This window comes from Astatotilapia calliptera, chromosome 18, assembly GCF_900246225.1.
Source record: "Astatotilapia calliptera chromosome 18, fAstCal1.2, whole genome shotgun sequence".
Lineage (NCBI taxonomy): Eukaryota > Metazoa > Chordata > Actinopteri > Cichliformes > Cichlidae > Astatotilapia > Astatotilapia calliptera.
In genome coordinates, this window is record NC_039319.1 from 18216225 (window position 1) to 18281760 (window position 65536).

The 65536-nt window shown below is 41.5% G+C and overlaps 4 protein-coding genes and 4 non-coding genes across 16 annotated transcripts; 3 read left to right on the forward strand and 5 right to left on the reverse strand.

Moving 5' to 3' along the window:
- Positions 1-10400: 10400 nt before the first annotated feature.
- tmem275a (transmembrane protein 275a) lies at positions 10401-14065 on the reverse strand. Its single transcript, XM_026149861.1, has 2 exons — positions 13437-14065; positions 10401-12671 (listed from the first exon to the last, which is right to left on the reverse strand). Exon 2 carries the CDS (start codon positions 12631-12633, stop codon positions 12013-12015), a length of 621 nt encoding a protein of 206 aa, XP_026005646.1. The 5' UTR covers positions 12634-12671; positions 13437-14065; the 3' UTR covers positions 10401-12012.
- A 1514-nt stretch (positions 14066-15579) lies between these two features.
- kncn (kinocilin) lies at positions 15580-21250 on the reverse strand. Its single transcript, XM_026148951.1, has 5 exons — positions 20810-21250; positions 18702-18770; positions 18534-18605; positions 17042-17135; positions 15580-15819 (listed from the first exon to the last, which is right to left on the reverse strand). The coding sequence occupies exons 1-5, from the start codon at positions 20955-20957 to the stop codon at positions 15750-15752; spliced, it is 453 nt and encodes a 150-aa protein (XP_026004736.1). The 5' UTR covers positions 20958-21250; the 3' UTR covers positions 15580-15749.
- A 4028-nt stretch (positions 21251-25278) lies between these two features.
- On the reverse strand, positions 25279-25350 carry trnag-ucc (transfer RNA glycine (anticodon UCC)). The gene has a single exon. It is a non-coding gene; the product is annotated as a tRNA-Gly (tRNA).
- Positions 25351-25636: 286 nt separating this feature from the next.
- Positions 25637-25710, reverse strand: trnai-aau (transfer RNA isoleucine (anticodon AAU)). The gene has a single exon. It is a non-coding gene; the product is annotated as a tRNA-Ile (tRNA).
- A 339-nt stretch (positions 25711-26049) lies between these two features.
- On the forward strand, positions 26050-26121 carry trnaw-cca (transfer RNA tryptophan (anticodon CCA)). Its single transcript has one exon. It is a non-coding gene; the product is annotated as a tRNA-Trp (tRNA).
- A 283-nt stretch (positions 26122-26404) lies between these two features.
- On the reverse strand, positions 26405-26476 carry trnap-agg (transfer RNA proline (anticodon AGG)). Its single transcript has one exon. It is a non-coding gene; the product is annotated as a tRNA-Pro (tRNA).
- Positions 26477-28134: 1658 nt separating this feature from the next.
- On the forward strand, positions 28135-48636 carry gigyf2 (GRB10 interacting GYF protein 2). Of its 9 annotated transcripts, none has more exons than XM_026148941.1 (29): positions 28135-28246; positions 30082-30133; positions 30304-30466; positions 30657-30752; positions 30941-31049; positions 34281-34386; positions 34489-34529; positions 34628-34660; positions 34806-34982; positions 35413-35624; positions 35771-35921; positions 36703-36942; positions 37038-37210; positions 38690-38846; positions 38948-39114; positions 39473-39570; positions 40332-40460; positions 40569-40699; positions 40786-40886; positions 41052-41192; positions 41904-42062; positions 42146-42394; positions 42478-42600; positions 43626-43865; positions 44788-44996; positions 45148-45299; positions 45401-45603; positions 47599-47740; positions 47825-48636. In XM_026148941.1, exons 2-29 carry the CDS (start codon positions 30096-30098, stop codon positions 47890-47892), a joined length of 4008 nt encoding a protein of 1335 aa, XP_026004726.1. In that variant the 5' UTR covers positions 28135-28246; positions 30082-30095; the 3' UTR covers positions 47893-48636. The 9 variants fall into 9 exon arrangements, with proteins under 9 accessions (XP_026004726.1, XP_026004729.1, XP_026004730.1 ...); XM_026148944.1 differs by having other exon boundaries at positions 39476-39570; XM_026148945.1 differs by having other exon boundaries at positions 35774-35921.
- Positions 48637-52884: 4248 nt separating this feature from the next.
- On the forward strand, positions 52885-60692 carry snorc (secondary ossification center associated regulator of chondrocyte maturation). Its single transcript, XM_026150743.1, has 3 exons — positions 52885-53050; positions 60248-60406; positions 60548-60692. The coding sequence occupies exons 1-3, from the start codon at positions 52972-52974 to the stop codon at positions 60655-60657; spliced, it is 348 nt and encodes a 115-aa protein (XP_026006528.1). The 5' UTR covers positions 52885-52971; the 3' UTR covers positions 60658-60692.
- The last annotated feature ends 4844 nt before the right edge of the window (positions 60693-65536 follow it).

Sequence of the window (65536 nt, forward strand, 5' to 3'; positions counted from 1 at the left end):
GCTGTTGTTTGCTAACAAATTAGCAAGTATGAGCGCTAAAGGGGCAGAAAGAGGGACCATGGCAGAAATTGAGCATATGCCGCATGAAAAAGCTGCTCATTCTGTAATTAAATGTAAATATAACACTAAACCCTATTCTAAACCCACTGCTCTGAGTCAGTCCTAGCTAAAAATAACATTTGAATGCCTATCCTGTAAGACATAAGGTATAGTCTACCACAGCGGTCCCCGGGCCTCGGACCGGTACCGGTCCGTGAGTCGTTTGGTGCCGGGCCGCGAGAGTTGAGGCTCAGGTGTGAAATGTATGGTTTTCAGGGTTTTTATCGGTTTTCAGCGTTATTTTGTTATCGTTTTTGTCGTTAACTTGGTTTTCCTGGGTCTTTTCACGTGTGTTATGAATAAATATTCTTTTTTTCGGTACTGGTACTAGTTTTATTTTGTTGTATTTATCCGCGACACCTTAAAGGCCGGTCCGTGAAAATATTGTCGGGCATAAACCGGTCCGTGGCGCAAAAAAGGTTGGGGACCGCTGGTCTACCAGGTCATCCTCTCATTTGAAGCTGGCTTTCTCGTGCTGATACATTTTTAACAGTACAAACTTGGGAGGCAAAAGTCCGCCACCTCCATTGTCCTAACAGCGTCAGACTTCTAAGTAAGCACTATGTGCACATGCTGAAAGCAGCCTGAATTCATGAGTCAGCTGTGATGATGCCATGAGTCAGGGCAAATGAAGGAAACAGCTGCTTCCCTGTGTCACCCGACTGTTCTTTTTTCCCCACTGTGCAGCAGAAAATTTGACAACCATCTATTGCTCTTGTGAAGCTGTAAGCACTTGAGGTCTGCACTGACTTCATTCACACATGGAAAACCACAAGCTGCATTATTTACAAGACAACTGTTTTTTTCAGTTCTGAAATATGTGCAGGACAAATGCAAGATCAGAATGTTGTTTCCTTGCACAATGTGCAAACAGAATAAATCAACAATAAAATAAAGTGCTATGAGGATATGAGATACAGACACAAAATTAAATATGAGGCATCAAGGAAGATAAATTCATGAAGACAGAAAAAAAGTGGAGTGCTGGGTTTGAACTCTGATGACAGTAGTTTTTTGGGTTTTTTTGGTTCATTGTTTGGACACCTTATAGTGACTGGTTTCTAATTTCATGGGATTTCTTCATCCCTTCATTCCCGCATATTATACACGTGCTTGTGAATCACAGGTAATCGGAAGAGAGAGGGAAGTTGCTTTGTTTGTTTGTTTTACGTGACTATCTACCACTATCTTGCACTGAAAGCAAATTAGAACAGGGACAGCATTGATTTCACTGCCTGCTGTTCAGGTTTGAACATATTAACTATCAAGGTCATTTCTCCTTCTACTTCATGTTATTTGTGCTCCATTGTGATTGTGGTATTAAAATCTATGCAAAAAAAAAAGTGTCGTTCCAATTTGTGCTTCCTTTTAAGATTCATAACTCTGCACTAACAAAACAACCAGTGTGAGCAAAACATTAGCAAAGCAGTCGCTCTAATTGTGTCTGGATACAAAACTTAATATATTCGGGTAAAAAACATTTGGTAACTGAGAATTTTGGCAGCCAATGATTTTAGCTAGAGTCTAATATTAACTACTAATATGCTCACGGTGACTATGTTATTATCTTGGGCAGATATTGTACTCATAAACCAGTAGCATATGAGGGCAATCAGTGCAGGCAGTGCTTGTCCAAAGAAAACTAAAAATAGTTATCAATTAAAAGAACTCTAGTTAAAGCAATCTCTTTCCTTGTATGTCCAACAGAATTGTCATTAAGCTTCTCATGGTTTTGTGTCCATTCTTTTAATTGCTGCCATCTTTTTGTCACAGTTGCCTTTTGTCTCTGAAAGCAAGCTTAACTCCACTTCCTCTGAAATCTGTAGTTTGCATTGTTTTTAAGGTGTGTCTGAGTCTTGTTGATGAGGTCTGAATCTGGGTAAGCTGAAAAGCCAGCAACTTTGCAATATTAGCAAGTAAACAATGCGTGTGTTATTTTTCTTCTACAAGATAATTTTCCATTTACTAGTCATCTTAGCCAGCATGTGTGTAGAGGAGTTTTTGTAAGTTCTTTAGCACATTAGTGAGGAAAACCTTGATGATGAAGGAGGACACCAAATCCTAGCATGTGCGGCTTAATGAAACAGGCAAGTTGCACCAGACTGGACCAACAATTTCAGGTTACAATTTATGACCCCTGTAATCTCGTTGACTAGCAACTTGTAAGTCTCACAGTAATTCATATTCTTCTTTATCATCTATTTTAACTCAAAAAGGGATGATAATCTACGAAATAAACATTATGTTGTATTTGCTAAGATACTGGTGATTACCGTTATATAATGATTTCTGTCTCAAGGCTTTTATAGGACGTGCTTAATCTTATTTCGTGCATTAAAAATATTTTTCAGATTTGCCAATTTTTAATGCAGCTGTTCACAATGGCCACATAATTTCACTGGACAATTTTTTTTTTCAACCAAACTCGATTTTTCGCATTCAGATAAAGGGAGCTGACCAATCAGATCACTGCATTTGGCAACAAGCGCACTAATAACTCAAAAAGCTTAACTGGAATTGTACATATGATAATAAAAACAATCTTATTTAACCTCAGACACGCAGCTACACGCTGCTGCACGTCAGTTGGCTCTCTAAAATGACAAAAAGAGCTCAAACTGACCCCGAAATATGTATGTGTGGTTGTGATACTGCTACAACTCGCCGAACCCAGAATATCCATATCTCCCTTTTCTTGTTTAGAAACATGGCGACCAGCACCTCATGGCTTAATGTTGACTTCATTTTTCCCCCACAGTTTTTCAGGATGAATTTGCTGCATAAACGCAACACATTCGGTGTAAATATATTTTTCACGTTATGTTTGCATCCAGAAAATTCTTAATTTAATGTTGTTTTATTCACAAAGTGTTCAGTGTGTAACAGCCTTTTAGAGCAGATCTTTTGAATTGTTTAATCAGGACAAACAGGTGTAAATAATGGCTATTTAATTAGGGTATGCAGCATTCGTGTTTCTGTGTTTTCATTGTGGCTCAATGACAAGGCTTCATTGAATTACCTGAATTGAACAGTCATTGTTAACGTGATTAGTGACACCTGTGCTTCCCTCGATAAATGCCTCAAAATATCTGCTATAAGGTCTTTCATAGTCACTGCCATTGAGCACCTGTCCACCAGGTGCATGGTCACCTGACACATTTATCTTATCACCTGTTCCAGTTTTCTAATAATCCACACCTGCTTCTCATTATCGCATCAGTCCATTAATGGACCAGCTGCTTTCCTCTTACCCACGTTTGAACCTGAACTTGATCCGTTCTCAGCATGTTGTTGTTTATCATTGTCATTCTGTCTTATTTCTTTTTCGTCTCTAAGTTCAAGGCTGGAGCTGGACTTCTTTTCAGTATGCGTTAGATGTCTTGTCCTGCAATGTCCTGGACACGTCAGCTGTCCATCATAGGTTGTTTTGGATGACAGATTTAAAGGTGACTCACCAGCAGCTTACTTAATGATGTGGCAGATGTAAGGTTGCTTTGTAGCTGTAGGTTGTTTCACTGCAGTGCCCTGCATGTTCTGTGACTCCCCTTGTTTTAAAAGAAAGCTTGCAGAGAGCACATATGTAATAGATTGTAGTGCACACAGATACACACCACAAGCTGACCAAGGAGTTACAGCTATGGGGGGAGGGGAGGAGATTATGTTTTATTATACATGCCATCACTAGCTGTAATCCACTTTAACAGGGCTTTGCTTGCTGACATGCTTTAGATAGGGCACACAACTGAAAGACAGAAACTATCCACTCAAAGTCATGCCTAAAATTAACATTGTTAACTTGTTAAACTTTAGCCCATGCGTCAGTTATGACCACACAAAAATGACCATGTGGATTTTGAAGCTGAATCATCAACAGTGTAACTATGGGAATGAACAAACGAGAAGTAAAACAGTTTAACAGAAGCAGAAAAACCTCTCTTTCTCCAACCACTTACTCTCTGTCCTTTTAATCAGCCAGTGACTAATCTTACTGACTTTTTATTACAATGATAATAATGATAAGGGGTTGAACTCCCAAAGTTGGAATCTTAGGTACATCTTAGGCCTCTGCAGGGTTCTTGTCTATATCAGATGTTGAGATGTTATACAACTAACTAGCAGTGAGCTAAAAGGACACATTCTTTGGATTTATCCACTTGTATCACCTTATAAAAGCATCATATTGTGTTTGATTTCATGACAGTAGCATTTTATTTATATTAGCAAACGCTGAATTATGCATGACACATACTGATCGCTTCACATTGCTTAGCAACCACCTAACCATGGGGTAACATGGCCTGTTTTTTTAACTTTCATGCATCTATAACACCTTATAACTTCTATAGTTTTAATTTCAGAGCAAAAACATCTCATTTATGGATGAAAAAAATGTAATGTACATTTCTATCAGCCACTTAGTTACAATATGAACCACATCTTTTCTCAGCAGTGTAGGAACTGGGCATGCAGTATTCGTACTAATATATCAGTGTTTCAGAGTGTCAGGAGGGTTTTGCATAATTATGGGAAATATGTGACGAGATCAGCATAATCGCTGTCAACAGACTCATGTTTTAATAGTTTAAAAATACCTGTTTATGCTATTTTCATTAAGTCCCTGGAGAAATGAACCAAGACTGCATAACTTCACACATCTCAGTGGCTACGTAACTGGCTTTGAAAACAACTGTGATCTTGTGAAGCTGACATGTGAATTCTGTTGAAGTAACTATGGTTGACATTAGTTTACCGTTCCCACTTACAGTCAATATTCATAGTCTGTTCGCAGTGTTATACTATCAGTATCACGCTCTTGGTAATCAGTTGCTTTGTCAACAGTCAGTTCCAATAAAACAGAACAGCATTTTTTGGAAGGACAGAGTGGTCGCGTGAGCAAAGGAAGCCACGTAAATCATATTTACTTTTACAAACTTGCCAAGTAAAGATCCAAATGAGGCCAAGTACCTGGTAAAAGACTGTAATTAAATTAAAACTGAGAACACACTGATGCCTCAAATATTTGCTTTAAAGTGGCCGGCCACCAGCTGCTTGGTTGGAACAAGTAGATGCACAAACCTTAGTCTGGGTTGTGAGGGTATCTCAACAAGATCTTGTGATAGATCCAGAGGAACAACCGAATGGAGGGAGGGCAGTAGGGACAATACTGAGGCTGTCCCCTGTAGGCCTCATACCAGATAAAGATCTGATTATTCCCTCCTTTTGGCTGGCTTTGCAGAGTGGACAGACAGTGGACTCTGTATTTTTTTTTCTCTGTTGAGCAGTGTGGACTCTCCTCCAGCCAGTGCCCAGCAATTTAAGGGAAGCTGTTGTTTTGGAGAGCCACTGTGGGAAAGTCATTAAAGTGTAAAGCATCTCTCTTTTATTTCTTTCTAAAGGAGTCCTGGAAGAGGCTTCCACTAAGGCGGTGGATGTTAATGAGTGCTGACACAGATCGGCCACCCCCACAGTGCCGTGTGTGCCGATAGCCGCTGCCATGGCAAACGGATTCTCTGCAAGAAAAACCAGCCTGCCGGACGCTCACTGAAAATGGCTTCAACTCCTCCACAGGTGGCCAGTGTCTACATATACCAGCAAGCTACTAAATCAGGCCTTTTGTTCCTTCAGGAAAGTGTCTTTGACTCGCTGAGGTGGTGGTTGTTGGTCAGTACTGTGCCATGTGCTCCAAAGATCAGCTTGTCAGTATTTATTTACAGATGATCAAGAGAATATCTGATACCCAAAACATGACTCTAATTTATAATTTAAACAAGGATGATTCCCCCCCCCCCCCCCCCCCAAACAAAAAGTGTCCTCTCACTAATCATGTCATCATTATTTCATGCAATATATAATTAAGTGGCACAGTAGACATTGCACAGGTAATCAGAAAAATACCTCTCATCCTTTCTCCGGTGAAATGACCCTCATTAACAAAGCATTACAAAGCCACAAAACAGACCTAACAACATGCTGCGATCAATGTACAAGTAGCAGTTTGCACTGACTCTAAGGCCAGAAGATTGCCTGTACTGCAGAAAGCCATGAGGGCAGTTCCCTTTTATGCAACCTTAACTGCTGCGTATAAAACAATAAGATGTGGCAAACACTGAAAAAATAAGCTGACATCAGTCTAATGTTGATTTCTGGAGTTTGACAGTGACACTCAAATGTAGAGCAGAGAAACCGGTCTAAAGCAGTCTGCTGGGGAGAGTGGTGTTTTTCATCGTCTGCATTTCTTTTAAAAAGAGGGGCCTCTGCTGGAAACAAGCGGTACCACATGTTGTTTACCAGCCATTTTTTTTTGCACCCCAGGACATCCCAATACAGTATTCACTTGGCCCATTCTGTTCTGTAACCAGAGCATGTTAGCTGTCTCATTAAACATAATCCTTAAATACAGACTGTATTCTCACGTGACACCGGGGGGTGCAGTGCTCGCAGAGCTCTAGACAGCACGTGAATATCACCACAGTGTGTTATTTTGACTTGCATGACCCATGAGTTGAATATTTGCAGAGTAATCAGCCTTAAATATCAGCATGCACACACAGCACTGTTCTATTTTCAGTTTGTCTATTGATCTGCTTGGTTAAACAGTCGATCGCAGGCTAAAGGATAACATTCACAGAACAGTTCAAAGACCCATACCGGAGGTAAAGAGACACTGTCCAAGCTGTGTGAATACCTTGGACAGTGAGTGTGTGAATGGGTGGATGATTGTGTATAGTGTAAAGCGCTTTGGGGTCCTTAGGACCAAGTAAAGCGCTATACAAATACAGACCATTTACCATTTTACCATAGCAGCCAAGCATTACTGAAGCAAGTGAAAGCAGCATTGATTGGCTTTGTTAATGGCTGGATATAGGAGAGAATGATTGATTTGACTGCTTCTGCACTGATGCTTTTCACGCGCGTTCTGCTCGTCACTAGAGTTGCTGTGCTTTGTTTTGTTCTTCTTCCCAGTACTGCGCCGTGCTCCTACTACTGTGTACGTTTCCTTTTTGCCAGGGCCCACGTAGATTTGTGAAAAGCCAGGTTATGTAACAGCCCCGGCCACTTGAATATGCTGCCATTTACTGAGGGGTGAATGGAGGAGTTAAGAACAGCAATGGAGCCATTGTCAGGGTCATTGGTATGCAGAACACTGCGGCATTACTATTAGGACCCTCGTCAGTTTTGATGAAAATCTGCTGTATCTTTGCCCCCTGATCTGTGAGGCGCTTTCTTCTCCGTGTCGCCCTCGGACTATTCCTGTTGGAGACCAACTGAAACAGCCAGGCAGTCACGAGGCCCGCCCATACAACGCACTTGGAGAACCAAAACAACCTTATCCTATCAGCACCGAGAATAAAGTCAACTTTGATATGTTTTCACGTTAAATCACATGCTGAAAGGTACTCAGTGCACAATCTTCAGTAAACACTTGACTTGCAAGGTTGCACAAGGCCTGAAGTATTTTCTCAAGTGGACTAACTGAACCTTTGAAGGTGGCCAGCAGCAAAAGTCATCATTTTCTCCTGCATTAAACCTGATTGCTTTATATTCTGAAAGAGCAGTCTGTGATATCATTATTGACATGGAGAATAATAAGAATTCAACATGCATTTTCATCCTTATGAAAATAACCACCCTCCTGGTTCATTTTAGTCTAAACACAAGGGTTCACCCAGCTCCTCCATCTTCCCTCTCCTCCCTCCCTGTCTGTCTTTTGGAAGCGGAGCGAACTGGGTTAGGGTTATATAACCGATGTCTGTTCTCATAGATCCTCAGCAGCTCGTCTTCCCCTAATCTTTTCAGCTTGATTACACCCTCCTTTCCCTCTCCTCTGCCGACTCATTCAACTGAGAGCCTTCCCATGCACAAGCACATCCACGCGGGAGCGCACGAGCAGTGCATCAGGATCCGCCACGCTCCGGTTTGGAGCGGATGGGACGCTTGTGTTTTGCAGGTGTGAGCACGAGTGTGTGCAAAAGCTGTTTTGTCGCTGTGCCACATCTTGTCATGATGAGGAAGAAGACGAAGGCTTCGTCTGAGGTCAGCTGTGTATGCTCAGCAGTCCTGCCTCGTTTTAGCATCACTAACAATCAGTATTGGTCTGGTTGATGTTTGTGAGGGGAAACAGTTACATTTTTACTGTGCACGCTTAATATTTGACATACCAACACACAGCGGAACTGAAAGAAAGCAGCTGGCAATGGATGTGTTCTCACAGTTTATCACAGTGGAAACAAAGCAATGTTTCACAATGTGTCAACATTTACTACCACTTGTTTACTGTGTGCCTCTGCTTCTATGAATGTTCTTTCACTTCAGCTTTCTGACAGACTTTAGACATACTGCTTTATTCTGATAAAGCAAAAGTTAGCAGTCACAAGGTACACATGCAGGATGGAAAAAAAGAAGAAGAAAGAAATCCAGGTCACAGGCTGAAGGCGGTGTGTCTGCTAAGGGTGTTTATCATTACCCCTAATCTGGTACGAAGCACTGATGCAAAATCTGTCCAAGAATTATATCTTGATTTCAGCAATAAGGAAGACTTCCTTCTTGTACTGTGGAGCTGTAAAACCACTATCTGGCTGGTGATGAAAACCCCAAACGAAAATGATCCACTTTTTATAGCCTCCCCATATTACAGTGGACATTGACTATGTTGAGGAAATCACGGCTTTAATCACTATAAAAATGACTTTAAAAGCAGTCTGTGTGGACACAGGTGACTTCAAGGGTCAAAGGGCGATATCCATTTGTTTTTTTCATGGCATGTAAGCTGAACTAGTGCAGTTAACGTGACCGTCCCATTCCTGAACTTTGCCCCCACAGGCCATAAAAATGTGAATATTTCTACTCAGCCTGCAGCTTTGCCACAAACCCATTCACCTTCAAAAGGTGGTAAATCTTCCAGCCTTCAGGTGGATAAAGGTTTAACGTGTTATACAAGTCTCTTCACTCCAGGCCAAGAGGCAGAAGATGCTGGGAACATGTTTGACAGAGGTCCGAGGGAAATGTTTGGGACAACATAAACCTGGAGTGGTTTTCATGTTTTTGCAATATACCAACTGTTCTGCCGCAGGTTTAATCACAGAATCCCATTATACGCAGTCGATGCATGACTGACACGACGTCTTGGCCGAAGTCCTCGTCTGGTTCATCCAGTAACTGTGACCAGCCTCAACCAAGCATCTGCTGCTTCAAACTCTTTCCAGCACTTTACTTCACTGTCACTGTAAACGTATGTGTCGGTGCATCATTCGAAATGCATTTATTAGAAAACCAAAGTATAATGAGATTTTTTTTATTTTTGCTACATACTAATGCCTCAAAATCTCTTTAGGGTTTCATTAGTGGTGCTGACAACCCAAGACTCACTGTATCAGGAATTTAGCAGAGGTATTGAGTCGCTTTTGGAGTCTGAGGAAAACATCCTGGGTCTATTTTGTCATCTGTGAGCTTCCACGGAAAGTAGAGCACCCCAGATTTGTGCCTTGATCATCCTGTATGTACAAAACGGGAGTGGGGGCAAGCGATGGTCTGCTACCCTGATTAGAGGTGATTATCAGGTGAGATTGCCAAAAACAGTTTCTTGTCATTTCATACTCTTTCTAGGAATATGATGGAGACTGCAGACATTTGTGACAGCTTCCTCTACTGATCTTTGAATGCCAGTAATTTTTATGTGGATTCAAATTCACTTAAATATAACCCACTATAAGACTGGTTAGTGTGATTTCCACAGGAGAGGCTTGTTATGAGCGACTGACATCTCTTGGCTTGTTGTAAAATGACAGCCGCTTTTCCGTAACCTCACTGAAACGCACACATGTGGTTGTAGCGACCTCCAGTGGTAGCAGCTTTGAGCGCATACGCAAACACTTAGCAGAAGAGCCAGATGGACCTCATATGGAGTTCTTCACTCAAGGCCATCTTGATCTAATGTGTTCGGGTAGATGCAACATTTCTGGTTCTTCACAGCAGATTTTCAGCCAGGCTGCCTGACTGAAACACTCAGTTATTCAATCAATTAGTCAACTGACAGAATTTAACCACAAAAAAAGGTAAATAACGCAAAAGCTTGCAGATTTGACCCCCTGTTCTTTACCAGCGTAATTTGGGTGTCTTCAGGCTTTGCACTGCTGCTGGGAAAAATAAAACAAGCAAGGAAACTGGGGTGGACACTCACCTCTATTTTCAAATGTGCCATAAACTTTAAAAAAAAAAACCCAATTGTTATAATTACTATATTAACAGTAATGCAGGTCATTTTTAGTGGAAGAAGACTACACAAGAAATATAAACTTGAAAAGTATTTTTTACAGAAAGAGCCTTTTTATTTATGCCTTTTAAAGAAATCACATTGGGTTAGGGTCCTTTAAATTAGAGTCTTGACAAAAATATTCTATCCTTTACATGTTTTTTTTGTTTCACATTTTCTATAGGTGCTACACAATTTAAAACACACAGACAACATTAATCATTCACATCAGGGTGTTTGCATTCCCGTAACCCATTTTCTGAGCATGCAAAATTAAGCTTGACACTCTAATTTAGCATCAGAGGCGAACTCTGAAGGAACACCAACTGGCTTTTTTTTAAAAATGTCAAACAGTGTCTGTTTGTCTGTATGTATGCAACTGCTACCTCATACAGACTTCTGAGCACATCCTGCATGCATTTATAACACAAAAAAACACAAAATCACTGAGTCTTTCTTATCAATGCTGAATAGAAATCTGGAGCCAAACAAAGGCTTTCCGCAGAAAACTGCTGTTGTGCACTTTTTTATAGCCCTCATTAGTTTGATCCTGATATCTCAGTCTAAGGCAACTTTTCCTTTCAAAGGAAATCATGGGTTGAATGTCTACTAGGCAGATTTAAACTGACATGAAGCCATCACAGTGACGGGGAACAGATGCATTTTATATAATTGGAATATCTAAACTTCTTGGCTTTCCAGTGCTGTCAATGTTAGGTCCATAGGAGGAAAACATCTCCTGTGAAATTCCTTTGTTCACATTTAGAAAAGATGCTCTTATAGCACTCTAAAAAAGTAATGAAATGCACGCTGAGTAAGAGGAGAAAGAAATCCTTGCTCCGACTGCATTAGGAACTACCGAGTAAAGCTCTGATCAACATGACCTTAAACTGATGGGGTTGCCTTCGATTAAAAGTTTAACATGTTATAAACCGCCAGATGAAAAGAGAGAAACATAATATTCACAGCATTGATGATGGTATTCGTTACATCAAACTACAGAAATAATGACTTCGAACGACACTGTATATAGTTACACCTGTATACATTGCAATTGGCTATTGTGTGGTGCAATCCCTTTGCATTTCAAGGGAATATTGCTTTGGCACATGTATGACCTATAATAGCTTACACCCCCAAAACAAGCTGAGCACTGAGCATGGCACACAAAATGCCAAATGTCATTAAATGCGTTTCCGTCCAGTTTAGCTACTGACCTTTCACGTGTAAAGTTTTCAGAAGAAATAAATAATCAGATGTTTAGTCTTTTTTGTTAGTTAGCCCTCTAAAGTCACTGCTGAGAGTTGAGGTTTCCATTAATCAGAACAAGAGTGAAAAAGAGTGTTTAAGGTTTCAGACTCTTTGACTTCTTCATGAAATCAGTTCATAATGCCCCACGTTAAAAACAAAGACCTGTAAGAAAACGACACAAGAGAGGTAGGAATTTGAATTCCGAAACCTTTGATCCACAAATACTTGCATGCTATTTACCAGTTGGCACGGCAAGAAAGTAAATAAATGAATAAATAAAAGTGTAACTTTTGACACCTTTTCACAACTAGAAATATGGCAGTACGTAAACTAGAGAATACAATCACACCCAGCAGCCCCTCTGCCCAGAAGGATATTTACACTACTAGCATAGACTAAGAGTTTCTGCCCTGCTAGATGACCACTTCTTCACGTGGTAGGTTGAGCTTCACCTCCCCTCCTGCTGCTGCGGAGGTTGAGTAGACTGCGGTGGCAGAAACACAAGACGGGCCGTTTGTCTCCATGGTGAAGAGCTTGCAAGGTCCCGGCAGGGCTGCATCAGCATCAGGAGCCTCTTTTTCTGAGCTGGATGCCTGGGATGATGCAGGGGAGGATGTGGGGCTCAGCTGCACAGCTGTAGTGTCCTGCAGCGTGTGCTCGCTGGTCTCTATTTCAAACGCTGCCCCGCCAGCCTGCCCGCCGTGTCCCATCAAGCCAGCCCCTCTGCCCCCAACCTTGGACCTTCGTGAGCTGTGTGGAGGCGGGAGTCGACTGCACACGCAACACGCTCCGAAAAAGGAAAAGGCCACCAGCAGCAGGATAGGTCCGATGATGATTGGGGGGTTGGCAGAAGGCATCAGTGTGCTGAAGGCGAATGCTCCCACCAGGGTGATGTTGAGTCCAGCCAGCATGATGCATAGGCCACAAGCACAGCAGAGTGCCGGAGAGGGCAGGCCATGAGGGCGAGACTTCCTTTTCTTCTGGGGCTCCTTTTTAGGCACAGGGGTGCCGGTGTTTCTATCAGCGATGACCATGGTTTCCCCTCCAGGCTCTCTGGCTTTCTATCTTCTATCTTTTTGTAGATACACAAAATAAAGGAAAATAAGCTTTTTTAAGTCATTACAATGGCACTGGTGTGCACATGTAGAAAAGCTCTGTCAATCAGTGAGCTTTGATCTGTCACCTCATTGCGCTGCTACACCTACAGAATACAGACATGAGAACAGATTGTAAAAAGTTGAGTGAGCAGCACTCAGGTAGTGGTCATCTATTGGTGACACCTGCATAACATGTGAAGACAGCTGGCCACTGAAATCTTCCTAAATCAATTACACTGTTTAAAAAAACAAAAAAGGATCTAAACAGCACCTGTACAACAGCCGCATGGACGGGCAATTCACTCTAGATGGCCTAAAATAAGCTCCGTAAAAAAAAAGGGAAGCATGAGCCCATTAAGAAAAATCCTCAGTGGTACTTAATAACATGTCTTTAAGATGGCATCTCTATTTATTTTCTCTTAAACTGTGTACAGTCACCGTGCAGCTGCTTCATTCATGCCACCCAAGCCACTAGAGGAAAGGCTGTGAGTGTTTAGTTGCAATCAAATGAGCCCTTTCATTCCAGCATGCACCCATTCAAGAGCAGACAGGAGACCTAAGCAGAGGGGATGTGTGAAAAATATATTTTTGTAAATATGTGTCTGTAAATGTGTGATATATCGCAGTTGGCACGTTTATAAAACGGGTTTTGCTTGAGAGGCGTTTAAATGCGCCTTTACTTCCACTGATGTTGCATTTCTGCAAAAATTAAACCATGAAAGAAGGGGCGAGACACTCACCCTTTAGGTTGATGCACTGAAGGTCTTTCCATTGTTTGATCAGCAGATTTTCACCGCGGTTACCGGTCTTCTAATTAAGGGGCGAAATAACTGAGACGCTGAAAGGGCGAATCAGCACCAAACGAACGATTTTCATCCTGTTCTCGTGGCTTCACAGTCCTGAGGGCACAAGTCATGAAAGCCCTTCAATCACTGGCTCAAGCAAACACGCACAGACACACATACACGCGCACACACGATTCAAGGCGACCGACAAGATAAAATCCGAGAGTGGAAAAAAAGAAGAAGAAGAAACAGGCAGAAGATCACTTAGGTGAAATGGCATTTCTTAGGAGCAGACACACCGCGCGCTGCTGCTCCAGATGTGGACCGAGCAGCACGTAACACCTGACAGGTCAGCCCGAACCGGAAATGGTGTTCCAGACATCTCTGTCTGTGTGAAGCTGTCATATTTTCATTCATTCATATCTGAACTGAGCATATTCCCTCCGTCGCCGGACCGCTGGATGCGAAGCTCGTTCCCGAGCCACCCCTGTGTGCGCGAGCGAGTGTGCAAGTGGAGGAGGGAGTGATGAAGGTGAAAGCTGTTGCTCTCTGCCTTCAGCCCACACCGCAATGTTGCTGATTCTTGAAAAAGGCAAAGGATTTTAATTTATTCCACAGCTCTCTCGAATATAAAAATGTTTTATCTAAAATTATTATTTATTTATGCTGTGTATTATTTTATAATATAATTCAATATGAATATTTTTCTGTTAAAATATTTATTTATTTAATATTATAATTTAATAGAATAGAATTTAATATTATAATTTAATAGAAAAATAGAAAAAATATTATATTCATTCATTTTGTATTATTTTATGTAGCTATTTATTATTTTACTATAATTCAATAAGAATATTTTTCTATTAAAATATTTATTTATTTGTTTATCTATTATTTTATATTATAATTTAATAGGCAAAAATATTGTATTTCTTTACGTGACTATTTGTTATTGTATATTATTTATATGAATATTTTCTATTAAAATATTTACTTGTTTATTCATTTTGATCTTTTTTTGATCATGTAGCTCATGATGATGATAATGATCCAGTGTCTACATTGTTGGCTATCAGCTAAATTAACTGGTAATAAATCGAGGATAGCTATTATTAGACCAACTTTTGGCTTGCTGTGGTAAAAGATGAGTCATCAAAACTCAAAAGGGTCACGACCTTTGCAGTAAGTCAGCTAGTTTGCAGCTACTGAATCTATACATGACCGCAAAAGTGTGTTAGTAACAAAACAGTCCTTTAAATGTTTTAAAAGGGTTTAAACCTTCTTGTTGCCACCCAGGTTATTTACTTATCTTGTAAAATATGGACTATATTTGTATATGCAGTTCATTACGTGCTCCTCCACTGTCTAACTCCCAGACACAGGGGGATTGTGGTGTTGTGATTTGAGGTTTGACAATCAAGCTGCACCGCAGACTCCTCGGGGCTCCTGTTGTGCACAGCTCATGAACACAGCTCGGCATTATTCAGCCTCACAGCACGTTACACTTTTTTTGTTGCGCTTTCTGCCGGTGCTGTCCTGAATATCAATGTATTACGTTTCACTGCGGAGGGGGTGGGTGGGTCGCAGGTCACTGTGTGCACGCCATGGATGTTGCCACGTGTGTGTATGTGCATTCATTTATTTGTGTGTGTGCTACTCATGGAAATCACATGCAGGGGAATTGAATAATATCCAAAACCCATCATCGCTTAATGACTGTCATAATTTTATAATTGGTGGCATAGAGCATTGTACCATGATTAGAGGAGCTGCACAGGAGTTGGACTATTGGGCCTAATTTGCTTCACTCAGTGTCAGGATGTAAAATAGAAAAAAAACTCCACTAATGATCACAATCTCTGGATGTTTATTAGATGACATGCTGTTTTATATATATATATATATATATATATATATATATATATATATATATATATATATATATATATATCTATATATATATCTATATATATATATATATATATATATCTATATATATATATATCTATATATATATATATATATATATATATATATATATATAATGAGGTGATCTCAGCTAACATGATGAGCTGATATCACATATGAACAGGAAAACGAGATTTATAAAGATCTACACAGCAGAGAGATTTACACAGCAGTACTTTTTTGTACTAAGTGTGAAGGAAGATCAATACAGAAAAATTAAACTTCTTCTGCAGAAGTTGCAACCTTCTGCATCCGGCTTCCTTCACATGGAGCGGCCAGTCTTGCTACGTGATGACCTCATGGCAGATCTTGATCTGAAGGCTTTAGTTTCCGTCTCGATAAGACATCCGGCATGTCCGCAGAAGTCCTGCAAAAGACAGACGGATCAGTCATGAGGGAGGCTTGCGTTGTGTTCGCTGAACTAAAACCTTTTCCTTGATATAACTGAGATTTTAGATGATCTGCACTACGTAATTCCTCATCTGTTAAATAACTGAGCCAAACAGTGCATCAGTGTGTTATCTGGTTTGTTTTTCTTGTTTAAATGAGACTATAGTGCTGAAGTGTGACTTCAGTTGTCTGTCTTTCAAGATGCTACACATTGAAAAGTACTCTCTTTCACAAATGTCAGTGAAGACCTGAAAAACTGCTTCGTTTTGAAGGTCAGTGCAGACTCTGCTGTCTGTTTGTTGTCACACAGGACAGCGCATGAAATGCATGATGACATGATTGAAATATATGTGGTAGCGCCATTGCCATAGTAACAAAATTAAAAGTGAGTGACTTTGAAAAGGAGGTGATACTTGGTAATGTTCACTTTCAAAAGCCCCCCATTCTCCTCTAAATTGCTTGTAGTCAGCCAACAAAAAGCCCCACGTCATTATGTAAGGCGTTTTGTTGATTCTTTTCTTGACAGTTTGGCTATGGTTTAAAAAAAAATGTCTTTAACTCTCAGAAATAATAAAGGTAACCCTTACCTGTCTGGATAAACCTAGTTAGAAAGTCATTCAAATGGAAAAGTAGAGACTGAAGTGCTGAAAGGAAGTCAACATTCTCTAAGTAGCGCATGTCATCAGTGAGACTGTCACATAGTAACATTTCAGTGTTTTTTCTCGATCTTACTTTAACACCTTAGTGTTTATATTATAATTTTTAAAAATAGCAAACAGTTAATTAATATAAGGCATAAAGAGCAACAAGAACTACCAATCGGGCGACACAGCAGATCTGTACATATCAAGATTCTGAGTAAAGCCCACGATAGTACTGCATGTGAGATATACTGCACTACTATGGAGCTGCTGGCTTGTGTATTATCACAGCTCTCAAAGGTTTTTGTAGTTTTTCCAAGATCCATTCATGCCCAGATTAGATTCTTATAAGTCTATCAACATGCTGACTAGTTTCTGCAAAATGTGATTCATACTGCAAAGCTTAGGAAATTAAAAGTACTCTTATATCCAGGAAACATAGCATTACAGTCACAGGAACTATATTACAGATAAGGTATATTGAAATGCCTTTCTGCTGTACTGTGGTACCATTCACATCCCTATTTTGATCATGTATAATTATCAAAGGAGACAGACCCCTCATCCGGGTTGGCTTCAGCTATTGTTCCAGCCTCCACAAAGGTTCCCATACGACTCTTAGACCGTTCCAGATTAATCTGACTGTGAGTCCCTGGCAAGACAACAAGAGAGCATGGAAGCATTAAGTGTAACAGTACATGTTTAACTAGCATGTGAAACAATGAGCACTAGATCATACTGAGAAGGGTTATACAGAGGGGAAAACACTTATTTGGATTGTATAGTCACATATATGTATATAACATGGGCCTTAACAATTAAGGCAGATAGTTTTAAATGAACGCTTAGCTTAAACTAAAAAGATAATAACAGATACAGGTGTGGTTAAAAGTTTACATACAATCATTCATTCCTCATGGGCATGAATATCATGGTAGTTTGGGCTTTTAATGATTTCTTTGAATTGTTCTTTTTCCAGATTGGAATGATTGTACAGCGTACATGTACTTTTCCGTCGAGCTTGAAGTTGACGATTTTGGACCCGGGGCTTCTTTCTTGGTCACCACTCTCTCAGTCCATGTTCTCGTAACACTCACTTCACTGAACAGTAACACTGGTGTTCCAGCAGTTTCCAGTTCCAATGTTGACACATCCGAATAACTTGCATTTATGAAAATTGCTTGAACTGATTATGTTGGAATCTGTGGTTGTCTAGAAATCACTCCAAGAGACCTTTTCAACTTGTGTAAATCTACAATTCTCCTTCTTAGATCTTCACGGAGTCCTTTGGACTTTGGAGTGAGTGCTATCAAACAAAAAAATTTTAAGCTGGCAAAGATGATCGTGATCGCGATGACTACTGAGAAGTAAACGGACCTTGGCCTTGTCAAGTTAAAAGACAGTGCGCATGTAAACCTATGATCATAAGTGTAGGTATAAGCAGCTCATCTAAGTGCAAGAATATAGCTTCAGAGAGGGAATTTTAGGACGGGAATGCAGGCACTCCTGAATATTTCTGTGATTTTGACCTTCACATATGATTTCAATAAGTTTTAATATGCAACATTTAACTCAAACTGATAAAACGAAACAAAAACACATAATTTGCAAATGTTTCACTCAGTCTGGTAATAGTTTCCATGTTTGAAGTCAGCATGTCAAAAACATGAACCTACTTTCACTGGAGCACAAACATGCACAGATGCACAGTTGGCTGCACAGCGCAAAAACTGTATGCAGACAAATGTTTCCCCTGGCTCATATTTGTTAACAATTAAGTGAAAAAAAAGCAGTTAGGAAAGAAGGAAATTATATTATTTTTTTTAAGCGCACTCAGTGAGACATTAGACAGATGGCTGAAGCGCTCTCTCTGATAACAGCCTGAGCACAACATCTGCCTCGCTGCTGTCAACTGCAGTGTTTCTACAGGTGTCTGAGTTTTTATCAAACAAATAAGGCGCATAGACTCAATGCAGATCAGTATCAAGTGCCTTTGAGTGTTATACGATAGCATTATTAACTCACTGGCTCGCTCCTTCATTTCACCCACCTTCTCGTCTCAGTGTCTCAACTGGCTGATCAGGAGCAGGATTGGCAGGCGCGGGGTGCACTCTGAAGTTCGCTGAGGATTTTAGCCAAAATGCCTTTTATTGTTATCGTGAACACACTTACAAATAATAGCATCGAAAAATATACAGGTATATATCAAACTGCTTACCAAAGGATGGAAGGATGTGGTTGACGTTCAGCCAAGCTTTTATGAAGGGGTAGATTGCTATTAGCAGGCCTGGAAAGCATAACAGTCCAATAAATTTATTAATTAAGGCCTGGCTTTACTCTAGTTCCCTTATGGTTGAAAAGCAGCAGATTTACTGCAGTGTTAGTGCAGATAACTGTCACCACGAGAGAGGAAAGCATTTGGTGCTGCAGATGCAATGAGAAGCCTCATTAAAAATGGGCATAAATTGTAATAGTGTATTAAAAAATACAAATTCAATCACCTGCATGGACTAATTCACACCAATCAGTGTAATTTATTTTGTTCAGTTGTTTGAAATGCAATCTCACTGCCTCCTGCTCCCGTGAGCCTTAACGGCTCATAAAAATAACAGTTTTTAATAGAAGTTTCCATACTTGGAGACTTTGCGGAGAAACAATAAGGCTGTTTGATGAAATATCTATTCCCAAACTGAAATCCACTCGACAAAGCCTTCAGATTATTCTCAGTGCAGCAGCTACAGTGTGCGATGTTTCGTTCAGTTCGACTCAAAGTACAAAGTAATATCTGAACCGCTGGGCTCGTGTGCCTCTCTGTGGCACTGTGCTTCAATTCAAACGTTATTGATTTCCCTCTATAAGCCAGAAGATCTGGCATTACACCCCCGGCAAGTCCTGAGGGTGGCTGTGATGCATGTTTGTGCTTAAAATGTCATGAAACTGCGGAAGGAGTAAAAACAATCTGCTGAGAACACTCTGTTCATACTCATTAGTCAGCCTATGTGTTGGAGGCAGCATCGCAGCACACAAGCCCCAAAACACATAATTAGATGCTACTCAGCTGCACAAATGCTGCCAAAGCGAATGTTTCTGTCAAGCGGCTGTGCGCAGTGTTGATTTGTCAGATTCTTAGTGCACATTACAAAGTCAAATTAGTTACTGAAAGATGATCAACTCATCAGAGAGGATGTTTTTTGCGTTAACTATGCATGCACTCTGATGCCATCGTCCTGTGATTGAAAACCCTGCCCTTTTGCTCCTTCTCTCCAGGAAACCGGTAAAGACACTCCTTTATCTTGGCAGCCCAGTTCCTCTGGCTATCAGCTGGCTCCAGTTACAGCGCTGTATCAAATGAATGAGGGATGGAAAACTGACACTGACCGCTGATCTTTCACCTGAGTTTTTGACATTTCATTTAAAATAGATATTCCAGCGAGATATAAATGTGCGCTCCCTCACTTTTTTGGCCTTCTTGAATTGGATTTTTAGTGAATTAACAAATTAACTCACTCACAAAGAAATGCACTGTGTAATAATCTCTCCGGTGACGCACCATAATGTTTAGATACAACTATTACCTAAAACCTTCTGTTTAACCTCTTAATATACAACGTATCACTGGTAAACCCTCCCGGGCCAGGGTTGAATTTTATTTTAGCTACATGCTACATGTTAAATCAGAAAACTGTCTGAAATGTTGCATTTTAAATTTTGGCACTACAGTTTTTCTTTTAACGGCTTTTCCCACTTGAGCCTCTTGGCCAATATATTGATTGGACTCTACCCCTAACACCACATGGGTCACCAGATGACCAGGTGGCTGTTAAAAGGTTAAAAAAAATGTGAAAGCCACAGAAATAGAGCATAATAAAATACACTGTGTGGTAATAGCAGAAGTTTTAGCATCAAAAACTGCTTAAAGTACCTGAAGTAAAACTACTAATTTTGCAAAACCTTAGCCAATATTATTGTATTAATAATGTGTATTAATATGTATCAAATGATGTGTATAATATGTTATTCTGGGGGGCACAGAGAAGGCCAAACATATCATATGGGCTCTCTCAAAAGTGTGTAGTTGGACATCACACGGACTTTGTACTCAGTTATAAATTTCTTGCATGAACCTCTGTTGTATGAAAGTTCAGGGCTGCAGTGCATGAGAGACAACAGATCTGTCATGACCTCCTGAAAAATGTCATAAGTTAAAAGTTACACACAGCAATAGCAAAAAGCAGGTTTAATAAACAAATGTAATCCAAATATCCAGAATCGGCTTATTACCCTCCCTATAACTGCATCACCTATAAAATCTTAAGACACACTCACCGAGGCCCCCCGCTCCCAGGAAGATACCTCCGACTGCATCAGCATCGCATTCCCTGGATACCCCAATGATGATGCAGCCCGCCACAATGCTGAGCAGGGCTGAGCCTACCCGTAGCCCGTGGTACTCTCCGGTGCTGACAGGGTTCATTCAGCACGTGGATGCTCCCCGCCTGCTCCCCCCACCACATGCACTGTGGAGCCCCGACACTGTGCTCTGCTTTAACTTGGGCCCTCAACTTTAATGTCCCCGAGCCTCACCCCGCTTCGTCTTTCACTCTCAATGATGCAGAAACACTTTCTCTAGTTAAGCCTCAGTCACTATATTCTGTTTCTTAAGATACCTCATGCATCTTTAAAGATAGAGCTCTGGTTTCCATTGACATAGAAAATTAGAAAACTAGTGGCTCTGACTCTTTTGACTGTGAAACCCATGCTACAAATCTGATCATAGTCCTCCGGCATCAAGTATCAGGGCTGCAGCAAATACCCTAATTGCAATTCTCAAACTGTTAACAAGTCTTGTAGAGTTGCAATATGCTGAAACTTAAAGGCGAGGTATGGCAGCATGACTACAAAGGCAGCACAGAGGAAACTGTGACAGAGAGACAGTTAGATTACGCTACTTTTCTGATTTGCCTGTGAGCTTGAAGGGAATGTGTAATGAAAGGTTCAGAGAGTTCTCCATGTGGTGGGGGCCTGAAGCCATCCACAAAGGCATGCAGTTGCCATAGGAATAGCATATCCATGGCAACGGGGGAGGAAGGGTGGGTAGGGGGTTAGAAGGATTAACACCGGTGAGTAGGGTAACAAATGAGCATACTGGGTGGAAGAGAAACTGTGACACATTTACTGTTAAGAAAGTAAACTCCATCTTTTCTGGATGATTGCATGTATTTTTAATCAATGCTGGTAATGCGGGTCCTATGTGTGTGTGTGTGTGTGTGTGTGTTAGTGACACAGCAATTAATGGCTGACAATAATGACTCTTGACAGCCTTTGTGGCATGTCAACCTTTAAAATCAAGCTAACTTGCAAGGGGCTGCAAATCCCCAGGAGTGAACCAGCCTTCCAAAGAGATTTATCAAGTCCTTTGGGGTCATCCGTCCCCCAGCAGACCAGAACATAAAAATGCCACATTACACCAGAGACTCATGAAACATCCCCATCATGGTGTCGCAGAAAGTGAAGGAGCAGTTCTGAAGGACAGAGATGTAGTTTCTGCTCAAGGTATTTGTTTTTTCTTGCTGTCCCCCAGCAGAAAGAGAAGCACTAGAAGTCCTGAACCTCCTGATGTTTACAGATTCTGATGGGCTAACAAACTGAATAATAATACAGAGTCCTGTATACATCTGATCATTCATTAGGGAAAATAACCACAATTGTCCATGTATTTCTTTTCTGATTATACAATTCACAGAGAGGTTGGAGTCAACTGAGCTCTTAGAGGGTGCAAGGCCATACACTATGGACAGTGCTGGGGAGTAACGGAATACATGTACCACCGTTATGTATTTAAAATACAAAATATGAGTAACTGTATTCCGTTACAGTTACCGTTTAAAAAGGTGGTGTTCAGAATACAGTTACTTTGTTGAAATAAAGGGATTACATGGTGGTCTTTTCCTGTTTCATATGTCAGGCTATGCCCTCGCTATTTTTTGTAATTCCATGCTGGCAGTGTTGGGAAGGTTACTTTTAAAATGTATTCCATTACAGAATACAGAATACATGCCCTAAAATGTATTCTGTAACGTATTCCGTTACGTTACTCAATGAGAGTAACGTATTCTGAATACTTTTGATTACTTAACATATTATCATGCATTTTACAACTACGTGAATGTACTATTGTTGTGTGATTTATTACTATTACTGAAGGTCCGCGGCTCCGAACCGTAGTAAAGGGACCTCTGACTAATACAGTTCCGTGTCGGGCTCGTAGCCGAAAAATTGTTTTACTTTGTTGTGTGGGTCAACTCTGCTTGCGAGAGACAGAGAGAGGCATTGAAAGGCTGCTCCAACGGAACTTATTGTTTCAGAGGAAAACACCAACAAAGCAAGTTTTAATAGCTTACTTACAACTGGGCTTGTCAGGCACTCTTCTTGGCTGCAGTGGTTATTATTATATTTACAATTTTCCAGCTCCCGTTTTTGCTCGATGACAACTTGTACTTTTCGACTCTCCTTTTTCTCCCTCCCTCGCTCACAGACACATAACCAGTCCATTCTCCCTGCAGCACGGACTACACTGCCCATGAAGCTACATTCTGCATTCTGCCTATTAGCTTAGCACAACAACAACAACAAAAAAGCGCTCTCTCACCCAGGAAACACGCAGAGCGTCGCCCTGTAACCATGGCAACCGTAACGCTGCCGCCTGGAACAACAGAACGTAGCTGTCAAACAAAACCGAAACAGTCCTGACCCGCCACAATATGAAACAGGAAAGTACCGCCGTGTAATCCACAAAGTAACTGTATTCTAAATACCACCTTTTTAAATGGTACGTGTAACGGAATACAGTTACTCATATTTTGTATTTTAAATACTTAACGGCGGTACATGTATTCCGTTACTCCCCAACACTGCATGCTGGTGGAAACCCAAACAAAACACGCATTAAGAGGCTCAAATGCCAGGCACTCTTTTTGGCTGCAGTGGTTATTATTATATTTACATGCTTCCAGCTCCCGTTTCTGCTCGTTGACAGCTTGTACTTTTCCACTCTCCTTTTTCTCCCTCCCTCAGGCTCACAGACACATAACGGGTATGGCAGTCCATTGCGGGTGACCGTGGCTCAGGGGGTTGGGAGGCGTATCTGTAACCGGAAGGTCGCCAGTTCGATCACCGGGCTCTCTGTCCTAGTCGTTGTGTCCTTGGGCAAGACACTTTACCCTACCGCCTACTGGTGTTCGCCAGAGGGGCCGATGGCGTGATATGGCAGCCTCGCTTCTGTCAGTCTGCCCCAAGCTACAACCATAGCTTGCCTCCACCAGTGTGTGAGAGTGAATGAATAGTGGCATTGTAAAGCGCTCTAGGTGCCTTGAAAAGCGCTATATAAATCCAATCCATCGTTCTACACTGCCCATGAGGCTACATTCTTTAAGGCGATGCCTGTAACACTCTGCCTGTTGCCTTCATTTTAAAAAATATTTCTTCACGTCATTATGAGACACGAGATTGAGACACAGGCATTTGAGCCTCTTAATGTGTGTTTTGTTTGGGTTTCCACCAGCATGCAGTGTTGGGGAGTAACGGAATACATGTACCGCCGTTACGTATTTAAAATACATAATATGAGTAACTGTATTCTGTTACAGGTACCGTTTAAAAAGGTGGTATTTAGAATACAGTTACTTTGTGGATTACACGGCGGTACTTTCCTGTTTCATATTGTGGCGGGTCAGGACTGTTTCGGTTTTGTTTGACAGCTACATTCTGTAGTTCCAGGCGGCAGCGTTGCGGTTGCCATGGTTACAGGGTGACGCTCTCGCTCTGCGTGTTTCCTGGGTGAGAGAGCGCGTTATGTTATGTGTCTGTGAGCGCGAGGAGGGAGAAAAAGGAGAGTCGAAAAGTACAAGTTGTCATCGAGCAAAAACGGGAGCTGGAAACATGTAAATATAATAATAACCACTGCAGCCAAGAAGAGTGCCTGACGAGCCCAGTTGTAAGTAAGCTATTAAAACTCGACTGTACGCTGTGTTCCTGTTTTCCTCCGAAACAATAAGTTCCGCTGGAGCAGCCTTTCAACTCCTCTCTCTGTCTCTTGCTAGCAAAGTTGACCGTATTAGCCAGAGGTGTCTTTACTACGGTTCTGAGCCTCGGAATAATTTTCTATATGAGATCGTTGCAAAAAGCGCAGCCTTACCTATTGTCCACCCTACTGTTACTCATTTTATATTAAGATTTAAAATGTAGTTGGTATTGGTATGGCGAGTAACCTTCAGTAATAGTAATAAATCACACAGCAATAGTACATTCATGTAGTTGTAAAGAAGCATGATAATATATTAAGTAATCCAAAGTATTCAGAATATGTCACTCTCATTGAGTAACGTAACGGAATACGTTACAAAATACATTTTGGGGCATGTATTCTGTAGTGGAATACATTTTAAAAGTAACCTTCCCAACACTGACCATGAACAATGTTGCCCTTTTATCTATCACAGGGCTAACACAGGGAGACAGATAAACCATTCATGGTCATATTGACACGTCAGCTAACCTAACCCATGCACTGTGGGAGGAAACCGGAGTAAATCCACACAAGCTTTCACACAAGAGAGCATGCAAACTCCACACAGAAAGGAACAGCCAGCTAGATGAGTCACACCCAGACTGTCATATGTGTTATATGAATGTTAACATATGCACATGCAGTAACAACATTACGATAACAGTTTCAACTACTGTATTTTTATGGATTTGGAAGAAATTTATTTTAAAAAAAAAGAAAGAAAATAGCCTGCGTTGGCCGGGAATCGAACCCGGGTCAACTGCTTGGAAGGCAGCTATGCTAACCACTATACCACCAACGCCTCCTTAGAGGAAGGCTACTCAAATTCACTTCAATCCATATTGATTTATATGAACTATATGTATGTTTATATTTTATATGTACTGCATATTATGGCTTTTCGTAGTCTGTCTACAAATATTTGCCGTTCTAGAAGTGTCTATATTTGGCCATAACATGGGGCTATTTTATTCTATTTTTTCGCCGAACCAAATACATCCATACTGCTGACACGGCTTGTTTTCACACCGTAATAAAATCGAGCAGCAAAATAATTTTCCCAAAGAAGGGAGAAAAAAACGCAACTGTGGCCCGTACGGGGATCGAACCCGCGACCTTGGCGTTATTAGCACCACGCTCTAACCAACTGAGCTAACCGGCCACTTACCAAAGATACAGTGGTACACTATATATACTATATACAAATGACTAATGGCTGGGCCCACAATACAATACCAGTGTGGACAGCCAGCCCCAAGGTTTTTACTGTCTTACTTAAAAACAGGCCTTCTGATTAGGACTTATTACGGAAGAGGATTAGGGCCACTGGAAAAAAAAAGTGGGCACTCTTTCTTTTCCAGAATTCTGAGATTAAAGTCAGAATTTTCACATTTCGACGTTTTTCATAAAATATCACTTAGTGACACAAGCTAAAGACCATATGTAGCCACAGCACAGCATGCCCACCTTTATGATAGGCATATACAAGGTTTATGCCACAGACCTCGTGGCGCAACGGTAGCGCGTCTGACTCCAGATCAGAAGGTTGCGTGTTCAAATCACGTCGGGGTCAAACCTTTTTTTTGTTCCACAGTAAAACGCACGCTTAAATTGTAATCTTCTGTCTTACAAGTTGCTACTTACCGCGTTTGCACGCGTGGTAAATATGAATACAGTTTTTTTATCGACATTAGATTGAGTGCTGCAGCGGTGAAGATTCTCACTCTGAAGAAGCTTTGTCTTATAATCCTAAATATCATCGCATTTGCATTTAATTACGTATCTGCGAAAGCGATGTTGGCAACGTTAACAAGGAGAATTATTAATAGCAATTCAAAATAACAAAGTAAAACGGTGGGCTCGTCCGGGATTTGAACCCGGGACCTCTCGCACCCTAAGCGAGAATCATACCCCTAGACCAACGAGCCAGCTCGAAAAGCAGCATCGTCGTAATCCAACAAAACCAACAACAGGTCCTGAGCTCACGATTAGTAGTAGTTTAAAAATTAAAAATCTTTATGTTACGTGTAACTGCAGTTGTTTTTGTTAGCTATAGATCTCTACATGAGTTGGTAAAAATAAAGCAAACAAACAAATAACAAACTGTCGTTATTGTTCGGCCGACTGGCTAGTAAAAATGGATACAGAAAGTGTAATGCTAGGGCCACGGGAGGATTCATCTCAATACAGATAAGTAAGGCTCATTAAAAAGTGTTTACCAGTCCGACTAACTTTACCTGATTTATTTTACCTCGAAGTTTTTGCAAGCAGCTGGCTCATACTCTTACATAAACTTTATAATTACTCAGCACCACATGCATTTCGGGTCTTGGGGTGGAGAAATCCGTGCATTGAATCCAAAAAGGAAAATCACATACCTAAATCCACCATGCTATTTTGCCCTGCAGGGTCGACAGCGCCAATATTAACACTCACTGGTCTCACTTGGCTAAGCACTAGCCTGCATTAACCAGTGACCAGGCCTACTGGTATAACCTGTTAGTTAAGCATTATGTAAGAGTGACACATCAATGCTGAACTGAATGTAAGTGAACTGAATTGTTTATTGTCTAAGGAGTCTTGGATACCATATTCAGCCTTGCACTGTAAAATGTGGTAGTTCTCAAAGCTGACCAAAAAAAGGAACCTTGTCTGGCTGTGTCACCTTTGTCATGACTGTGTTACAACTCTGAGTTGGAGGACCACAAAGCAAATTTGGCCTTTACTGAACCCCTCATTTCACTCTCTCTAGCTCTCTGTTTAGAGTGTCAACTCCAAATTTTTGAGAAGTACCTTTTTATACATGGGGATACAATTAAACACAAGTTACCTCAAGCAGCCAACAATAATAACATATTTTAACACAGCTGTATATAGCAAGATGTGCCTTCTCTCTTATTGTGCTTTAGTGGTGCCTTTCCAAAAACAAAACAATGAAAAGTTTGTTTGTTTTGTTGTGTTAACTAATTATTGTGGAAGGTAACACAAGCAGGTATTTAATAGGCATTAAAATGTTTGATTATATTCAGTGCTGCCATCTTCGATTGCTAAATTGGTTTATCTGCTTCTCTGACTTTCGAAATCAGATAAAAATTCCAACTGCGAACTCGGAAAAACTCGAAATTTCTGACTAACTAACCGACCTAACGTGTCGGTAGTGATATCAGTAATACTGGGCCTGTACTTACTTAATATGGGATCATATCAAAAACAGCGCTATTTTCCTATCATTCTACAAATTAATAAAGAAAACAGAAATCAAAATGTTAAGGGCTGTTTTAATGGCATTTATAGTATTCCAGTACAGTTGTATTTATTTATGGCAGTAGTCTATACAATTATTGCTGTACAGTGAGCCATTTATACATGTTTCGTATATGGTGTTACATATGCAAAGTTTGCATTATACTGAGTTTACTGGCTTATTGCGGAGAGGCCCGTGTCACGTCCTTTTCTCAAGGTTTTTAAGGGATAAATACAAAGTTCACTTTATTTAAAATTAACATTATGAGCCAGAACATTACCACAGGCTGCTACTGTGTGTAGCAGTCAGCAAATCTGTCCTCGGCATTCGGGTTTATATATCTGCTGTCATGTGACCTGCGCTCAGCCATCTTGTGGAAAACGAAGAGAGAGAGAGAGCCCAGAGAGAGCCACACAGCTCGTATACAAACCTTGTGCTGTCAGAACAAGCGGAGGTAAGACAGCCAAAGTTTGACACACTAGCGAGGAAAAAATCATTCGCGTTAGGTAGCCGCCACGTCAGGGGGGCAAATTGCGAGGATCTGGGGCGCTTGGGGTTGTTGGTTCTACCACCATGTTTACTTGGCCTTGCAGCACCGGGCCCCAGTGCCTCCGTGTGCGGGCCGTTTTGACAAGGAAAGGTAGTCGTCGATCTAGGCTGCTCGGGAGGCCGCGTGGAGCTAGTTGGCTAACCCGTTAGCATGCTAGCTATAAGCATTGGTGATTGGATGGGAGGGGGGGATTAACTTATTCCGGAGCAGTGTTACACAGTTTATGTGAATTATAAGCTTTACCTACTCTCTTGTGATAAACTAAAACAGTGTCAGTACACGCGTCTGCCTTTACTTGTCACACATATACGATAGCTAGGTTGGGATTAAACGTTGCTGGCTAATTAGTTAGCTAGCACGCTGGGATAACCACCGTTGGCCATCGTCTTTCTGGATAGCAAAAAATACTCTGCACCAGGCAGTAAAGCGCTTCTTTAACTACAATTCTGCCGCCACCTTTCCGCACGTCTATAACCCCACTATGAGCATTTAACAGTCGCAAAACATGCTGGATAATGACAGTCACGAATGTGCAGTGAATGCTTTAAATATCCACGTTAGGTGTTTACAGGACTTGCTAGTTTGCTGCGTTGGCTAACGCAGTGCTGGCAGCTGAGGGTGATTTGCTGAACCTTCCTCAGTGACCATCACAGCGAGCATTGCAAAGCCAGCTTTAACATTATTCAGCAACATTAACTTCACTTAGTACGTAATCAAGGCTGGAGTTTGACTACTGTAGTTTTGTTAGGAGTTAAACGATGGACTCGGTGACTTTCCCGAAAACTTTACAGGAGTTTAACGCTCACTCGTATTTTGTACCATTTAAGCTGCTTAACAAAATTGTAACGGTACATTGACTTCATAAAACTGATAAGTTATATTGCTGTGTACAGATTACGCGTTAATAATTTCAAACACGCCGTATCGTTATATAAAGCCGGCCAATCAAAGGTCTAGCTTTAAAGTGTGCCTAAACTCACAGAAGAGACACCACAAATATCGCAAGCCCCCCTCCGGTTGCTGTATTTATTGCTGTAACTACCAACTTACACGTGGCTTATTCAGGCTTCCATATGGTCAAGGCTATTGTAAGTCTGCTGTCGCCTTTTGTGCCTGATGTTTGAGGAAGGCCTGTGCCTTAGATCTGTGCTTCCAGGTTAAGGGTGAAGGGAACGTCTTGGTAGTAGGGACACTAGCATAAACAAACAACTAATGATGCTGGCATAACATGATTATTTTGGGGAGAGTTGTTTTTGCTGAAAGAAAGTCCATCTCAGTCGTCAATTACAGGTGTCTGCCACAGCCTCCTTGCGGGCTGAGAGATGTCCTAAAATAGCTTTAGCACATTGAAATTGTACACTGGTTGTGTGCTTGTGGGATGGGCTACATAGCCTGAGGAGTTGAAATGCATTAAAGCCAGGGACAAACCCCTAATGTGTTTGACATGCCTGAGTTTTAGTTTTCAAGATTTTCAGCAATTAAAGTAAAAACTGTATATACAGGTGCAGACCAGTACTGCAGTTCCCCTGTCTGTTTATGCCACATGCAATTTTGGAATACCCATTTATATTTCCAAGTCAAGACATGCACACATCCAATTTTGAATGGATGCAGTAACACTTATAAGCAGTATTAGGCTGCATGACTGTCTATGTGTTCTTTTTTGCTGTTGTTTTTTTGGGGGGCGGGGATGGCAGATGTTTGGCACTAATCCTTTACCTCCATTTCCACATTTGCAGAACTTCAAGGGAGAATGGCCGAAACCCAGACACTTAACTTTGGACCAGAATGGTAATTGAACTGGCGTGATTTAATAATTGGTGTGGATGAAGTGATTTTTAGGTTGTGAAACTGGTTTTCTGCGTGGGCCTAGTGCAGGTTTTCTCGTTCATGTTGAGACCTGTTGCTTGATTGATGTTTCTCTGTCCGTTATGTTTTTACTGCTTTGTCTCTGTCTGCAGGCTGCGTGCCCTGTCTGGAGGAGGAGGCAGCAGTGGTGGTGGTGGTGGAAGCAGCAATGCTATTGCCTCTCCACCCCTCTCACCTGCATTGCCAAAGTATAAACTTGCAGAATATCGCTACGGGAGAGAAGAAATGTTAGCACTTTATGTAAAGGATAACAAGGTGGGTACGTCCGTAACGTCAGCGTTAGATGTTGACGCAAGATCGTAGCCATTGGGATTTTCATACAAAGTGTGTGACTGCCAAGATTGAATTTCATCCCCCATATTTTGTTGTGCTATAATAGTCTTTGAAAATTGAATGAAATGTATCTTAATTGTGAAAACTCGTACTGTGCGTTTGTGTTGTCCAGATCCCTATAGACCTACACGATAAGGAGTTTCTGCCCATATTGCAAGAGGAGCCCCTGCCACCTCTGGCACTCGTGTCTTTTACAGAGGAGGAACAGGTATCAACCAGATCAGAACAATGACATTAATGTCAAGCTGGCGTGAGGCCAATTGCAATATTATTATTTTAATGGCATATGCATTGTATTTACTAATTTAGCTTTATAATACAGAGCGGATACAAAGACAAGAGCTCAGACTTGGTTTCCCCTCCGTTTGCTCCCCTCCCTTCTGTTTGTATTTGCAGAGAAATTTTTCCATGTCTGTAAACAGTGCAGCTGTACTTCGGCTCACAGGGCGTGGAGGTGGGCTGATAGCAGGGGCACCAAGAGGCCGAAGTACTTCAAGGGGTAGAGGTAAGAATGTATCTAAGCTCATGAATACATGAGTAAGTTGTGTTTCCTTTTATAATTTCAAGGAGAAGTAATATGTTGGATCTAATCTCTAGACAGACAGGTTTAATTCTTTGTTGGAGAAATGAGGCTGTGTTCTTCCAACAAGAGTGTTTTGAGCTACCACTGCTTTGTTACCAAATGCAGTGGTCTAGGGCTGCTCAATTAATCGAATTTTAATCACGATTACGATCTGGGCTTTCAACGATCATTAAAAATGACTGAGCCGATTATTAGCCCCTCCCTAATTTATCCGCGACACCTTAAAGGCCGGTCCGTGAAAATATTGTCGGGCATAAACCGTCCGTGGCGCAAAAAAGGTTGGAGACCGCTGATTAAGAGGACCCGAGGGAAGCTCGGAAAGCTAAGCAGAAGTTATTTGGAGAGTGACTGCCGTTGGTTGAAAAGAGAGTTTAAAAAAAAAAAAAACTTCAGTGGTGTTGCACACTATTTTATATTATTTTTTTAAAGTCATTGTTAACCCTTTAAAGCCGGTCAGAGCAGCACGCTCCGTTTTGCGTAACTATTTTTAAATCCCTGTAGAACCTGAACCTTGTAAGCTAGCGCAATAATTTGTTTTGCATATGAAACCGGAGGAGTTGTACTTACATCTGATGCCATCAGCTTGTCCTCGGTCACAGTTTCGTTCCACATATAGCTTTGCAAAAATTGCATAAAAAGCGCTTGCAGGAACAAAAACATAATATTCCAGAAACACGCTTTGCCGTTCCTATCAGCTGTTCGTAACACTTCCCACAGTGAAATGATGCACATGCTGTTTTCTTTGCAAATTTGCATCATAGGATTGTTTTTTGTTTTTCCTGCAGTATATAAAAATTGCTGTATCTCCAAAATAAAACTATGAAGACACTCAAAATAAATTTCCTGTGGTGGGAAACTATTTTTTGCAACTTTATTGTATTTAAAGTTTTGAGGGATAAACCTCTTAAATTTCTCCAAGTAGAAATATATGTAAACAAAACAAAAGCGATTTTCAATTTTTTTGTAGTTTATTGCACTTTTTTGCAATTTATGTAATTACTATGGACTTAATGCATACATATTATTAAAATATGGGCTATAACAGTTGTATTGATGTATAGCAACTTGAAATGCTCCCACAAATGGCACTACAGCATGTAAAAAAAAAAAAAAAAAAAGCTCTGGTGGACTTGGTTCTATAGTAGGTCTTAAAGGGTTAAATAAATATCGTCAAATAATCGTGATCTCAATTTCAGTGAAAATAATCGTGATTATCATTTTTGCCATAATCGAGCAGCCCTACAGTGGTCTGATTGGTCAGATCGGTTTATTTGGAGCTGAAAAACTGAGCTTGGTTCAAAAAATAAATCCTGCAAATTTGTCCAGGGAAGTTAAAGGCCTTTAGATGCCAGTCCAGAAGCTCCCACACGTTTAATCAGTGAATCAGTATAGAAATGTTTTGTCACAAGATAAAAGTGATCCCTCTTGACAACTTTTTATTTGATTTCCCTCTATAAAATAAAGGAAGTAACAGAACCAAGTGCCCCCACAGTATAACAGACACATCTGTGTGTAGTTGATGTGTGTATGCAGTTTCAGGAAAGTCATGACAACTGGATACAGTTAAAGTGCCTTTAAAACAGCCTGGCAGTGTGTCCAGAGTTTGAGACAGTATAGTGTAATACTAGTATCCCGTAGGTGATGTGCTTACTCAGCAAAATGTTGCCTCGCACTGATGTGCCCTAAAGGTGGAAGATTGTCTCTGAAAGCAGACGGACGTTTGTTTAGGCGTAGTCACGATGCAGATCTATTAAAAAAATGAGTATTTTCTCACACCAGAGTAAAATAAATTACTGTTAGTCAGCCTTGGAGCAAAGGATATACATTCTGCCAGCATAAAGTGTTCATCTGTGAATCCCAGATTATTCCAAAGGAAATTTGTAAAATTTCCTGGTGTAAACCGTTGACTGGAGAGGTGGGTGTTGCTGGTAATTCTCAGCTTTCCATCTACATGGCTTTTCACAAAATCAGTCTACCTCTTCTTTCGCTCATCATTCTTGGAAATTGTAAATAATAAGATGAGGCATTTACATAATGATGGCATGGCTTGCTTGCAAACTGTAGGCTGCAATAAGGATCGGTGTAATATTTCAAGATTCTTGCATGCTAATGCACTCCAGTAAAGTTGCAGTGTTAGACAGAGGTCATGTTAAGTGTGTGGCAACAGTATGTCACTATGATTTCACATTGACCTTTGACTTAGTTCAAAGACTTAACCTTTTATCTGTAATAATTTTCTAAAATATAACGTGTTAAGAAACAAACGTCTTTTATAGAAACTGCTATGTTACCAGCTACCAGAGTTTGGTCTTGAAATTCAGATTATTTATTTACATTTTTTTTTTAAACAATTTAAGGCCCTGATGTCTGGACTGTTGATCTTTTGCTGTCGACATGTTCAGTTTTACATACACAGTGTGGGCGAGGTTAAATATTAATCAGAAATAGCTATTAATATTCATAAACAAAAGAACTGTTTTTACTGGCATTGGTCATGTCAGGTATACTTTTCCTGAACTAATACTTTAAAGTTTGATCAAGAGGTCACGCTATAGCTATATAGATAGGCAGTTTAATTATAAATAGAAAGTTAGTCAGTGACACAAAAAAGTCTAAAAGTAAGTTATTGTTCTTCACTAGAAGCAGTCAGTGCGCCCCAGGGTGGCTGTGGCTACAATGTAGCTTGCCATCACCAGTGTGTGAATGGGTGGATGACTGGTTGTGTAAAGCGCTTTGGGGTCCGTAGGGACTAGTAAAGCGCTATACAAATACAGGCCATTTACTATGGCAGTAAAACATTGCAGAATACTTCATCAGCCAAACTGATTTGTCCTTGTTCAAGGGTGTTGTCTGTGAGTCATGAGAGAAAAGATTCAATTAAAAATCTCAGGAGCTGCTTTCTTGTACACCTCTGGATAAAAATGTGAATGGAGAGTACACCATCATGATTCAGCAGATTTGGGTTTATGGACCATGGTAGAACTCCTGCTGATGAATATAATGCTGAATGCAAATAATTTGCAAGAGGAGTTGCTGGAGTATCTTAGCGGCATTTGTTCCTTTATAACCGTGTTAAATATCCCAACCAAAGGAAAGCCTGTGGAATATGATTATGAGCAACTGAATCTCATTAGTGTTTGTGATTGTTTTCAGGTCGGGGCAGAGGAGATGGAGGGTTTTACCAAAGAAGTTTTGACGATGTGGAAGGTTTTGGTCGTGGAGTAAGGGAGATGCATCGCTCCCAAAGCTGGGAAGAAAGGTATTAAAATGTTCATCTTTTTCTGTCAAAGCTTGACGTTTTTTTTCTTCCTTTTGACATAACAGTCATAACTTTATATAATGACTTTCTTTCTATCAATAGGGGAGATAGAAGGTTTGAAAAACCAGGTCGAAAAGACCCAGGTTGGTGTCACATTTTGCTCCTCAAATAATCAATATGTGGTGATCTTTTGGGGCGAATGAACTTAGCTTATCTATTTGTTGCTTTGTTTTTGTGACAGATGCTGCTCCAGGACATTTTCAGATCAATCACAGTAAGTGTGTTTATGCAAGTTGAACTTTTGACCAATAGGAAGTTGAGATTTTTGAAGAATGTCGATGAGGCATGAGTTTGGTAACACAAATTATGATCTCATTGTCAATATAATCGTTATTTACCTTTCACTCCATCGTTTTCAGTGCGAGGTAATTATGAGGACGGTGGAGCAGGACTCCCGAGGAAGCACGACTTCACGCGTTCAGAAAGTGAGAACTGGCGTACTTCTCGTGATGATCAGAATGGTGAGGATGATGAGGGGGGTTGGCGCCCGGCAGGTTCTCGGCGGGACAATGACCGGTGGTGCCCCCCAAGCCCAGGTGGGCACTGCACAGTCCACGTTACCGATACATTTATCAGAGATAAATGTATTTGTGGTGACTGCCACTGCCTGTTTGAGAAAAAAGTTTTTTGTTTCACAGCCAAACTGCTGGTTGGTTTTTGGTATTCATGATAGCGCACAAAGTTGAATTCAGTTGAATTCTCCAGCTCCACCTCTTTCTGTATCATGGGCGTTTTGTTAGCTTGGCTGTCAGTAATTTACTGCTTCTATAAAGTACCAGCCAACAAAGCGTGCTAAGAGTGAGATGAGTGATTCTTCACCATTGATTCTTTATTTTAAACTGCATTTCACTTGCACAGGCAAATGTATTACTGCTGAACATCTGCATGAAGTTAAAGTATATCATGAGTAAAATGGTTTTCTCATTATTTTCCAATGTTTTTTTTGTATTTATTTTGTCTCTCCAGATGGGCCTCGGTCAGCAGGGTGGCGGGAACACCCAGACCAGCGTCGCCGTTTCCCATTTGATGCAAGAGAAGACGAGCGTGGCTACAGGAGGCCAAGGTCAGGCAGTGGCAGCCTTGAAGATGAGAGGGACAGCCTGCCAGAGTGGTGTCTGGAGGATGCAGACGAGGAGGCGGGCACCTTTGACTCATCGGGGGCATTTCTCTCACTCAAGGTGATTTCAGGCAGAAACCATTATACTGATAAATGGAAAGACTTGACTATCCTGAACTGGCTTCAAAACGCTGATGGCTTTAAGGGATATGTGTGCCAAATTTTCAAAAGTGTTTTTTTTTTTTTTTTCTTTTCCCTTCATAATAGCAGAAAGCCTCCAAGGAGCCGATCTTGGAAGAGGCAGAGATTGAATTCAAACCCTTGGAAGTGTGTGAAGAGGGCCTGGAGGACGAAGACTGCCAACCCAAGGAGACCAAAGAGACAGAAACCGAGGCCAAAAGAGAAGCTGACCGAAAAGGTCAGTCACGGTTTTTACATAGAAGTACATCTAAATAGACTGTAAGACTCACAGTTTTGTAAGCACTTTGGAAATGAAAGTCTTTTTTATGAAGCGCACAAAAAGACTGGGCTGTTTCACTTTTGGGAAATGGCATTCCCCGAAGCCAAGCTCAGCCTTCAGGGTGATGGCGGTCTCTTACTGTATGAACTTCAATGTACAGAAGGGGGGAAAAAAAATCTCTTATAGTTCGAACATTTTGTCTGCAGTTTCCAGAACCAGATTTTAGTGTGAGTGCTGCAGTATGACCAGTAACATAAGATTCCAGAAAAATACTTGTCATCAGTCAGATTTCAGTGATTTATAAGGTCTTGCAGTATGAGCCTAGCATTAGTGGACGAGCATGTTGACTGGAAACTGGTTGAGATGTACTAATGCAAAAATTTCATATACATCCCAGCAGTTGCTTAGATTAATATACTTTCAGTCAAAGTATTGTCTGTAAGGAGAAATTGTGGGAGTCTTTCAGCCACAGTCTCAAGGACACTAAAAAACACAATGGATTGCGCTGCAGATGCTGGCCTGTTTTGTGCTTCAACCATTTTTCTAAAATAAAATGATGGCTGTTTAAAGGCGTGATTCAAACATGACAAAAGAATGTGGAAAATTATGTGGATGTGATACAATATCAACTAATCACTGTTGACACAACGCACACATTTTAATACACATTTTTTAATATTACAAAACCTAATTATTATTTATGACAATTTCATATTGTGATTTGTAATTTTTACTTTAGAGTTGGCTAGAGTACCAGAGGAGGCCCCACCTGTTCCTCCAACTGTCTCAGAGCCCCATTCTCCTGCTCAGTCTTTGTCCCCAAACCTGCCTAGCAGGACAGAAGACCCTGAGAGGCCAGCTGAGCGACAGCCACCCCTGGAACTCCCCCCAGAGCCCTGCAAAGTCCCTGTGCATGTCCCCATGTCTAATAGCATACTGGAATCTCTTCCTATGACCCACATTTCTACCACCCTTACAGGTGGGACTTTTATGCAGTTTCACTGTAAATATTACTTATTTTTTCTGCATGTGCCAAAAATACAAACATTTTGTTTTTTGTTTTTTTCCATACAGAAGTTTCTGCTCCATCACCTACTCTCCATATACCACAGCAAAAGCCCATAGAGGTTTCTGTGCCAATGAACAATCCTTTACCATTTCCTTCAAATATAATGTCACCTTTTGGCAGGCCCAACACTGTGTCACATGACACTGATGAAGACGAGGGATTAAAACACTTTGAACAGGTAATTATGTAAACTTTTATCATGAAGGTGTGTCAGCAGGACTGTGGTCATCAACCAGAAATCCACAGTCATGAGATCAGTTATAATCTTGTTGCTAAAGGAGAAACTATATCAAGAATATTATAATACCAGACATTTGACTAATTTCATTAACCCTCTGGGGTCTATGGACGCGCCGGTGCGTCAAATTCACATAACCAATTTAAGACGACGCAGCAACCCAAAGTCTCCATTTCAACTTGGGTCAAAAGTGTGGACTTCAAACTATATACCAGTTTTTAAATTGTGTCGATGGGCCACGTAGAACCAGAGTTATGAAGAGTTTTTTTCTGAACAAAACAGTGGTGTTTACGGCAGGAAGAAACGGTAAAAACAGCGTTTTCTAAGGACAGCGCTACCAAACACGCTCCGCTTGTGAGTGAAAAAAGAAAAATCACCCCTTCCCTATTGGTGTTAAAGCGTACCATGCTAGTCAATCAAAAAAAAAAAGATATGGTAACATGTGGCACTTGGTTATTTAGGAAGAGAGGGAAGTTTTAGGAGTGTCACTGGCAAGAGAAAGCGGGTGAGCGAAAGAAAGAGACAGAGCAAGTTTTCATATGTGAGACATTAGTGACGTTAATAGTGTTTGGAGGCTATAGTTAGTGTGTTGTGTAGTCATTGTTTTGTTTTGTGTGTCAGTTATACTGCTAAATGTCACAGTTGATCCAAAGAAGCCACAAATGGCAGATTCCAGTGTAAATGCTGTCTCCACATGGAAGAGAGGACTGATACCCCTCCTGTTGTCAGACCTGCAGGGTTTAGGCCTGTGGAATTCTGTCTTATAGTGGATAGAAACTTTGGAGTTGCATAAATAATTTGCGTGCCTTCTTATTTGATGTTGCACACCTGATTGTTCTGTAAATAGTTTTAAATGGTTATAAGATAAGATAAGATAACCTTTATTAGTCCCACACGTGGGAAATTTGTTATATAAAAAACACCTGAGACCTTGGCTGCATTTTTAGGTAAATAGTACCATATAACTTTGTCGTTTGCAGAACTTGTGCATAATTTTTAGAAATTTGCCATTTCTATTTGCATTTCAAGTTATGAAAATGATTCGTTAAGCATATTTGTGGTTTGTACAGTAAAAAATAACTTTTTTCTATTCAGATAATTAATTTTTTTGTCTTGATTTAGATCAATTGTACTAATATAGTATGTCAAAATATTGATACCAAACAATGCAAGATAAAAGGTTTTTGAAGGCGAAATATAGGTAAAATCAAAAGTAATCAAAAACGGCCAATTATTCCCTGGACCCAAGAGGGATAATGATCAGGTTTTTAAAAGCAACTCTTTGCTCAGAAAGAAGCTGTTATGTTTTGGGTTTTTTTTAATCATCTGAGACAAGGCAGTCTTTTGTGTCAGTTTTGATTTGGCTTAGGAGTAATTTTAATGCCTTTCTTTAAAAAAAACAAAAAAAATCCTTTCCAGGAGGCGGAAAAGATGGTAGCGTACCTACAGGACAGTGGGGTGGATGATGACAGACTTGCAGCAAAGACTTCAGAGAAGCCCAAGCCTGCAGGCCTGCCCCTGACCCATGAAGCTGCTCTCAAGTGGTTTTACAAAGACCCCCAGGGGGAGATACAGGGTAAGCCTGGACTTCATCTGGTCAGAGTGTAGCTTAGATTGTAGTTTTGTCTTAAAAACAGACTCCTGAATGTTTTCTGCTGTCTTTTTGTGCTCCTTTAGGTCCATTCAGTAACCATGAGATGACAGAGTGGTTTCAGGCTGGGTACTTCACAATGAACCTTTTGGTCAAAAGAGGGTGTGATGAAGTATTTCAGCCTCTGGGAGAGATCGTGAAGATCTGGGGCAGGGTACCATTTACTCCAGGTTCTGCACCTCCACCTCTACAGGTAAGGATCCTGCAAAGTGTTCTCCATTTGATTCTTAAATGTGGAGGGACTGTTTTTCAAATCAGAAGTAGAATCAGTACTACCTTTTATCCTGTAGGTGGTGTAGTAGTCCCTTTTTAAAATAGAAGGGTGTGTATAGAAACGCAAGGAAACCTCCTTGTATTATCTTTTAAAGCACAATATAACATGAACTCTTTTCGCCTCTCACCTAGTGAGAGGCAACAGTTCAAGCCTCCCTGTGATGCTGAATTAGATGGGCAGCTAGAAAGAGAGATCGGAAGCTTTTTAATGCTTTGCTTTTTCTCCAACTTGATTTAAAAACATGATTTTTATTGTAATTCTTTTTTCTTATGTTTTGAAGGGAGATGGGGATCAAGAGAGGTTGAAGAGGCACCAGGAGCTCACTGCTCTTAACCTTTACCAGTTACAGCAGTTCCAATATCAATACCTCCTCAGGTATGCCAGGCTCAGATTTAACACTACATCAGCAAATTCACACAGCTCACTTTGAAGCAACAAATTGGCAAATTGGTTTACATATGAAGTATTACTGCCCAAGACCTGCAGACAGACTGTGGTGTGTAAAACTGGTAGAGTTCCCGTTTAAGTTGAGACATTATTGCTTATTTATTCTTGCTTTCTGTGCAACAATAACTTATTTCGATTAAAAATACTAGTTTTATTGACTCAACACTTCATCAAACATTGAGTTGGTTTAAAAAAAAGTTCCACTTTAGCTAGTGAGGACAAGAAGATTTATGGCTGCAGTGAAGGACATGAGAGGGTGTGGTGTGACAGAAGAGGATGCTAAAGATAGGGTCAGATGATCTGCTGCGGCGACCCCTAAAGGGAGCAGCTGAAAGAAGAAGCAGCTGGTCCAATATTGATTTGACACAATGCATAAATATCAGCATCTGACTTTGTTGAATGTCATCTTATTTATCAATAACTGCCTTGCTTGATGGAACTGTGAACTGTCCACATTATTTGTGGTTTTATTTACCAAAAAAAGGTTTATGGAATGCTTTTAATGCCAAGAGAAACAGGAGCTCCCAGACAAAACCTGCAACACAGCAGGGAGAACAGGCAAACTCCACATGAAAGGGTTGAAAGTGTTCAAACCCATGCTGCTTTTGCTTTGATTCCACACTACGAAACCCCCAGCCACTATACTGCTTTTTTTCCTAATCACTATCTACCCATCTTCCTCCATTTAGGCAGCAGTATGCTCAGGCCCTGGCCCAGCAGAAAGCTGCAGCTCTTAGCTCAGCTCCTCTTCAGCAGCAGCAGCAGCACCAACAGCAGATCAACCTGCTTCAACAGCAATACCAGGCTCTTAAGATAAGGTTGATAGCATCATTATTATCATAAGTATTTCAGTGTTTAAAAATGTTACCTCTAGAGACATCAAGGGAAACTGAATCCATTAATGTGTTTGCTTTATATTACTGTAGAGCATCTGAGAGCCTCCTACCTCCTGTTACCCGATCTCTGTCTGTACAAGACTCTGGTTCTGTGTGGGAAATGCAGAACCCGTCTACTCAGGCTTCCTGCACAACTAACCTCCAACAAGCTTCTCAGAGCAGTGAGTTTCTTACTTTAGTATCTTGAAGTGATGGAAATGTGTTTTTGTGGCAAGTGTAATGTATAAAATTGAATCATTTTCAACAGCGTGGGATAGCAGCAGTGTATGGGATTTACCCATAGACTCCATGGCACAGGCTCCAACTATTGAGCAGATGCAACAGTTTGAGAAGGCAAAGAATGCAAAGGTGATTAAAAATCTTGGTCTACGAGTGTTTTACAGTGTCTCTACTAACCTCTAAAGATCTCAGAAGTTTGGAATACAGCAATAGAAGTCTGAAATGTCCGACTATTATTTTGAGATCACGTTTCTGTGAACAATGCCTTAAGTTCATTATTTTTTTTTGTGTCAGCTGGAGCTTGAGAGGCGTGAGGCAGAAATGAGAGCTAAAAGGGAGGAAGAGGAAAGGAAACGGTTGGAGGATGCCCTGAGAGCTCGACAGGAGGAGGAACGGAAACGTTTGGAAGAAGAGGAGCTTGCACGGCAGAAACAGGTGGAACGCTTTCATAGAAGCACTTAAAAATGGAATGAGTACATGTCTTAGTGGCACTGGGCACAAGACAATCTTTGAGGTTTTCTTATTCACACAGTGTAAGAGGGGGCAGACTCTTCTGCACCTCCGGCCTCTCATTTCTGTCTTTTAAATAAATTCTAACCAATGAAGGGAGTCTTAGGTCAGTACTGTAAAGAGTGAAAAATTCACATGGGCAGCAAAATTCAATGTTAAAGTGGGTTGAGCAGACTTTTTACCCATGAAGCTAGAAATGCGGAATTGACTTTTACTGTATAGAGGGAAAGACGTTTTCCCTCTAGATTTCTGCCTGTTGAAGCTGTAAAGTAGAACCCATTTCCTGATCGTTTTTTTGTAGAGACAAAAAACAAAACAAAGGGCAGTATTGATGTATCAGGTGCTTTATACAGATACAGTATGTCAGAGTTGCATTGTAACGTAAAAAAGGTGGCACCAGCTAGTTTGTAAGCAGTGTCGCTTAGAATTTGCTAAGCATTCATTGCTTAGCAAATTCTTAGTAATATTGTTTACAGACTAGCTGTAATCAGGCTTTATTCATGTTGCGTTCCAATGACAACAACCACTGGGTAGTCAAAAAAAAAGATATCAGTTGGGTTTTTATGTTTTGGAGTCACCCTTTGATTTGTTCATTTGGTGTGAGGCTTGAACTGACACAACATTGTGAATTTTAAGGAGGAGGCACTAAGACGGCAAAGGGAACAGGAAGAAGCACATCGGAGACAAAAGGAGGAAGAGGAAAGAATGGCACAGGAGGAAGCTCTTCGAAGATTAGAAGAACGGCGGAGGGAAGAGGAGGAGAGAAAGAAGCGAGAAGAGTTCCTACGCAAACAGGTAAGGGTACAAAATCGTGTCTAATAATTCCTCTTCTTGAACCCAGCACTGAGCTTATTGAGTTTTTGTATCTGCTTCACCAGGAAGAGGAGCGCAGAAAGCAGGAGGAACTGGAAGCATTGCGGAGGCGTGAGGAAGAGAAGCGAGCAGAGGAAGAGGTGGCAGCTGCTGCAGTGGCAGCTGCCCTGGCCCAACAACAGGAAGAGCAAAAGAGGAGAGACCAGGAGGCCCAAAGACAGCAGGAGCTGCAGAGACAGAGACAACAGCAACAAGAGGCCCTCAGGAGGCTGCAACAACAGCAGCAGCAACAGCAGCAGCTTGCACAAATGAAGGTATAAACATAACCCTTATTTATTAAAAATACAGAGTACGAGATGACTTTAAAGTTTACAAAATGCCTTATCCTGGTCCACAGCTTCCATCCTCATCAAAGTGGGGCCAGCAGTCACCAAACACTATAAACCAGACTCAGAATGCCCTGTCATTGGCTGAGATCCAGAAATTGGAGGAAGAGAGAGAACGACAGGCGCGGGACGAGGTAAGAAGAGTGGACCAGTTTAATTTTCAGTGAACTGCTGCTGTTATGTGCTTTTCAAAAGTGTAACCTGTCTGTATACACTATATTAATTTTTTCATACACTGAATTGCCAAAAGTATTCACTCACCCATCCAAATCATTGAATTAACATGTTCCAGTCATTTCTATGGCCTCAGGTGTATAAAATCAGGCACCTAGGCATCACCAAGTGCAAGGCAAAGCATCAGATGTAGTGGTGTAAAGCATGCTGTCACTGGACTAGAGCAGTGGAGATGTGTTCTCTGGAGTGATGAATCCCGCTTCTCCATCTTTCAATCTGATGGATGAGTCTGGGTTTGGTGGTTGCTATGAGAACGATGCTTATCTGACTACATTGTGCCAAGTGTAAAATTAGTGGAGGGGGATTATGGTGTGGGGTTGTTTTTCAGGGTTGGGCTTGGCCACTTAGTTGCAGTGAAAGGAACTTTGAATGCTTCAGCATACCAAGACATTTTGGGCAACTTCATGCTTGCAACTTTGTGAGAACACTTTGTGGATGACCCCTTCCTGTTCCGACAAGACCTTCCACCAGTGCAAAAAGTAAAGGTCCATAAAGACATGGATAAGCAACTTTGGCGTCGAAGAACTTCACTGGCCTGCACAGAATTCTGACCTCAACCCAAGAGAGAACACCTTTGGGATGAATTCGAGCAGAGTTTGCAAGCCAGGCCCTCTCATCCAACAAGCCAGTCTGACATCACCAATGCTCTTCCGAAAAAAAAAATGGTGCAAAATTCCCATAAACACTGCTAAACTTGTGGAATATCTTGCCAGAAGAGTTGAAGCTGTTTTACCTACAAAGGGTGGGCCAACATCATATCAAACCATATGAATTAAGAATGGGACATCGCTCAAGTTTGTACGTGTGTGAATACTTTTAGCAATAATGGTCTGTCATCAGTACTTTGTTTCTTGTTATTGAGATGCTGTTTCTATATATGTGTGTATGTGTTTATATGTATATTAATACTGTGTTCACTTCACAGCATCGACGTCAGCAGCAAGAGATCCTTAAGCTACAGCAACAGCAGGCCCTGCAGCAGGCTCAGCAGCCTCATGCCAAGTTGTCAGGTTGGGGTAACATGGCCAAACAGCCAGTTGCCACCAAGTCTTTGCTGGAGATTCAGAGGGAGGAAGCCCAGCAGATGAAACAGCGGAAGGAGCAGCAGCAACAGCAGCAACAACATCCTATTGTTGCCCCACAAACGCGCACTCAAAACAGAACTGTATGTGACACAAACAATAACAAAAGATATTGTTGACTGAAACAGAATAAGAGCTTCGTAGAAAAGCAGAGCTGTTTATGAGTCGTTAGTGGAGTCAGCATTTTAAGGCAGAATATCATTAATAACATCCAAAATATTGACAAATGAAATTTTCGTTTAAATCCCAGGAGGAGTTCACAAAATTGTGATTTGATTGTTTTTTTGTTTTTAAATTAGTGATTTTACAAATCTGCTGTTTTATGCCTCTGCACGAGCAACAGCTGTGATCAGAGGTATACCTCAGATGTTTCTTCAGATTTGGCACAGATGTTTACTTGAAACCAGAGATGAACTGATTAAAAATTGATGGTCGGTTTAAGCAACAGCTGAAGAATTCAGAAGCCAGTCGGGTGAAACTTTAATTCGTTCTTTTGACTAATGTGTTCAATCATCTGTGGCATCATTATGATCTGCAGAAACACATTCCTGGCTAGAATGTCTTTCTTTGTCCCTCCCTCCCTCCCTATTCGAGGCACTTTAACCACAAGGCAGTAATTGTTGTTCTTCTGGTTTTACGTTTCACTTCTGCTAAAAGGAATTCCAGCAACTACACCAGTTATGATGAATCGGCAAATCCGCAGATTTTCAGAATCAGCAGATCTTCGCATAATCTGTTTGTTTTCTTACTTTGTAACCAAATATTTGCAACTCATCCTTGTTCTGACTTTAAAGTTGTGAAGTTTTACACTTTTATTTCTTAAGAAATCAATCTGTTTGGGTTCTTGAACTGATAGATGGACAAAACTATCACATCAGTCAATTTCTTTGGAAACTTTAAGTTGTCTTTTACCATTTTTAGGCATTTTATATACCAACTAATGTACTGATATCTCATGAATGTAATGGGCCAATTAACCTGAGACGTGTCTGGCTCTCTTCACAGACTTCTCTGAGTAACTCTGTGTGGGGGTCTGTTAACACCAGCAGCAGCAGCAGCAGTAACTGGAGCTCAGACTCCAGCAGCATCTGGGGTGACACCCACAACTCAAATATGGGTTTCTGGGATGAGGCTGTGAAAGAAGTTGTCCAGCAACCTCAACAGACCCGAAAAGGCAACGCGCAGAAGAACAATAAAGGCAACGCCAACCTCAGGTATTTATTTAGAGTGACAAAACTTTACAAACCCTCTTAGTCACGGGCTGTGATGAATAGCATGATTTGCAGCGTGAGGGATATGATGAGTAACACGCAGATCTTAGTGACTTACTTTGTCTTCCTCTTTCATTTGTTTGTGCACATGAAGTAACTCTTTGAGTGGGCGAGCCAATAAGAAGGTGGAGGAGGAGGAGAAGCTGCTAAAGTTGTTTCAAGGTGTCAACAAGAGTCAACAGGACACGTTCATGCAATGGTGTGAGCAGACTCTGCACACCCTCAACACGGCCAACAACCTGGATGGTGAGTCTTTAAATATGATTTACTAAGTCATCCCACCAGGAACTATTAATGGGCCCTTTCTGGAAGCCAAACACAAATATTCTCCTCCTCCTCTCTGCCAGTTCCTACGTTTGCATCTTTCCTCAAAGAAGTGGACTCTCCGTACGAGGTGCACGACTACATCAGGGCCTACCTGGGGGACACTCCCGAGGCCAAGGACTTTGCCAAGCAGTTCCTAGAACGTCGTGCCAAACAGAACGCTAACCAACAGAAACAGGCACCACAGAAACAACAGCAAGCCCTCAAGCAGCAGCAGCAGCAGCAGGTGAGCAGGACTTACAAGAACAAGGGTTGTTACACCAATTGTCACTTCCTTATATGACTTGTAATGAGGTGAAAGTGATGTTTCACTTCACTATGTGGCTTTTCTGGCTGTATGCAAAAACTAAAACTGTTGCATCACCCTTTAGATGACCCCAGAAAGATGCCATCTATAACAATGTTTTTTTTTTTAATCAGCTAATTTATAAATCTTAAGTCATAGCAAGTGCCGACATGGCACTTCTTTTTTCTTTCTTTTTTTAGCCTGCTCTTTTTAAATAATAGAAAAAGAGATTGTCGAAAAGGTGAATTTTATCACTACATCAATGTTATGAAGGATTAATCCATGTTGCTTTTACTAAAACATGAAGGCCACCTTTCGTCTATGTTGTCTGTAGTCAGAGCAGCACTGCACCTTTTGTTTGTATAAAACCTGACACGCGAATGAAAATCATTTTTGTTTATTGGAAGAATAATCTGAGTGTAGTGGTTTCTTTGAACTGTAAACACAGTGGGCACTCTCACATTGTTTTCCACCACATTACCACAAATGAGGGAGGCAGAATATTAGGAACACTTTTAAATGCAATGCAGTCCAGAACACCAACACCTCCCAATGTCACATCAATATTGCGCATTAATAGTGTTGTTTACAATGGCACTAAAAACTCAGTGTCATAATTTTGTAAAAGTGGAATTTATGTCAAAGTGCTTGATCATATTAACAGGTTTGGTTCTTCTACCATCAGGGTTGGGCTGATTTTAGTAAGTTGAGTTTTTTATTAAAATGTAAAATACAATTTAGTTTATCAAATAGCCAAAACATCAGAGAATTCAGTTAAATATGTGAAGCCTTGACTGTATGATCATGCTTACATACAGTCACTCCTCCAAAGCAAACTCCCATTAATTGAAAAGTTTGATAGCTCATATTTATATAAAAAATATATATATTTGTGGATTAAAGTGGACTGAGTGTAGTATATCATAGTTTTACTTTTAAGATGTTATTTTTGAGCATCCAGGATTTTAATCATACTATAATCTGTAAAATTACACTTATGAAGCTCATGCAACACTATGTTGTGGTGACAGATGTGTTACTTTGACACCTTTGTCTGTTTAACACACCTTTGAGCTGGCCTCTTTCTAAGTAGTGAAGAAAAGTGGGGCATCCATTCAGTGAACACATGTCTTTTGGCTATATTTAGAAAATGCAAGGCTTTCAGTGAACTTTTTAAAGCTAACTGAACAATCATCAGGTGTCTGGCTTGTCCCAGCTGTGCAGTCAGATTGTCTGTCGGTAATGTTGCTTTCAATATTCTTAATATTTATTTATAACTACATCTGTCAACCCAGGATATTTATTATTTGGTGATTTGTATATATTGTGCTATTCCTTATATCTTAACATATTGTATTGTTAAATAGTCTAGTGTGTTTTTGTTAATGTTACTGTACTGGAGCAACTGTAACCTACATAATTTCCTTAGGGATTAATAAAGTATGCTGATTCTGATGATAAAAGTAGTTGGGGTAGAATTACAGGAGTAGTTTGTTCCTTGATCAGAAGGTGGCGCTGATGGAAACAATTATATGTAACAAAGGGCAAACTGAGCTGTACATGACACCATTACACCTTCCGTCACCCAAGTTTATTGTTTCAATTACAGTAGGTTGCATCAGTAGCCTCGTGTGTTTAATGTCTTCAGGTGGAAACTTTGACATGAGGAAAAAAATAAATAAAAGGTGCATTTTTTTTTTTTTTTTTTTTTTTAGGCTCTGCTATTTAGCACCTCAGTTCGTTTGTGACAGTTTTAACGCTGTCACTGGTGGCAGTTCCTATTATTTCACACTTCATTTCCCTCCACAGTGAATTCGAAGCATTAATGTTAGCTCTGGTTTCATCATTATGTTCAGCGATATCTAGTGGGACTGCGTTGAGCCTTTTCTCTGAGAGCTGAGCCGTCTTTTAAGTGCAAGTTTCTCTCTTTCCAAGGATTCTGTCTGGGGTGGAACAGGATCTTCATCAGTTTACCAGTCCAACCATACGAGTGGGCAGCAGCAGCGCTTTGAGACAGTCACCTCAGGGAAGAAGAAAAAGAAGCAGAAGATGGTCCGGGCAGACCCCAGCCTACTAGGTTAGGACAAACATCCATCTGAAAAATGATTACTTTTTTTTATGTTTCATGTGCTAATTGAGTTGTTTCTTTTTACATTTTCAGGTTTTTCTGTGAATGCGTCATCTGAGAGATTGAATATGGGAGAGATTGAAACTTTGGAGGACTTTTAAGGGACTGCAGCCAAGCAAACCCCCCCACCCCCACTGACTGTATCCAATTTGAACAGCAGCTGCTTTACCCAAACCCCCAACTGCTTCCTCGACTTTCACCCTTTATTTTTCTGTTTCCCTTTTATCAGGAGTACACTGGCCATTGAGGCAGAGCGTATTTTTCTGGTGCAAATGGACCTTTGATCTAAAAGTTTAACCCTAAAGAGAAACAGACTGGAGCAAACAGTCGAGGGATACCCCCAACCAAGTGAGCAAGGAAGTCAAACTAATGGAGAGTCTGCTGATTTGCTGACATCTCTTCAGCTGCTTCATCCAAAATTAACAAATTTAAAATTTGGCCTAAACTGTATCTCATTGTTTTGTTTTGTTTTCTATATATATTTTGAAGTGTGGATACATGAATGGGGTAGCTTGGGAAAGATTGGAGATTATATCCATTGTTTTTTGTTTTTATTTATTGAGTTCCCCCCTACACTTTAGTTCCCCACCCCCCTTCCTCCCCTCCTCCCTCTTTTTGGCTGGGTGTTCATGGATAATGACAGCAAAGTAGAGCCCAAGGATTCGTGCCCACTTATGTCCTGTTTTAAGGACAAGTTCAAAAGTTCCAAGTAGTTATCTATTTCTTGTAAAATACTAGGCTGTTTAAAGAATAAACTTTCAATTCTGCATCTGTATTATAATATATGAAAATGATCTGCTGGAGTCATACTTTTTTATTGCAGTATGAAATAATAAAACAGTCTGTGTGGGCTGTTCACACCTGTGTCTGAACCATTCAGAAAAACTGCAAAATATGTGTGTAACTGATTTTTTACGATTAACCCGGTCACACTGCAGGAAACCACATTTTAGACATCCTGTTCGTGAAAAGCTCGAAATGTGTGCATGGAAATTTCATCAGTGCCAGGTGATTAAGAGGGTCTATTAATGAAATTAAATTTAGGAACCATGGGACAAGTTAATTATCTATGCATTTAGCCATGTAGACAAGGCCAAGATGACCTGCTGGTGTTTAAGTATAAGAAGGGAGAAGAAAGATGACTACGCGCCAGAGAGAGAAAATAACAGCTGAGGCTGTAGCATACACTGACTTGCCACAGTGTTTGGTACAGTTGTTCAACTGTTCATTAATACAATCACATATACCACATGGACAAGGTCAAGATGATGGGGAATTAGTGTGACTTGCACAACTGTGAACATGACACGATTGTTGATGCAGACAGGCCGGTCTAAGTATTTCAGAAACTACTGATCATCTGGGATTTTCCCATACATCCATCTCTGGGATTAACTGGGAATGATCTGAAAAAGACAAAAGAAAGCGTGACTTCGGTAACTCAAACAACCAAGAAGAGCATGCACAAAATAACCTTGAAGGAGATGGGCTACAGGTTGGATGTTTCGAGCAGCAGAAGACCACACCAGGTGGCGTTACAAAAGCAGATATGAAGATATGAGGCTCTCAAATCTGCAGCAACTGTGTGATGCTGTCATATGAGGAATGTTTCCAGCACCTTGTTGAATCTACTAATCTAACTGAAGACAGTTCTGAAAGCAGATGGGAGTTCAACCCAGTACCAGTAAGGTTTAGCTAATAAAGAGTCCATTTAATGTATTTTGCGTGCAGTAAACCAGACTTTTGCTCCTTTATTTCTTTCAATTTTTTCCCACATAAGCAGTTTGTTTTGTTTTTTTAAATCAAAACTAACACTTAAGCCTCGAAAGTACAGTATCAAAAACAGCTTACTGATATTGAGGAAGTAAAACTGCATTTTCCCACAGTGCTGGCGCTAGTGTTAGTTACATGGTCAAGTCATATTTTTAAATCCACAAAGGGGAAATTAAAAATTCTCCCATAAACAACAAAACATTTTTTAGCACGTGCTCTGGAGAATCAACATGTGATGAGGAATGGGCTTCCCAAGAATGACTTATCAAAACACCACCGACTTATAGTGATCAGCCACAACACTAAAACTATGGCTGAAAAGAATAACAATCATCTTGTTCCAATGAAATGTTTTGCAGAAGTTACTTTGGCTGTGAATCTCTCGGCTACATATTACCACAGACCAAGATACACCTAAAGCACCTGCCACAACACAAAAACTGCACAAGAGACTTGACAAACAACCCAAGGTGTTGAACTGTCTTTACCTCCCCAGACTCAAGTTAGGTGCTCTGGTACAAGTTCAATCAAAATCAAAATTTATTTATATAGCACATATTAAAACAACAATGTTGACCACAGTGCTTCACAGTCAGTACTGTTCACAACATACATGATGTCCCACAAGCCCCAAAGGATCTGCTACCAAAACCTTGTTCAAGACACCACAGGACAGCCCTAGAGAGTTTTATTTTTCTGTTCGCAAGGAGATGACTAAGATTTTAACATAAACACAAAATCTTTGAACATAAACATTTTTAAAGTTAATGTAAGTGTAAGTTTGCAGACAGGAAATACCGGAAAACTTGCAGTCAGCTCCAGCTTCCTCACGAGCAGCTGCAATGTTGAAGGGGAACTCTTTTGTTAATGGGCCTAAAATCTAGTTTACAAGCGACACAGGCTAAACACTCCAGTGACAAGAGCTTATTTAGGTAATGCAAATGCTGAGCGCCAGACTTCCCATGCTGTGAGCTTTGCTACACCTACATGGCCCTGATACCCAGCCTAGAAGCAGTTCCGCATACTTTCACCACAAGATTGGTGAACCTGAAGTCAGAATTACTGAGAGCACTGATGATAGGAAAGAAGCTGATTGGACAGTGATTGGAAGATACATCCCAATGTCAGCCATTAGTACCAGATAATAATCTGTGGTCGAACCAGTGGAAATGTAGGCCGGTTCTCAAATGACACTCAGGAGCCTGCTGGTGAGAAAGAGGAAAATGACCCCATCAGTACAGTTTGGGTTGTTAAACTGGTTCTGTTCTGAAAATGTGAAAATAGTTCCCTTGGTAATACTTAATAATTTAAGCACTTAGCATCTAATATTTAATTCAACGGTATTAAATGAGATATACCTGCTGACGATGTCATCATAGTTTGTGCTTTCTATGATAATCTGATTTTGTAGTTCCCAGAGGAAGCACCTGTCAGGTTTGCATCCAGCCAGAAACTGATCTGTGTTGTGAAAAAGCCCCTAAAACGACAGAGATGTGCAGTGATTAGGCTTGTTGTGTTGTTCTCAGTGACAAAATCAAATCAATCTTCAAAAGGGTAAATAGGAACTGAAATGTCCTCATGCTACGTTGCCAGATTGTTGGCTACACCCATGAGTCATGGTCAGAAATTTATATGTGCTCATCATTGCCATGCGTGTCAAGATAATTTTGGCCTTTTCTTGATTTCTTTGAACTATTCTTTTTCCAGGGCAGAATGATTGGACAACATACATCTTTAGTGACTTTACAAAACAAGAATCGGGTGGGCAAGTTTGAATTTGTTTTGTATTTTCTCTAATCCTCACAGAGTCAAAGTATATATACAGGCTTAAATATATCTTCTGCTTGTGCTGTGTTAGTGTCTGCATATCATTGGATGATGGTAATCTTCCTGCCCCTGGCTATCATGAGTCTTGGTGAGACGGGTTTCCATGCCAACAGCGCCCTTGTAGCCTCTGGCGCCAACAGTAGCGCAAGTCCTTGGGTGTGATTGTGGTCCGCATCTTCGTGCCCGGAGTAGATTATGGTTTCACCTGAAGACGGTCTGGTCTGGCCGCTTCCGATCCATCGGGTCTCACATAGTCTGAGAACCTTGATGCTGTATCTTCTCATCTCATTGGCCACCTGCGCTGACTTCCCACTTTCGTTCAGGGTTCTGATGTTACAGGTCCCTATCCTGGTCTTGGCATTGGTCGTAAGAAGACTTGTCGGCGAGCTTGCTTTCACCGGCACGCATCATGGGCCCCACTGAAGAGGAGTCTTCCTGTCCAGGCAGTTGTCGGGATGTACTTGTTGTTGCAGTTTCTGTAGCATGGCTTTTTTTTAGAGGATGGGCTTGCTAGCCCCACACCCAACCCTCCTCTTTTCTCATCCTGGATTTGGGACCAGGCAATGGCGGAGTTGGCTCTTATATATATATATTCTCTCAAATCTTTTAAGAAGTGTGCTGAAGGTTCTACAAAATCTCTTAACTTGACAAGGCCAAGGCGTATTTACAGAAATTGAGCTATTTGGCTACAATGACCAGAGGTGGGTTTGGAGGGGTAAAGGTGAGGCTTTCAAATATAATAACACTTTACCAGCTCTCCAGCATGGTGGTGATGCTCTGGGGTTGTTTCGCTGCCAGTTGTATTGGTATATTGCACAAAGTGGATGAAATAATAAAAGAGGACTACCTCCATATTCTTCACCTTCACCTCAAACCAACAGCTAGACGGGTGTTGGGGCTTCCAACAGGACAATGATCCCTAATACACATGAAAACTGTTTTTTGTAAATGATAGAGCAGACCACAAGTAAACCGACAGAAATAAAAAAATGACCTCACTGGTAGGTCGCCTAAGCAATTCCTGCAGCAGGTGACTTAACAGGAACGGAATAAAAATATCACTGGGCCATCCGCCTGAGCGTACATGTAGAAGCTGGTATTTTATGAAGAGTCCGCCAACTCTTTGAAAGTGCCAGTTTGCTGAAGCACCCCTTTAAAATACTGTCCACATATTTGAAGCAGTATCAACAAAGATACTGTCTTTAGATTTTCTCAGTACGTAGTTTATCACTGACATCCTCCAGTTTGCAGTCAGATATTTCCTTTAAGAATTGAATGTCCAATAGAGGCCTGCGTGATGTGACCAGGCCCGAATGTTTACCTCTCACCCCAACTATGTGACTGGAGTTGTGGAGTGGGTGGGCCCCCGTGATGATGTGTTCACAAGGTCCACACTGTCCAGAAAATCCTGTGCACACCTAGTTCCACCCACCATCCCTCTCTCTCCTGCTTGCTTTCCCCTCACCTTTCTCCCTTCTGTGCTCCCCCGTACTCTTCTCCTGCTCCCCTCACAGACTCAGCTATTCGTTAAGAGACTCTGCTTGAGGAGTTTTTGGAGACGCTCGTCGCTTGCAGCCGCCATGGTTCATAACAGCAGCAGCATCTGCAGAGTTGGCCTGCTGGTACTCTTCAGCCTCCTGGTAGCCTTTGTCCATGCAGGTAAAACCTCTAGTTCTGAGTAACATATATATATATATGTATGTATATTTGTGGAATACATTTGTGGAATACACAATAAAGATCACCTGGTTGCACAGAAGTTAATGGAGGTGGAAATGTTTCAGAACGAAACATGCAAAACCGCAAAGAAAGCATCAGCCTGTCGCATTTTAAATGTGGGCAAATTAATTTCTTACATTTTTTTAAGTAGGTCGAGGTGATTTCTTTACAGACACTGAGATAATTTCATAATCTCCATAAAGAAGAAAGTATTTTCTTTTATTATAGCTGAGCTTTTCTTATATATGAGTACATTTTTAGGGTTTTTAGACAATGTTGCCTGCGTTTCTCACAGCTCTCAAACAAAAAACTTTGTGTATTCATGTCATTTTTCCCACAAAGGCACACTGAGGGCCTGATGTGTGTGTCGGCGGCTTGATGTAAATGATGCAGTTGTGAGAACTGAGAGAGCTGTGAAAGCTGCTCTTTGACGAACAGGATGACTCAGTTGCTTTGCCTGATGTTCGTATGAAACTCAAACCCGCCGCCCTCTCACTCGAGCTAAGCTGAAGTGATTCAGCGTAGTGCTGGTTTGGATTTTGGTACCTCTGGAGTGCATTTTATGTGCGTGAAGAGAATTTAGAGATGGTAAGAAGAACATTTCACACAAAAACTGTTGGTTTTCTGAATAAGGGCTATTTTGGATTGACAATCTGAAATAGCCCTTGACAGATTGCCACATCACTGCTCTTTCTTTCACTTTCTCTTACCTCTGCCAGTGTTTCCTTGGAATATATCTCAGATTCACTCGAGAAAACCTCGGGAGACTGTAGACTGGCTCTCAGGCCTAGAGGTCAGAGTAGCAGTCAAGAGGGCAATGGGGCAACAAGGTCCTCCCTGTCTTGTATGGGAAAGAGGCAAAGAAAAATGTGTGACCTGTCACCGATTACACAACACCTACATATATTGTGAAAGACAAGTCTGCAGGAGTTATGACTTGCCTACAGCTTTTTACATTTTGTGGGCTGTTCTAACTTTGGAGGGTGCAGTTGCAAGGTGAAAGCATGTCTTCTATGCCTGCCAACACTGACGAATGAATGCTTTGTTGGATCACAGAGCAAAAAAAAAACTCCCGCCAGGAGAAGTGCTAATAAGGCCAAGTCGTCATGGCTACAGGTTGCATCTCTGCTGACTTCATATATAAATTTGCAGTGGCACGACTGCATTGTCATACAGCAGTGTCGTCAATTGTTGTCACAAGTCTTGACCACAACATCATCCAAGATGAGCGTGACAGGCAGCTTCATTGGTTGACTCAGCATAGGAAACACACAGAGAAATGTCAAATAAGAAGTTTAAGCAAAAACAGTGTGATAATTACTCACATACACTCAGTGTTAAAAATCGTAGCCTTGACAGTGGTGTAGTTGTGTAATGTGAAAATGGAAAACAAAGTCTCTTCAGGCTGTCCTTGTTTCAGAGTAAAATCCAAAACACACACCAATTGTTTTTCAAATATTTTACTGTGGAAAATGTGTCCACCTACTGTGGTATTTTAAGATGGCGAAGCGAGGGCACACAACACCACCGGTGTCATGTCTGGGCTGCATTACTTGTGGTTTTCGATGCTCTGCCAGGTTGCTTTACACATGCATTCGTCTGCGTGCTTTGTCACCTGTCTGACTTGTGTGAAATCCTGAGCAAGGAGGCCAGGGGCCCCAACAAATGGGCCTCTGTGCTTTTTAGTGTCTGAAATCAGCCCTGCCCACAGCCTGCCAAACGCGTAGCGAGTCTGTGCTATATAAGAAGAAAGGCTAACGTCTGGAGTTGTGTATCTTTAAAAAGAGAGAAACAAGCAAAGATTTTTTTCCACCCTGAAAAACGCGATGTACACATATGCACGCAGTGAGCGCTACTACTGTGAGCAGGAAACTGCACGTAAATGACAGATGCAGCAAATATGTTACAAATTAAAATTAATATATGTAATTTCATTTGATTTGTTAGAAGGTTCAAAAAACAAAATATCTTTTCCTGGTTCACACTTCACATGGTTAAATCGGACAGACAAAACTGTCATTTTATATATATAGCACACATGTTAACACAACTCAAGGCTGCTGTTGCTGTTTGTTGCTCTGAATGCTCTGGGGGCTTAAAATGAAAATAACTTCTTTCTAAAACTCATTTTTATTTTTAGAAATGAAAACTCCTCATAGCACTGGTGCGTGCTGCTACTTTCAGAAAACAGTGCGAACTTGCTCTAACAAAAAGGTGAACAACAAATAAGATGTCCAACGTCAGAACTGTTTCACAGGCACTTCATTATATATATATCAAAATGAACTGTGCTGGTTTTTTAATGGGAGTAGTACAAACTGTGCCATGATGTGCCATTGCAAAATGCAGCTCTGTGAGACTCTGTAGGTATACCTTAAAAATCATAAATGCTTTATAATGAATTATTCCATTAACTATGAACTAATTATGCACTCGTGTATTGCAGTTTAACAGCTAAATGTTGTGCATGAATGGTTACAATATCAAAAACTCTAATAATATAAATCCAAACTTGACTAATTATCACAATAACAATCACCACGTTAATAGAGATTATAATCCATTTATAAGAAAACCATTGGAGTGGTCATGTGAAAGAACTGTGAGTCCAAACATGCTGAGGCACAGACAGTAGATAATATTTTTTTTCTCTAGTGGCTCCCTGACTAGATTCAAACCCTACCTCATGGAAACAAACCCAACGGAAAACATGTTATTATTTTTTTAACCTTCTTATTAAATCATTCTGTCCAGAAGGTGCAGCCTTTCACACATAGAGAATATTTAATAAACAAGTTTGTTTGACATCCAGTGCCCAGCCACTGGCTGGCTAGAGCCTGTCCGGTTGTTACTGGTTGCAGCCTGCTGCCCTGCGTGACCGCACAAGCTGCCTTTTGTGCCCTCGGCTGAAGGCCTCATTGATGCCTGAGCTGGCCACAGGCCCGGGCCTCCAAACCTTCAGCCAGCTACAGGACAGGAAGCTGCACACAACTCTGAGTCAATACTGACATCAGGCTGCGTATCAGAATTTCAGAGATACTGCCGCTAACAAGACATGATATGATGTGCACTAGTTTCAGTAATTTTGTCGTGTTTTCCCTTCTGTTAGCAACTAAATAAGGTGCATTTGAGCCTGAAATAAGGATGAAGGAGCTTCCTGAGGGCATCAAAGGCCACAAAGTAAATATGTAGGGTCAAATAGCTGAGTGTAAATATGTTTGCATTACGGTTTTTTGGTATGCGCAGAGTTGAGGACAGAATAATTGAATCTGTGAGGGTCTGAATGGGTGGGCTTGTCTACATCGAGCTTATTTTTTAAGCAGAGATGATGATCAGTTTTTCCCCCTCTAACTTCTAAAAAACATCTGTACAGCTGTTCGATTGCCAAAGCTGTTACCAAGCCGTTAAAGTGGTTTAAACTCTCCAAGTGAGCATTTCCTAAACTCTAAAAATTGGTTAGGAAACACAAAAAATTAAGTCCAGAGAGACATCGTGTTTTTCTGGCTACTGCAGCAGTGTGAAAAGTCTCAGGGTGACTACATGCTCAGAGCAGAGGAATGCCAGACAAAGAAGATTTGGGATGGAAGGAGAAGAGACGACTGAAGTTGAGAGCAGAGTCGGCAAATCACTTCATCTCCTACAGGATGTTTGTTTGTTTGTTCTGTTTAAGATTGGCTGAACCCTTTTGGGGGAAAAGAAACATGTTGAGAGACTCTACCTGGACCTCAAACGGATAAAATGTTCATCTTCTACAAAGAGATCTTTATACCCAGACCTGAGCTGTTAACCCAGTGAGACAAGAGAGACGCTGTTGGAGTCCTTACAGAAAGCCCCATGCATGCAGTTTTGCATCCCAACTAACACAAAGACAAGCAGGTCCGTTAGCAAACCTGGCGCCTCGTCAGTGAAAGACTCCATCCATCCATCTTCATCCGCTTTATCCGAGGCCGGGTCGCGGGGGCAGCAGCCTAAGCAAAGAGGCCCAGACCTCCCTCTCCCCAGCCACCTCCTCCAGCTTATCCGGGGGAATACCAAGGCGTTCCCAGGCCAGCCGAGAGATATAATCTCTCCAGCGTGTCCTGGGTCTGCCCCGGGGCCTCCTCCCGGTGGGACATGCCTGGAACACCTCACCCAGGAGGCGCCCAGGGGGCATCCTTGTCAGATGCCCGAACCACCTCAGCTGGCTCCTTTCGATGTGGAGCAGCAGCTGCTCTACTCTGAGCCCCTCCCGGATGGCCGAACGTCTCACCCTATCTCTAAGGGAGAGGCCAGCCACCCTTCAGAGGAAGCTCATTTCTGCCGCTTGTATCCGCGATCTCGTTCTTTCGGTCACTACCCACAGCTCGTGGCCATAGGTGAGGGTAGGGACGTAGATCGACCGGTAAATTGAGAGCTTCGCTTTTACACTCAGCTCCCTCTTCACCACGACGGACCGGTGCAGCGTCCGCATTACTGCAGCTGCAGCCCCAATCCGTCTGTCGATCTCCGGCTCCCTTCTCCCATCACTCGCGAACAAGACCCCAAGATACTTGAACTCCTCCACTTGGGGCAGGAACTATTCCCCGACCCGGAGTGGGCACTCCACCCTTTTCCGGCTGAGAACCATGGCCTCAGATTTGGAGGTGCTGATCCTCATTCCTGCTGCTTCACACTCGGCTGCGAACCGTTCCAGTGCGAGCTGGAAGCCCTCACCCGATGAAGCCAACAGAACCACATCATCCGCAAAAATCAGAGATGAGATTCTGAGGCCACCAAAGCGAAAGCCCTCCGCCACTTGGCTGCGCCTAGAAATCCTGTCCATAAAAATTATGAACAGAACCGGAGACAAAGGGCAGCCCTGGCGGAGCCCATCACCCACCGGGAACGAGTCCGACTTATTGCCGGCAATGCGAACCAAGCTCTTACAACGGTTGTATAGGGATCGAATGGCCCGTAGCAATGGGCCAGACACCCCATACTCCCGCAACACCTCCCACAGGACACCCCGAGGGACACGGTCGAATGCCTTCTCCAAGTCCACAAAACACATGTAGACTGGTTGGGCAAACTCCCATGCACCCTCAAGTATCCTGGAGAGGATAAAGAGCTGGTCCAGTGTTCCGCGACCAGGACGAAAACCGCATTGTTCTTCCTGTATCCGAGGTTCGACTAGCGGACGAACTCTCCTTTCCAGCACCCTGGCATAGACTTTCCCAGGGAGGCTGAGGAGTGTGATCCCCCTGTAGTTGGAACACACCCTCCGGTCCCCCTTCTTAAAGATGGGAACCACCACCCCGGTCTGCCAGTCCACAGGTACTGCCCCTGATCTCCACGCAACATTGCAGAGGCGTGTCAACCAGGACAGCCCTACAACGTCCAGAGCCTTCAGGAACTCGGGGCGGACCTCATCAACACCAGGGGCTCTACCACCAAGGAGTTGTTTAACTGCCTCAGTGACCTCGCCCCCGGAAATTGGCGGGTCATTCCCCTCATCCCCAGACTCTGCTTCCTCCTCGGAAGACGTGTCAGTGGGATTAAGGAGGTCCTCGAAGTATTCCTTCCACCGCCTGACAATTTTCTCAGTCGACGTCAGCAGCGCTCCGCCAGCACTATACACAGTGCAGGTAGAGCACCGCTTTCCCCTCCTGAGACACCTGACGGTTTGCCAGAATCTCTTTGAGGCAGTCCGAAAGTCTTTTTCCATGGCCTCTCCGAACTCCTCCCACACCCGAGTTTTTGCTTCAGCCACTGCCCGAGCCGCATTCCGCTTGGCCTGTCGATATCTGTCGGCTGCCTCCGGAGTCGCACAGGCTAACCAAGCCCGATAGGACTCCTTCTTCAGCCTGGTGGCTCTCTTCACCTCTGGTGTCCACCATTTGGTTCGGGGATTACCACCACGGCAGGCACCAACCACCTTGCAGCAGCTTCGGCAATGGAGACGCTGAACATGGTCCATTCGGACTCAATGTCCCCAGTCTCCCTCGGAATGCTGTTGAAGCTCTGCCGGAGGTGTGCGTTGAAGAGCTCGCGGACTGGGGCCTCTGCTAGACGTTCCCAGCACACCCTCACTAGGCGTTGTAGTGCCACGTGCACTTATGGACACTCTTATGTTCGAACAGGGTGTTCGCTATGGCCAAACTGTGATTAGCACAGAAGTCCAATAACAAAGCACCGCTCGGGTTCAGATCAGGGAGGCCGTTCCTCCCAATCACGCCCCTCCAGGTCTCGCTGTCGTTACCCACGTGAGCATTGAAGTCTCCCAGCAGGACAACAGAGTCTCCAGGTGGAGCACCTTCCAGCACCCCCCCCCCCCCCCCCCCCCCCCCCCCCCCCCCAAGGGACTCTAAGAAGGCTGGGTACTCCGAACTGCCACTCGGCGCATAAGCGCAGATGACAGTCAGGACCCGTTCCCCGACCCTAAGGCGCAGGGAACAAACCCTCTCGTCCACCGGGAAAAACCCCAACGTACCGGCAGCAAGCCGAGGAGATATTAGAATACCCACCCCAGCCCGCCGCCTCTCACCAGGGGCAACTCCAGACTGAGACAGAGTCCAGCCCCTCTCCAGGAGACTGGTTCCAGAGCCCAAGCCATGCGTAGAGGTGAGCCCGACTATATCTAGCCGGTACCTCTCAACCTCACGCACTAACTCAGGCTCCTTCCCCACCAGAGAGGTGACATTCCATGTCCCCATTGCCAGTCTTGGCAGCCGGGGGTCAGTCCGCCAGGGCCTCCGCTCCTGGCCGCCACCCGGCACACAATGCACCCGACCCCTATGGCGCCTCCTGCGGGTGGTGGGCCTGCGGGAGGATGGGCCCATGTCTCCTCTTCGGGCTGTGCCCGGCTGGGCCCCATGGACTAAGGCCCGGCCACAGACGCTCGCCCTCGGGCACCCTCCCCGGGCCTGGCTCCAGGGCGGGGCCCCGGTAACCCTATTTGCCATGGGAGACCCTACCAGGGGGCAAAAGCCCCCAGACAACATAGCCCCTGGGATCCCTGGGACACACAAACCCCTCCACCACGATAAGGTAGCGATTCAAGGAGGAGCAGTGAAAGACTTCAGTAAGAAAACATGCAATCATAGCTGATGCAGCACATCAGCCATGTCTTTTCTTTTTTTTTTTTAAATAAAAGCTATCCTTGTTGTCCTTTTTCTGCAGACACTGTTTTAGACACTGCCCCAGCAACTAGGGACAACCAAGACACCGTGTCTGGAGATGAGCCACCCAGCGACACCACCCCCAAAACCCACTACTTAACAGACCATCCCTCCACCATCGACTATGATGATGCCACAGAAGTTTTCAACGAAGAGGAAGGTAAAGTTGTCCCATTTTTGACTGATCAACATGCACACAACCACCAAATAAATTTTCTTTCCTAATTGTGTGTGTGTATATATATATATATATATATATATATATACATATAAATAAATAAATATATATGCCTGTGTGCAGGGGCCATGGGGCCAGGGGCCATCACAGCCATAGTTATAGCAGTCTTCCTGGGAGCATCTGTCCTCCTCGCTCTCATCGTCATCACACTCAGGAAGTTCACCGCCTCCTAGAGGAAACACATATGGTTTATGTGTGTGTGTGTGTGTGTGTGTGTGTGTGTGTGTGTGTGTGTGTGTGTGTGTGTGTGCGTGCGTGTGTGTGTGTGTGTGTGTGTTGGTAAACCATGACTGTTTGTGTGCCTGTGTTTCTCTGTTGCTTCTCAGTTCCATCTTTGAACTCCAGGCTCGACCTTTGTGTAAAACGTGTCTTTTGCTTTGCTGAAAATTGTGGCAGGGTCCTTAACTGACTATTTGCAGGTTTCCTAAATACTCAAATTGTTGCTCAAACACGTCCACTTGTTGCTGAAGGAACCATCTTAGAAACTGGCTGGCTCTTCCAGTGCAATGCTGTAGCACATTTGTCACTTGTGGGTTGTTGTTTTTTTTTTTAAACATGTTGTTTTCCAGTCATTTCAATGTTTCGCCTTTCTTCAATACATGATTTTGCTTCTATGTTAGCAGGAAGTGTTTGTGGTTATGTTTGTCTGCGTCTTACTTTTCCAATCAGTGAGAAATATATTTGAATTTTTTTTAGCCGTACATGGAAGGTTTTTATTGGTCTTTCTCAGTAATTGTACCTGAGTAATTTTCAAAAATATTTCCAAGGTGTCACCGTGCAAAAGTTTTCAAGTTTGTATTAAACCATTAACAAACATTTGTAGAGTCAAATTAAGAATAGAACATCTTTAAAAGGGGCTTTTTCAATGAAAGTAAACAGACGTGTTGTTTGTACCTGCAGAGCAAATATGCAGTTAGTGCTTGGATGAATGTGCCTTTTGTCTTTGCATGTTTGTGTGGGGTTTTTTGTCTCTCTTTTTTTGCAGGAGGAAAATTAGTATAGTATATTATGAGATATTTTTCTGTACAACCCAGAGTCCTCAGTCATACAGCTGGATGCTGCCATTTTATCATCAAGTCAAAAATTATTAAATCATATTTTAATAGTTTAGTGTGTGTGTGTGATTGCACATGATTACTGAATTAACTGTAATTTTTTTTCTTTTAGACATTATACATTTTCGTGTACAGTTACAGACTGTATATAAAAGATGCGCATTTGGGTTTGAAAATTGAAGCCAATTCATTTGGGCTTTAAAGCTGTTTTCTTTATATTGGCCAACAGGGCGCCATGTATCTGATTGCTAAGATGAAGTCAAATTATTTGGGTTTATAAGGAAGGGACCCCACTGGTCCCTCTGTGTTTGACTTCAGTAAACACTTTCCTGATCGGTTTGTACTTAGCTTTTGCTCATATTTACCAAAACATTCACTTTGTAAATTATGGTACCATTTAGATATATAAGCATGATGAAACATGGTATAATCCGTGGCACCTTGTGACTAAAAAGTCATAAGTACCATATGGGCAAGCAATGTCCTTCAGTTCTTATTCACTGCTTGCTCATCACATTTAGTTTCAAAAACTAAACAAGGCAACTGGAAAAAACCTCCTTGCTCAATGCTTTTCATAAAACCAGACAGTGACTCACATCAGAAATTATTCAATTTTAACTTTTACTATAGAACTAATACTGTTATTTCTTCTTAATTCAGAATATTAATTTTAAAATGTGATATGTGTCTTTAGTAGTTAGTAGTCATCCTGTACTATAGTATATCGTCTTTCACTTCTGATGTTTAAAAAAAAAATCGGGTCAGATGAACAAATAATAAACAAATAATAAATGAATTAAGACACACATCATGTCTTAATTTATTTAAACTAAACAAAGCCAAAATTCAGAGGTACTTTGTGAAAAAATCAATACTGAGTTAACAGAGTAAGTAGATAACAGGTGCTGCAACTCAAATACACTTTCAAACTGATCAAATTAACTCATCAGCTGGTGTGTGCTAACTCAGTGACAAGAATTAAGGACATTTTAGGAAGCAATGATTTTAGGAAAACAGCTGTTGCTTTCCATCAATCTTGAAAGATTTATGAGGCCATTTTCAAACAATTTGAAATTCACCTTTCCAAGGAGAAAACATTAAAGACAGTTGCCAGTCTTCCTCACAGTGGACACCCTGGCAAATTCACCCAAGCCCAGACCGTGCAGTGCTCAGAGAAACTGCAAAAAACTACATGCCTCAGTTAGCATGTTAAATGTTAAAAAGTCCATTAAAGCAGAATCAGTGAAAGACTGAAGAAGCGTTGCCTGTTTAGACGGGATGCCAAGAGAACCTTTCTCTAAAAAGAACATGGCAGCACAGTTCAGAACAGCATGGCAACGTTGCAAACTCAGCATATCAGCAGAAACAGTTCATACCAGCTATGAAGCACGGCAGTGGAGGGGTGATGATTTGGGTTTATATTGTAGCCACAGGCACCTGTAGCCACTGAGTCCTCAATGAACTCCTCTGTGTACCAAAGTATTCTGGAATCAAACGTGTGGCTATATTTCCAACATCTAAGGCTTGGATGAAACTGGACCAGGCAACAAAGCAAATATCCTGAGGAGAAAAGAAAGAAAAGATTCACGGAGTTGTAATAAGCCCAGTCAAAGTCCCAACCTCAACTCAAATGAAATGATGAGGCGAGGCTTTTAGAGCGCGTAAACAAATGCCCACAAACCTCAACGAACTGAAGCAAGACTAAAGAAGAGTGGGCCAAAATTTCTCCACAACAATGTGAGAGGCTAAGAAAGTCATACTGAAAACACCTACTTCAGGTTATTGCTTCCAAAGGTGATTCTTGAAGCTACTGAATCAGGGGGCGTACTTAGTTTTTCCCACACCGTATCTGCATTCTATCTTAGCTTGTGTTGAATAAAGACACGGTGTAGTATGTTATCCGCTGTTGTTCATTTGTGGTTGTATTTTCTTAAGAACTTGGCAATGACCGGATGACTTTTTATGTCCTGAAAACATTAGAACTGGAAGAGGGCATACTTTTTTCACATGACTGCATACAAAGAAACACATTTACAGAAACAAAAAAGTGTCATATGCTTTCCCCAAAAGTGAAAGCATTTTTTTTCCCCAGTTTAAAACTGAAAGCACAATTCGATCTCTTCTCACGTACTTGAATTTAACTATATTTCTCTGGTGACTGATGACGGTAACTTCGAGCTGTGAAGTGTAGCTGTGGGCACATTCTCACACTTTAAATTCAGTTAAGTCATCTCAGTACATGAAACCAGGAAACTCTTAAACATAATCACAGTCTAAATCTGCTTCTGCAGCTTCTCACAGACTTAAAAGGAAAAGGGCTTTGAAAGCAGTGTTCAGAAATTTTCTTTCACATAGGACAACTCATAGCGGTACGTTTACTAATAACAGCACTACTACTGAAATCACAGTATTGGAGGCATCTTGCTTTATTAATAGTGACTGCTGAGAGACTGTAAACAAACTAGTTGTTGACCTAAAAAAAAGAAAAACCATGCAGGGAAGTCACATGGACAAGGCCTGGTCTTTATATTCAGCATTAAAGTATTATATTTAATTTTGATCAAATGTTACATCTTATATTATATAAATCTACATTCACATTATATTCATATCTCTTACGATTCATGCAAATCAATTTGTAAATAATGATGGAAATTCCAGTTTGAGGAAACAAACCGCAAGAGAATGAAAAAAACTTGTGGTATTAGGCAAGATTTTTTATCAATAACAGTTTCCTCAGCTTGATTCATTTTCAGCAGCCTGTGTCTACATCTGATATGTGTTCTACCTTGTAGCGTATCCTTTGCTAAGACTGCAGAACTTAAGATGGTAAAGTTGGTCTGCTGGTCACTAGGTTGGCTTACCACTTTGGTTCAACTTAAAATTTCTCAACAGCTGTTGGATTTCTCCAGTGTGTCCTACTAGCTCACTGCTACTATTTTAGTGAAATATATCAAACAACGAGGATGGATTTCTTTAAAAAGCCACAGATGTTCAGATTTTACTAAGGATAAATAACAATAACACTTCATCTTGACGTCAAGAAATTTGTGACTTCTCTCACGATCCGACTAGGAAATCTTTCACTTGTTGAGCAAATGTGCAAGTACTACAATATTTACCATGTTAGGTTTTAATTTTTAGGCGATAAATATTATGTCCCCTAGCCAAACAAGGGCTGGTCTGGAGTAGGGATAAATGGAGAGGGTTGCATTAGAAAGGACACCCGTCATAAAATCCTTGCCAAATCAAACATGCAGATCAAGACTAAAACAATAAATACCAAGAAGGCCACACATTTTAGTTAGGTTCTGGCAACAAAACCATTTATTTTGATTTAGGGAAAGGTCACACTTTGGGTTCTGGTCACAGGCAGGATAAAAGGTGGATGTAGCTGACATGATGCCACCCATTGGTTTCTTAAGTCCCATTTTGAGCAACATTGCCATCTTGGTTGCAACCCCCCCTCCCCCCAGATGTGATGAGGAAAGGGTGGGTCTGACTGAAACCGTCTCTCCCTGGGTCATGACTTGTTATTCGCAAGTGGTTAGCTAATGACTTTGCAGTTTCATATCACTGACAATCCTCCATTTTAAAACTAGGAATGACCAAGATTTTCAAATGAAACTTCATCTTCTATTCAGTATGACCCAAAATGAGTGACTGAGATCATAATAGTCATGTGCCCATGTTTTTATACTGTCTAAATTTTTTATATAACCTTTCAAGAGCTTTAACCAAGCCTTCAGGAGCATATCTGAACCAATAACAGGTACCTCTTGTTATCTCTCACAGCGTAAACCAACCCAAACCTAAAACTGAAAGTATTACAAGACAAAATAAACTTTTCTGATTTAAAGCACCAAAGCCACACTTCTTAAAGTAGCTACTGGCATAGATTAGCTCATAATGCAAATTAGCTAGTAGTCTGTGTTGCGTAATTCTAACCTTAAAGGCACATTTACCTTAAATTGCAATGTGGTGCAGTGGATTTGTA

Bases quoted from the DNA above. Each gene is read 5' to 3' on its own strand.
- tmem275a (XM_026149861.1), bottom strand. From the start codon at position 12,633: ATGGTCATCGCTGATAGAAACACCGGCACCCCTGTGCCTAAAAAGGAG.
- kncn (XM_026148951.1), bottom strand. From the start codon at position 20,957: ATGAACCCTGTCAGCACCGGAGAGTACCACGGGCTACGGGTAGGCTCA. The intron at 18,771-20,809 runs GTGAGTGTGTCT...TATGCTTTCCAG, and splicing joins CCTGGGAGCGGGGGGCCTCG to GCCTGCTAATAGCAATCTAC. The intron at 15,820-17,041 runs GTCTGTCTCCTT...TGTCTTTTGCAG, and splicing joins GAAGCCAACCCGGATGAGGG to GACTTCTGCGGACATGCCGG.
- gigyf2 (XM_026148941.1), top strand. From the start codon at position 30,096: ATGGCCGAAACCCAGACACTTAACTTTGGACCAGAATG. The intron at 30,134-30,303 runs GTAATTGAACTG...CTCTGTCTGCAG, and splicing joins CTTAACTTTGGACCAGAATG to GCTGCGTGCCCTGTCTGGAG. The intron at 34,530-34,627 runs GTTGGTGTCACA...TTTTTGTGACAG, and splicing joins ACCAGGTCGAAAAGACCCAG to ATGCTGCTCCAGGACATTTT.
- snorc (XM_026150743.1), top strand. From the start codon at position 52,972: ATGGTTCATAACAGCAGCAGCATCTGCAGAGTTGGCCTGCTGGTACTC. The intron at 53,051-60,247 runs GTAAAACCTCTA...CTTTTTCTGCAG, and splicing joins GGTAGCCTTTGTCCATGCAG to ACACTGTTTTAGACACTGCC. The intron at 60,407-60,547 runs GTAAAGTTGTCC...GCCTGTGTGCAG, and splicing joins AGTTTTCAACGAAGAGGAAG to GGGCCATGGGGCCAGGGGCC.